This window comes from Myodes glareolus, chromosome 2 (assembly GCF_982192425.1).
Source record: "Myodes glareolus chromosome 2, mMyoGla1.1, whole genome shotgun sequence".
Classification (NCBI taxonomy): domain Eukaryota; kingdom Metazoa; phylum Chordata; class Mammalia; order Rodentia; family Cricetidae; genus Myodes; species Myodes glareolus.
In genome coordinates this window covers 84,562,231-84,625,254 of record NC_142027.1, presented here as the reverse complement: position 1 = coordinate 84,625,254, position 63,024 = coordinate 84,562,231, and the positions used below count along the sequence as shown (strand labels likewise).

The 63,024-nt window shown below is 38.3% G+C and overlaps 2 protein-coding genes and 2 pseudogenes across 3 annotated transcripts in view; 1 reads left to right on the top strand and 3 right to left on the bottom strand.

The window, feature by feature from the left end:
- Nucleotides 1-3,312: 3,312 nt before the first annotated feature.
- Nucleotides 3,313-10,684, bottom strand: LOC125399869 (uncharacterized; annotated as a pseudogene). Its single transcript, XR_015735425.1, has 4 exons — nt 10,586-10,684; nt 5,881-6,007; nt 5,633-5,693; nt 3,313-4,486 (listed from the first exon to the last, which is right to left on the bottom strand). The product of XR_015735425.1 is annotated as an uncharacterized LOC125399869 (transcript).
- Nucleotides 10,685-23,969: 13,285 nt separating this feature from the next.
- On the top strand, nt 23,970-24,336 carry LOC148123038 (large ribosomal subunit protein eL37). The gene has a single exon (XM_087902551.1). The coding sequence runs from the start codon at nt 23,982-23,984 to the stop codon at nt 24,273-24,275; it is 294 nt and encodes a 97-aa protein (XP_087758677.1). The 5' UTR covers nt 23,970-23,981; the 3' UTR covers nt 24,276-24,336.
- A 23,833-nt stretch (nt 24,337-48,169) lies between these two features.
- Nucleotides 48,170-48,797, bottom strand: LOC148123037 (securin pseudogene; annotated as a pseudogene).
- Nucleotides 48,798-62,244: 13,447 nt separating this feature from the next.
- LOC148123036 (uncharacterized) overlaps nt 62,245-63,024 on the bottom strand; it is a 6,485-nt gene continuing 5,705 nt past the window's right edge. Inside the window, exon 7 of the mRNA XM_087897900.1 lies at nt 62,245-62,414. Within this exon, the coding sequence (XP_087754026.1) occupies nt 62,245-62,414 (170 nt within the window). The remainder of the gene's footprint in view (nt 62,415-63,024) is intronic.

Sequence of the window (63,024 nt, the reverse complement as noted above, 5' to 3'; positions counted from 1 at the left end):
AGAGCTATCAACAAGGTTATTCAACATATATGCCCTCTGCAGTCTGGAATTCCTTTGCCTTCTCTGTTACCAAAGGGATGGCCTCTCATAGTTATTTAATGGATTGTTTCTTCACTATACCTTTACAAGAAAAAGATAGACAAAAATTTTCCTTTATAGTGCCTACTTATAATAATTATCAGCCTACTAGGAAATAGCAATGGACTATCCTTTCACAGGAATGCTCAGTAGCTCTACCCTTTGCCAATACTTTACCAGCCAGCCATTGGAAATACATAAGCAATTTCTTTAATTTACCATTACATGGACGACATTTTGTTATCTGATTCAAATACAGATACTTTAGAAAGGATGTTTGAAGAGGTAAAGTCTTGACTAAATGGCGATTACAAATTGCTCCTGAAAAGATTCAAAGAGGCAAGTTCTTAATTACCTAGGTTACAGAAAATTAGAATACAAAAGGCACAAATTACCAGAGACCAGTTGCAGACCCTTAATGACTGTTAAAGATTATTAGGAGACATTTCCCGTCTATGACCAGCTGTTGGGATAACACCTGATCTAATAATTCATTTAAACAAACCCAATACATATACATTTAAATATATATTTATGAATATATAGAGCTTGCTTTGAAGCTGGACAATGGCTCTGTACTTCTCTAAATCCAAGTGTGTCATAAAAAGGAACATTCACAGTTTCTGTCTCATATCAGAAGCCATCTGGTATAAGACAGAAGAAAAAAATTCTTTTCTCCATGTCTAATTTGTCTATATCTTATTCTTTATTGAATGTATGTCTCTATGAATAATGTTTAAGTTTTCCCTGATGAGCAATAGGCTTTACTACAGATCCTTTTCTTACAGTAAACCTTGAAGCTTCCAGGAAGAAGACTGGGCCCCACAGTAACAATTCCACCTGGTTGAGATGACATCATGATACTGATAGCACTACTCTAACACCAGATTTGGGGTAACAGCTGCTGACAGGGTGGGTGCACTCTCTCATGACATTCTGGGCAGAACTCCAAATAAGAACTTTGGGAGAAACCCTATCGACTGCTTGGAAATCTTTTACATCTATGCTAGACAGCAATCTTGAAACTTACCCAAAATTTAAGTAAATTTTGCAGGATCTCATAAAGAGAACGTCACCCCCATGTCAATGGGGAGCAATATTAGAGGATGACGCACAACCTCCCAAAGAGTTGGTCCAAAGGGCTGGGAACACTGTTTAGAAGTTGCTGATTATTACTTATATTAGATAAAGGGTTGAGGTGAAAACTATGTTTCTTCAAAAAAAAAAAAAGGAGGGGATAGTAATAATGGGTAACAGAGTGAATACTTGTGCGTTCTTCAAGGATAACTTACATTGATATAGTTTTGTATATTGATACAAGTTCAAATTATACTTGCTATTTTTGTTTACATTATTTGTACAACTAAGCAAAGTTATTCTGACAGATCGTATATGTGTGTGTTCTTATCTCTGTTTAGGACATTTTGTATATTGATACATCTTTTAGGATATAGTTTCATATTGCATTATATATTACTCCTACCTCTGATCAAGATACTTATATTGTTTACACTTTGAGGTCATTGTCCTTATTTGTTGCACATTTGTTTTCAGATTATTTAATATTCTGACATGAAATTTTAGTCTTTAAGTTATACAGGTAATAATGATTATAGGTCAATAGTTGTTCACGTTTGTTGTACATACAGTCAGATCAATTAGGTTCTTTAGATACATAGAGATTGTGTTCTGTCCAGATAGGTAATCTTCAACCACTCCAAGGATGTGTGGAACACAGCATTTAAATAACTTAGGGTTCTGTTGACATGAGACATGATTGCTCCTGATAGCACTAATCTATTCCAGAGAGAATGTTGAGTAACAAAGACACTCCACTTAGAGCGTAATCTTTTTTATTTTTTATTTTTTTGGCAAAACTGGCCTATGAGCAACTGCCCATACCTCAATCACTGACAAAGTACATGGTATCTGGAATGAATAAGCAGGACACAAGAATAAAGACTTGCAAATCTTGCAAAGATAGGGTAAGACAGTTTTAAAATAAATTTCCTGCCTCTGAAAATGGTCTGTCAGCTATGTTAGGACTTAGCCAAAGTTTGTTGCTTCAACATTACAAATGAGACTTTGGGTGATTGCTCAGAAAGCCAATTGTCTCCATCAAATATTGCTTGCTTTGGAAGCTGCTTGATTGAACTTCTTGCCTGCTCAAGTAACATTATTACATTCTTAGGCCTTCAAAGCGCCTGAAGAATAGATAGCCATAGTAACCTTTCTCAAGAATTAGCCAAACTTATTTCAGATGCAAGATTTAGACCCCTTGAGATAGGATGTTTGTTAAAATATTTGTCATGTGTTCCTTGCTTAATATTGCTTATGTTGTTTGTAATTTTATACTTGGTATCTGTTCCTCTTGTACACAGTTGTATTGGGTTTGGATCAATCTGGTTTAGACAAAATGGTGAGGTGATGGGGTAAGCTTTGTTAACCAATCATTTTTAAAAAGTGAAACCGAGTTAAGCTGTGGCTTCCTGGAGCCAAGATGAAAAACTGGGATGGACCAGGTGCTTGCTCTATGAGGGATTTCCGTGGGACACAGTGGAACTTGAAATTTACATTTTGTTGCAAGAGGTTCCCCTTATGATTAGTAAAAATATTATTGTTTATTTTAAGCTAGCCTGCTTATTTCCCAAAACAAAGTATTTCTACAGATAAGTGTATTTATATAATTGAAGAAAAGGGCAAAATCAAAGAGTTACCTTATCATTGAATTCACAGGACTTCTGTCCATATAATTTTACAGGTGCAAACAAAATAGAGACTTCATAATGCTTGAATAGATTTGACACTTGTAGACTTGTTTTCTGCCCAGTCATATGTAAGTAAATGTGTGTTGTCTGAAGATATTTCCAAAACATTTATAGTCATACTACCTTCAGTATGAATATTCTCAGGTCCTCAGATTACTGTAATATGCAAAGGCCTTAATAGACCTCTTATTGATTAAAAGTTTACTCTTATATAAATACTACCAAAAAGAGGAAAACTTCACCACACTGACTGCACCTAAAGGGTTTGACAGGCTGTAATGTGGTGGCACACCCCTTTAATCCAGCACTTGGGAGACAGACACAGGCAAATCTCTGTGAGTTAAATGCCAGCCAGGACTATGAGTGAGTTCCAGGACAGACTTCAATGCTACAGAGAAACCTTGTCTAGAAAAAACAAAAAAGAAAAAAAAATAGTTTCTTTGCAATATGAATTTTTCTCAAGATTTTAAGGCCTGATGACACATACAAAGGCTCTACCACATTGGCTAAAATTGTAGGGTTTCTATTCAGAATGTGTTCTTTGGTGGATGTGTAAACTTCTACGACGTGCAAAGGCTTTACTACATTGATTACATTCCTAAGGTTTCTCTCCAGTATGTGTTCTTTTATGTGTTTTTAGCCTACTGATTTGTGAAAAGGCTTTACCACATTCATTACATTCATAGGGTTTCTCTCCTGTATGGATTCTTTTATGTGATTTTAGATGACTGAGTTGTGAAAAGGCTTTATCACATTGATTACATGCATAAGGCTTCTCTCCAGTATGTGTTCTTTTGTGAAGTTGGAGACTAGTGACATATGAAAAGGCTTTACCACATTGATTACATTCATAGGGTTTCTCTCCAGTGTGTGTTCTTTTGTGTCTTTGGAGTTTAGAGAGCTCTGAGAAAGCTTTATCACATTGATTACATTCAAAGGGCTTCTCTCCAGTATGTCTTCTTTTATGTCTTTGAAGGTCACCACGATTCACAAAAGCTTTATCACATTGATGACATGGATAAGGTTTCTCTCCAGTATGTGTCCTTTGATGTTCTCGAAGACTACGCATTCGTAAACAGCCTTTACCACATTGATTACACATATAGGGTTTCTCTCCAGTATGTGTCCATTGATGTACTCGAAGACTACTAAAATGTACATAGCTTTTACCACATTGATTACACGTGTAGGGTTTCTCTCCAGTATGTGTTCTTTTATGGATTTTGAGACTACATTGACGTGCAAAGACTTTGCCACATTCATTACATCCATAGGGTTTCTCTCCAGTATGTGTTCTTTCATGTCTTCGGAGATGAGATTGATTGGCAAAGACTTTACCACATTCATTACATTCATAGGGTTTCTCTCCAGTATGTGTTCTTTCATGTATTTGGAGTGTAGAGTATTTTGAAAAAGCTTTATCACACTGATTACATTCATAGGTTTTCTCTCCAGTATGTGTTCTTCTATGTATTTGGAGACAGCTGGTACCTGCAAAGGCTTCATCATATTGAATACCATCATATGGCTTCTCTGCAGAATGAATTTTTTCATGCCATTGAAGATGACTGTAACATGCAAAGGCTTTATCACATTGAGTATATTCAGAGGATTTCTCACCATTATGGTTTTTTTCATCCCTGCAAAGATAATTGGCACATGTAAAAGTTTTGCCACATACATTACACTGATGAGTCTTAATATCTGTATGAAGTAATTTCATAATTTCATTTAATTGTAAAGGGGAATCAGATTTTAAGATTCATATTCATGGTGCTGTTTTTCAGTATGGGATGTTTTGTGTCTTTGAAGAACGTTTGATGATAAAGGTCTTTTAATAAAAGACCCACATTTATAGAATCATTTTCTATGAGGTTGGTTTTTTTTTTACATATTTGAAAGGAACTACACTAACTCAGTTTGAAATAACCTTACATTCCTTTTGCATTCTTGTGTTTTCCTGTAGTGCAATACCTACAACAAGAAAGTGTACTAGGAAAAAACAAAAGTAAGTACACAGTCCAACACTCATAGGGCTTATCTTCAGTGTGAATTTGCTGGTGTCTTCACAAGGAAGTTTGAAAACCAATTAAATATAATCTTATTGCACATTCAAAAAGTCTATCCAGTGTTGAAAAACTAAATATCTTTCATATCCTCTCATTATTCTGAAAGATATACAGGACCTCTACCCATTTTGGTAAGGTGACTTGTGACATATGACATTCTGATTATAGGAAGAAGAAATAAATGGTTGTTCATTGAATTCACACAGTTTGACTTTCTGTTCCTCACAGACATGTGGTATAGAAATTAAGATTTCTCCACAAGAGCCTTTTTTACTCTCATGAACCAACTCTTTCAATAAGTTTGACAAAGTCATAGGTACATGAGTAACACTGGCTTTACTACACACTATTTATTTTTTGACAGTTTTAAACATATACTTATTATCTATTCAATGTGTGTATGTGTGTTCCTTGTGCAATATCTGAGTGGTATGAAACTAAATGGATTGGCAGCTCTACAGCATAGTTCTCATGCGGCTATGATTGAAATGGTGGTATCAGTTAAGGAATCATTTCCTTCTCTTCTGCTTTTAGAGGAATACTTTGGAAACACAGACCAGTTATCTCATATTGAGACATATCATTTTATGAGTAATTAATGACCATCAATATACTTTAAGATGTGCTTATTTATACTATTGTTTTTCTTTAAATCTTCCAGGACAAATTAAAGTTTCACCAGAGACAAATATATACCAAATTGCAAATAAAAATTACCTTCCATGTTTTCTAGCACTTTGACAATGCTCCTCAAAATTATGATGTTCCCAAATATAGCCTAAAATAAAGTAACAGAAAGTAGATAATATATTAATGAATATTGTACACAGTTGAATATCTTAAGTGAACTATGCCTTAGTTATTTGGCTCATTCTTACTCTTTCTCACAAATATACAAAAGTATCAATAAATAATACACAATTGTCTCCTTATTTAAAAATGAGAAGGAAAGTTCACAGTCGTACCAATAGCAGTGAGGTTCCTGTATGTCTCCAGCATCACATCTTTGTAGAGATTCTTCTGGGAAGGATTCAGCAAAACCCACTCATCCTGAGTGAAGTCAATGTGCACATCCTCATAGGTCACTGAATTCTACAATAATCCAAACAACAGTAAAACAAAGTTTGATCCTGACATTGGATATTTCTTTTAAAATGATATATTTTTTGTAATGCTTCTGCTTCCCCACTTCTTGCATGACATAGGCATTATAATGTAATCACTAATCACCTTAGAAGGGAACTGAAGAGGAGGTTTATATGTGCCATTCCTTGGCCCTTTAAATAGGATACAGCCTTGACAAAGAAATGCCAATGAAGAGACATACAGAGACAGACAAGCAAGTAGATCAACACTACATAGAAAACATAACAGAAATAGGAAGAACATTGATTACCTAGAAAACAGATGTGAAAATTAATTATATTGACTCTTACCATTAACCCAGCAATCAATGTAAAAGCAGATGAATTAAATTGAACTGGATGTCAGTAAAAGCCTATGCAAAGAGTTAGGTAAGCCAGAGTTACAAATTAATGAAACCCAGTATCCATCCAAAAATCATTCAAGTAAAAAACGTGAAAAAAAAATCAGAAGTTTTACTGAAGTTCTGACAAAAAGTTTTGTATTCACTTTAGATCAACATTCATCTTACAGACCCTGCATTGGCCCAGTTTAAACTGTTTCATAAGAAGATCTTAATTAAAGGGAGTGCATGTTTAACAAATGGACCAAAGAAAACATCAGCCCTGCAAATGATGATCAAATATAACATAGAGTAAGGGAGCTGGGTCAGCAATTAAGTGGTCTTGCTGTCCTTGCAGATAAGTGGGCACAATTGCCAGGACTAACAGGGGGCTTGTAATTAACCATTACTTCAACTTCAAAGGTTCTGAGGCCTCTTATGCCCACCATGAGGAACAGGCATGCATGTGGTACAGACCCCTGTATATAGATACAACCTCATATTCATAGAAAGCATTCAAATAAAAAATTAGATGTAGGTAGAATATCACACACCTGCAGTGCAATGATTCAGAAGGAAGAGGTATTAATGTCATGGATACTACTCTCCTCAGAAAGAGAATGATACCCTCCACCAAACTTCAAATTTCAAGATGTAAGTAAAGTTCGGCATAGAAACTTGCCATTGAAATGTACGAAAACCTACATTACAGGCTCATCAAACAATGAAACAATACACACACACACACACACACACACACACAAAAACAAACACGAAATGTATGTTGCTTCACCATTAATCCCTCTGTGCAGAAACAAGGACCATTTGTATTTCTGAGTTGAGGACAGCATGGTGTAAGGAGCTACATTCATGACCCAGAGCTACACAGAAAAGCAGTGTCTTTCAAAAACAAAAGTAAAAGCAAAAAGTTAAAATAGAAATCAGGATAGCAAAAGGCTTAAGAGTGAAGAGAAATTGCTTCAATTGCACCTGTTGTCATTTAGTGATGCCATGTATAATGGTGGTGACATAATAGCAGGACCCACATAACCAGAAATGGGTTCAGGCTGTACACATGTAAATCCAATCCCTAATACAGAAATTTCATCCAAAAGATTTCGCCTACTAAATGTTCCACAAATAAAACAAAAAAGAGCACCCTGGAGAGACAAGTGTTCAACCACTTCTTCCAATTTTGGACCTTTTCCTTCAATCAACTACATTCTGACCCTGATCCATAAATATTCATAGTCATCTACGTGATAAAAAAGTATATAGTCTAACGTCAATGATTGTCATAGGCTGGAACAATTCCTGAAGTGTTTCAATGTGAATCTCTTTATCACAATCATGATATTGATTGACTTGGACATAACACAATAAAGTCACATCCAGTAGTGCCACTCCCTAGGAGATTATTGGGTCTAACTACATTCAAACTACCAGAGTGATTTATCTGAGTTTTAAGGTAGATAGATTCCAAATTATCTGAGGAAATGCCATAGTGGCTATACAGGTTTATATTCCCAGCAGCAATGGAGAATGTTCCCCTTACTCAGCATCCTTGCCAGCATGAGTTGTTTCTTTTGTTATTGAACCTAGCTATTCTGACAGGTATAAGGTGAATTCTAAAAGCTCTTTTGATGTACATTTTATTGATGGCTAAGTGAACATTTAGTGAAGTGTTTCTAAGACAGTTTAGATTCATCTATTTAGAACTCCTTGTCTAAATCTGTACCACAAGCTTATTTAATTAATTTTTTCTTGATGTGTTGCTTCTTGAGTTCTTTGCTTCTGAGCAAGTAAACCCAATCTACATAGTCAAACATGATGTGTACTCATTGTAAGTGGATATTAGCTGTTGAGTAAAGACTAATCACAGTACAATCCACAGACCCAGATAGGGTAAGTGACAACCATGGCTGTAGCAAGGGGTGCATGGATCCCAAACAGGAAGATTAAATTGACTAGATTTTGTGGGTGTACTCACAGCAAGAACAGGAAGGATCATGGGAGTCAATGGAGGTATGGAGGGGAAAACACTGCAAGAAATTACTAGAATAGGAAAGCTTTCAAGGCTTGATGTTGAAACAGTGCAGTAACAATATTCTGCAATCTTTGAGGGTGATTATAATGAGAACTCCCTATAACTCAGAAACATGGAGCCTGTACTGGTCAACTTCTGGAATCATATATGGCTCTCAGTGGTGAGCCTAGGAAACTAAGCCATTCACAAAATATTTGACACACACTTGTGTTTGAATGATATATCAGCAAAATGGTGGCTTAAGATTTGTGTAGTGGTTAACCAATGACTGGCCCAATTAGGAAGAGCACCTAGATGGGCAGGATCCGGAAGTTGGATGGCTCAGAGAACTAGGGTAGAACCAAATACAAGTAATAATAAAGAAAAACTGCCAATGTAATGATACCTAATTCCATGACCAAGAGCTCTTAGGTCTCCAATCCTGTTAAGCTTTGTTGAGAGCAGCATATTTCTTTTTCTTGGGCTGGTTCCATTTCCCATTAGTTGCTCTCCTTGGCAGGTAACCTATGACCCTGGGATCTGTAACATCTTGAGTAATTAAAGAATTGCAAACTTCCAATATTAAAATCCACTCAAGATCTTCTGTAGTTTTCCATTGGTTTGGGGTCAATACACTGACTCTGCCCTCTGCAGTACACACACCTGGTCTTCTAGACTCTGGCTGGCTCAGTTCCACTGTCACTGCTGTTTTGGTGGTCATCTCACAGGGCTGGCCTCTCCAAAACTCTGGGGTCTTCTATTGCAACTGGGTTTCACTTTCACCAGTAGTTTCTCATAGGATCACCTCAAGGAGTCGCACCTATTGGCATGACCCTTATAGTCCTGGTTATTCAACCGCCAATGAGACTAAACCTTCAGTGATGTCCTCTCCTGGCCTCACAGTGCCAACCCTTACATCCATCAATACCTTCAAAAGCAAAACCACCTGAGTGAGACACATTACAAACTCCATCTACCAGCATGAGGTTCAAACGTGGCTGCCTCTGGAAGACAGCTTCTGTGTGCTCTTATAAAACACTTCCCAGACATTTTCACATCAGTGATGAGGGTCCCTTAATTATCACTGGTTTCTTAGTTCAAGCCAACCAGAATCAAGTACCCAGCAAAGCAAAATTTCATTTAAATACTTCTGAGAACTTTCTCATCACAGCTACCCAGAACCAGAGGATCTAAAACATGTTTCTCCTTTCCTTAAGACTTAAGCCAGAATCACATGACCAAAGGTGTAAGGTTCTGTTGTTTAATGGGGTTAGAACATGGCACTTAGTTTATTTACATATTTTCCAGCTTTCTTTTTTTACTGCCTAAGTTTGGCTGTCCTGAAAATTACTAGGTAGGCCAGGATGGCCTTGCATTTACAGAGATAAGTCGTCCCCTCATGTCTGTGCAGTAGGATTGAAGGCTCTGGCAAACACTACCTTATCACCACTTCCTTTATTACCACCTTTCTTAATCACTTTATGTCCTTGAACAGCAAATGTAGCAACATTTCACTTTTAAGGGCCCCTTTTTTTTTCCCAAGTATTTTTCCTTGCTCAGCTGCTCCTTAAGTTACATATCTTCAGTAGAGTTAACACTAATATCGTCATGACAGAGTCTATCCTAGACTCATGAGATTTCTTCAGCCAATGGAATTAACAAAAAACATTTTAATTTAAACTCAAGCAGATTCTTTGACCAAAGGCAGAATGCAGTCATTTTCTAAAACAAAATATCACTAGAATAATTCCTAGGCAACATACTAAAATCCTAACTGAAACATCTTGAGCTAGCTCCAGATATTTCACATCATTATCAAGGTCACTGTCACCCATGCTCCTCTTAGTATGGTCTACTATGCAGATATTAATGCATTTAAAGCTTTTCACAAGCCAATGTACCAGAGTTCATATTATTCCAAAAAAAAGTATGGGCAGGCCTAGCACAGCAATACCCCAGTCCCTGGGACCAACTTCAGTTTTAGTTAGGATTTTATTGGCCTAAAGAGACACCTACACTATTCAAACTCTTATAATGAAAACATTTTATTAAAGTGGCTCACTTACAATTTCAGAGATTCAGTCAACTATTATCATTACTGGGAGCATGTAAGCAGGCAGCCAGATGTAATGCTGGACCCTAGAGTACTCTGATCTTGACTCAGGCAACAGGAAGTTACCTGACACAATTCCTCTGACAAAGCCATGCCCACACCAAAATAGCCACACCTCCCACTACTTTCAGGCCCTACGTGATAATGGGAGCCAACTACATTCATACTACCACAATGGTATAGCTAAGACTTGAGGTAAAATGATTAACAATTATCTGAGGAACTGCCATATTGATTTCTATAGTGGCTATACAGGTTTGCATTCCCAGCAGCAATGGGGGAGTATTCCCTTTGCTCCACATCATTGCAGCAGGAGTTGTTACTTGTGTTGTTGATCCTCGCTATCCTAACAAGTATAAGATGAATTATTCAGGCAGTTTTGATTTTTCATTTCCTTAATGGCAACGAATGTTAATTATTTATTTAAGTCTTTATAAGTCAGTTTAAATTCAGCTATTTAGAATTTACCCAAACACTAGCTGAAGTACAAGTAAGGATGCAAGAATTTGGATGGGGATTTTATAGAAGACAGAAGTATTAAGTATTAAGTATTTTATTAAGCCAGTAAAACACAACCCACAGGTTCAACTAAGAAGGTGTCTGAAGGGCTCAAAGTGTCTGACAGAGCAAATATTGATCTGGCAGTGTCTGAGTCCTATCCTCCCCTTGCATATTTTGATTGCTTTTCTTGATGGTTTTGTGGGACACCTAACAATAAAAGCGTGTTTGTTTCTAACTCTTTTACTTGCTCTTGGGACACTTTTACTCCTAATTTATTACCTAATCATGCATGGATATGAATGTTTATGTCTAATCACTTTGTATCTTGATATGGCATTCAGTTGACATCCCTGGGAGGCCTGTTTTCTTTAAAGTGCAAGAAATGAACAGTGGATCTGGGACAGGGGGAAATTTAGGGAGTAGAAAGAGTTGAGTGGTCACTATGAACTGTATGAGAAAAGAATAAATAAAGAGAAGAAACAAAAAGAAATGAAAATGTATTTAATCTAACTTTTATGATCCTCACAATCTTTAATAGCCTCAATGCTGCTACAATAGCCAAAGTCTCTTTTGATACTCATGACATAATATTGTCTTGTGACATCTTCTAAACCTAAAAAGGAAGTAAATATTTCAGAAATACAATGGCACTGGATATACTCCCATTTTGAAAGAGAGGAATATGACTGGTTGTGGTTTAGCCCCCTACATGAGCAGACATTTGATACTTACATATAGATCAATTCAACCATAAAAACAGGTCAGCCATCCATGAAACTCTCCCATGCGTTTAGCTCCAAGAGACACAATCCCACAATAATTCTCCACCATCACCCATGTAGCCATATCCCCACACCCAAATTCGGTGTGAATCCCATAAGAGAAGGGCACAGTAGACAGAAGAGGTTGATGGGCAATGACTCCCTGATAAAACAGAGTCAACACAAACCGTTATAAACCCAGGCAGACTGACCACTCATGGACTTCCTCTACTCCTTGAGTCCCTCCCCCAAAACTAATCCAAACCCACTTGCCTCCTTGTCACTGCATTTTAACCTATAATATGGATGGAGACACTTTGTTGAAACAAAAGACACACCAGCTGCCAGAAGTCCATCTAGGCCACCTGCCCACAGACATCCCCACTCTCAAAATCCCCAACACCACACTATTAACATCCCCCTTCTCAAATATTCTCAGCCCCCTAACTTGAACAAAAACACCCTGAGAGAACAGAGACTAGGCCTGTTACCGAGTTTCCAGTCTCAAACATTGTTATGGGGGACATTTGTTGAACCATGGGCCACACAGATCAGAAGAACAGAAGCAGAGCAAATAGAGACCAAAGAACAAAACACACATTCAAAAGAGAGAAAATGACAAATAGGAACCTAGATTCATAGTCACCACAAACCCGGATACATATATGCCAGCTTTAAAAAAAATGACAGCCAGGACAATATGTCCCCATTAGTTTGCGGCTATCCTACTACATCAAGTGCTTAATACTACAACACAGATGAATCAGAAGTAAAAGGCCACAAAACAAACCTTTTAAGGATGATAGAGGTTCTGACAGAAGATGTGAATAAATCCCTTAGAAAAAGACAATAAAAAGGTAAATCAAATATTGGAGACAATGGGTAACTCCCTTAAAGAGAGCCAAGAAAATAAAGCAGTCAAAGGAAATTGAATGAATTATGCAATACCTGACAGTGGAAATAGAAACAATAAAAAGGCACAATCTCAATGAATACTGGAAATGAGAAAGCTAGGTAAGTGAACAGGGATTACAGAAGATAATTTCACGGAAAGAATAGAAGAGATGGAGGAGAGAACCTCTAGTGTTGAGAACATGATAGAAGAAAATTTCAAATCTAAAATACTCCTGAAAGATAACATCTTGGAAATCGGGAAAACTATAAAAGATCAAACCTAGGAAAAGAGGAATAGAAGGAAAAGAATTCCAGCTCTTAGACCCAGAAAATATTTTCAAATAAATCATAACCAAAAATTTCTTACCAAAAAAGGACACTTGGTGAACCCAGCTTGCAGAATCAACTAAACAGAACTCACAGGTGTCCACAGAATGTAAGCAATAATTATGCAACCTGTATGGGTGTGTGTCATTTTCTCTGCATATTTGTTATAGTTGTGTAGCTTCATGGTTTTGTATGACTCCTAACACTGTGAGTGGGAGGTGTCTATGACTCTTTGGTCTAGACTTGGGATCCTATTCCTCATACTGGGTTACTTCATTAGTAATGAGGGTTTGTGCTTAGTCTTATTGTAACTAGATATGACCTGTCTGGCTTATATCCCAGGGAGCTATTCTCTTTTAAGAACGGCAATGTAGGAGGAGGGGATCTGAAGGAGAGGAAGGCAGGGGAAGAGTCTGAGGTGAGCAAGGGAGGAGAAACTGTAGTTGAAATGTGTAGTATGAGAGAAGAAATTTAAAAAGACAAGAAAAAGGAATGTGGATACAGGGGGAAGACTGGGAAAAAGCAGGATTAAATATCAGTAGGACAGAAACCAAATTCTGTATTTCTATCTCAGACACATGGCTGCTACATTCTCAATGAGTTTAGATTGCTCTACTCCTGTAACTTTCTATTCATGTCTCTCATTTGCTATTTCCACTCTCTATATTCAGCTATCCATGGCAAATGCCTTATAGCTTAGGTATATTACTAACCTATTTTCTCAAAAGAACACAAGCTACATCTTCACAGCTTCATGCTATCAACTCTCAAAGGCTCCTCACTAGGTTTCTGAACCTGCCAAATACAGATGGGTTCACCAGTGCTGGACTGAAACTACAGAGGAAGAATCCATGACCTTTACTTTTGGCATTTTAATTGTTCCCAGAACCAGTACAACATGGGTGATCATGCTAAGGTTGGACTCTAAGTTGTGATGGACCCTACCAGATTTGCATGGGTCAACATTGCAGTAGGTTTTCTTTGAGGGTGATTCCAAGAACTAGGAATTACTTTGCTACTCCTTCCATCAATAAAAGATTAGAAAAATAGAATCTCATCCTTGGAACACCTTGCTAGTCTTCCACTCTAGAGCAATGGGCTTTTCTTTAATGCTGGCAATCTACTTGAAAGTTTCTGCCTGTTTTCCCACAGGACTGCCATCTGAAACGACTCAGTGCTTTTTTCTCTACCAAACAGACTTTTCATTTCCTTCTGTCCAACTTGTTTCATTTTTCAATGTAGACCTGACAAAGTCATCAGTAATGACCAGCCAATAGAAAATAATATTTGTCTAAGAAATCAGCCCTTTACTTTTTAATTTTGGCTTAATCAATTTCTCAGATAATGGAGAAAATAAAAATTCTTCAGGACAAAAATATAATACAAATGACCTCTATCTTAAATTTTCATGGTGTTTATTTCCCAGTGAAATTCTATGTGTTCAACTGTCGTGAGCAAAGGCCTGTATTGGTTATAGTCAAGCCATCTTAGTTCACAAGTTAAGAAAGCTGTTCACCAGAAGCTCTATAGGAAAAGTTCTGGGCCCAGGAAATAACCCAGTATTTCCTTATCTCTCCCTGTGAGTTAAGAATGCCTTCAGACCTGCCAGTCCCAGGCCCCAGAAGTCATTAACATTCCCCCTTTTAATTAACATTTACAGAGCCTCAGTATTTCCTTTTCTCTTTCTGACAGCTAGGAATGTCTCCAGACCTGATATTCCAGTTAGAACAATTGCATAGCAACCTACCCAACCCCCTGCCCTTTTGCTACATAATGCTCCTGAGAATAAAATAAAATTTGCAGCTTTTTTAGATTACAGATGAGCTGTCCATTTTCTTGTGTCTCTCATCCCTCCATTTCTCTCCTGCAGGGTCCATATATGCAGTTTGTGTCCCACTGTTAGGGACATCCAAGCTTCACTGTCTGCATTACTGACAACACTTCCATCTTCCGACTCCCATGAGAATAACTGGAGTACCTCTGTGCATAGTTTTCTAGAAAACTTGCCATATAAAATCAGCACATATTTTAAAAACCTGTGCTCCACAAATTTGGAAAACTTAAAGGAAATGGACAATTTTCTGGATAATGTCACTTACCAAAATTAAATCAAGACCAGATAAGCAAGTAAAACAGACCTACAACTGCTGAAGAAATAGAAAGAGTCATCAAAAGTTTCCCAACCAAAAAAAGCCCAGGACCAGATGGTTTCAGCTCAGAATTCTACAAGACTTTCAAAAATAAACTAATACCAATACTCTTCAAATCATTCCACATAATAGAAACAGAAGAAAAATTGCCAAACTCTTTTTATGGGGCTACAATTACCCTGATACCCAAATAACACAAAAAATTTACTAAGAAAGAGAATTACAGACCAACCTCACTCATGCACATTGATGCAAAAATACTCAATAAAATACTGGCAAATTGAATCCAAGAACACATCAGAAATATCATCCACCATGATCAAGTTGTCTTCATCCTAGAGATTCAGGGATGGTTCAGCATACAAAAATCTGTCAATTAATCCACCATATAAGCAAACTGAAAAATTAAAACCACATGTTCATCTCATTAGATGCCGAAAAAGCTTTTGACAAAATACAAAATCCCTCATGGTCTTAGAGAAAGGAGGGATACAAAGAACATACCTAAACATAATCAAGCCAACAGCCAGCATCAAACTAAATGGAGAGAAACTCGCAGTGATCCCTCTGAAATCAGGACAAGACCAGGTTGTCCACTCTTTCCATATATATTCAATATAATTCTTGAGGTCCTAGCTAGAGGAATAATACACCAAATGGAGATCACAGATATACAAATCGGAAAAGAAGGAGACAAACTCTCACTGTTTTCTGATGTTATGACAGTTTATATAAGCAATCCCAAAAATTCTACCAAGGAACTCCTACAATGTATAAACACTTTCAGTAATGTAGCAAGATACAGCATTAACTCAAAATATCTGTAACCCTCTGGTACACAAATGATAAAAGGGCTGGAAAAGGAATCAGAGAAAAAACACCCTTCACAATAGCCACAAATAGCATAATATATTTCAGAGTAAGTCTAACCAAACAAGTTGAAGACATGTATGACAAGAACTTTAAATTTTTGAAGAAAGAAAATAAAGAAGACAACATAAGGTAGAAAGATCTCCCATGTTCTTGGGTAGGCAGGATTAACATAATAAAAATGACAATCTTACCAAAAGCAATCTACAGATTCAATTCAATGCCCATCAAAATCCCAGGAAAATTCTTCACAGACATTGAAAGAACAATACTCAACTTCATATGGAAAAAAAAAACCCTAGGATAGCCAAAAAGGCATCATAATCCCTGACTTCAAACTCTCCTACAAAGCTACAGTACTGAAAACAGCCTGGTATTGGCATAAGAACAGACAGGATGCCCAATGGAACTGAACAGAAGACCCAGATATTAATTCACATACCTTCAAACATCCGATTTATGACAAAAAAGCAAGAATTATCAAAATGGTGGAAAAACCATATTTAACAAATGGTGCTGGCATAACTGGATATCAACATGTAAAAGAATGAAAATAGACCCGTATCTATCACCATACACAAAATTCAAGTCTAAATGATTCAAACACCTCAACATAAAGTCAGCCATACTGAACTTTATAGAAGAGAAACTGGGAAGTACACTTGAATGCCTTGGCACAGGAGAACACTTGCCAGCAGCAGAGAAACTGAGAGAAACAATAAATAAATGGGACCTCCTGAAACTGAAAAGCTTCTGGAAAGCAAAGGATATATTTAACAAGACAAAGAAACAGCCTACAGAATGAGAAAAGATCTTCACTAACCCCTCATCAGACAGAGGACTGATCTCCAAAATATACAAAGAACACAAGAAATTTGTCATCCAAAAAACAAATAATCCAATAAAAAACAGAGTAGAGACCTAAACAGAGAACTCCAACAGAGGAATCTAAAATGGCTGAAAGACACTAGAGGAAATGTTCAATATTCTTAGTCATCAGAGAAATACAAATCAAGACAACTTGGAGATTCCATCTTACACCTGTAGAATGGTCAAGATCGAAAACAATGATGACAACTTATGCTGAAGAGGTTGTGGGGTAAAGAGAACACTTCTGCATTGCGGGCGGGAATACAAGATGGTACAGCCCCTTTGGATGTCAGTGTGGTGATTTGTCAGAAAATTAGGAAATAACCTTCCTCAAGACCACTTTGGGGTATTGTAGCATGAGGGCCGGCTTGTTGGGGTTTCCGTCCCGCCCGGTACCCCAACAGCTGGCAAATTCAAAAGAGAAATTACACACAGGACTCCATAAGGTTATAAACTGATTGGCCCATTAGGTCAGGCTCCTTATTAGTCCTTGTAACTTATGTTACCCCATTATCCTTATCTATTTTAGCCACATGGGCTCAGTACCTTTCTCAGTGTGACAGCTTACATGTTGCCTCTTCGGTGGTCTGCACAGGAGTGGCGAGAGAACTTCCTGTGTCCCAGAAAACTCCCAGTCTCTTTGCTCCACCCCTACTTCCTGTCTGGCTTTCCCGCCTATACTGCCTGCCTGGCCAATCAGTGTTTTATTAAAATATGATTGACAGAATACAGACAATTCTCCCACACCAGGGTATATATCCAAAGGATGCCCAATATTGTCACGAAGACATGAGCTCAACTATGTTCATAGCAACAATGTTTGTCATAGCCAGAACATGGAAAGAACTGAAATGCCCCTTGACAGAATAATGAATAAAGAAAATGTGGTATATTTACACATTTACATAATAGAGTACTACACAGCCAAAAAAAAATCCTAAAACCTTGAAATTTGCAGTAAAATAGATGGAGTTAGATAACATTACCTTGAGTGAGGTAACCCAGACCAAGAAAGACAAGTATCACATGTACTCACTCATAAGTGGTTTTAAAACATAAAGCAAAGAAAACCAGCCTACTAATATCAATCCCAGAGAACTCAGACAACAATGAGAAGACCAAGAACAAATTACATAAATCTAATCTACATAGGAACTAGAAAAAGACAAGATCTCCTGAGTAAATTGGGAGAATAGGGATCTTGGAAGAGTGTTGAAGAGGGAATGGTAGAGGCAGAGAGAAAATGTAGAACTCAATAAAAATCAAAAAAAGAGAGAATACACCCCTTAAAAATAACATAAAAATAACATTATGTAGTTTTCTAGGAATTTTACAACCTAAAATCTTATTATCTTAAACAATTCTCCATAAGTCATCCATCCCAGTTCCTTTGCAGTTAGGAAATCGCTCTGGTGTATGACATTTTGTTATAACATGCTAGTTACTTACTCTGATTAAATCCAAAATAAAAGCATCTCAGGGTTTATTGGACTGATACTACTATCACAATCTAACATCATGGAAGCTTAGGACAGAAACTAACGTTAGCAAATGAAGTAAAAGTAACCATGAGGAAATGTTTTTATTAGCTTTCTCTCACACATGCTCAGCTAGCTCTCTTATCCAGTCCACCCCACTTGCTAATGAGCATTGCCACACTCAGTGGAGGAGCCTTCCTACATCCGTAATCAATCAACACAATTTCTCACAGACAAAGTAACTAGTGATTCTGAGTGGGCAAGCCTTCACATGATGTTCCTTCAGATGATTCTAGGCTACATCATATAGACAGGTAATGCCAATTAATATAAACATTCAATAATATATAAGAAGGTTTGATAAACCCAAAACCAGTGAATTAACACTATCAATCACTTAAGCAAAAGACACAAACATAAACATAGCAAAAACTGGAAAACACAAATATGCATAGAAATGATGAAAGACAAGAATCTAAAATCATAAACAAAAATTAAAACTGTCTCTCCATAGACAGCACCCAATCAACAAAATTTTAAGAATGTCATAATAATATAGCAAATTTTCTGAAAATGAAAATTGGCTCATGCTATGGAAGATGGACAGTAAAAAGAACTCCACTCCCTGTGAGAGTGCAAACTTTTATAGCCACTTTGCAAATCTTTATGACAATTTCTCAAAAATTTGAGAAGCAATCTACCTCAAGACCCAGTGATACCACTCTTTGGCATATAGCAAAGGATGCTCAATCATACCACAATGGAATTTGCTCAACTATGTTCATAACAGCATTGCTTTTAAAAACAGAGCCTGAAAACAACCTATATTCCCCTCAACTGAAGAATAGATAAAATGTCAAACAATTACAAAATGAAGCACTACTCATTCTTAAATAAAAAGGACATTGTGAAATTTGCATGCAACCAGGCAGTGGCAGCACATGCCTTTAATCCCAGCACTTGGGAGGCAGAGGCAGGTGGATCTCTGTGAGTTCGAGGCCAACTTGGTGTACAAGAGATAGTTCCAGGACAGTCACAGAGAAACCCTGTCTCAAAAAACAAAACAAAAAACAAAAACAAAAACAAAAAAAATGCACGGATGAATGGACTAGAAAAAACATCCTGAGTGAGGTACCTCAGACCCAGAAAGAAGAACATGGTATGTTCTCACTCACAAGTGGATATAAGATATAAATCAGTGCATAAGACGTCTACAGTCCACAATCCCAGGGAAGCTAGTAACAGGAGAACACTAACAGAAGCACACATAGATCCCCCTGGAGATAGGAAATACAGAGGATCTCCTTAGTAAATTGGGACAACAGTTCTGTTAGCAGGGCAATGTCATTTAACACAGATATTCTATTTTGATTCTATTAGTGTAACTCTAGCAATCTGGTTTCATGATAAAGTCCAACCTTCATCCAGGTTCTTCATTGCCCTTGCCTGTGTATCTCAAGAAATGGCCATTTTTCAGTCATCAAAACTTGATTACAAACCTCCATATTACTAATTTTAACTGCTGCCAAATCAAAAAATCTGTCAAGTTGCTTCCTTCCTTTCCTTTCTGCACTCTGCCTGCACCAGGTTCAGAATTGGAAATGGACTCAATTCTTTTACACATCTCTCTGTATTTATGACTCCCCTGAAAAGACAGAAGAATTGAAGGAAACTCATATGCACATGTTGGCTGCTGAGATCTGTACTCTTACATACAAAATTACAGTCAATGGCCTGTTTCTAACCCATAGAGCTGAATTAACTGGCTCAAGCCGGGATGAACATGTCTGCACAGGACAATTCCCTAACTGGAATTTCAATATGCACTGACTCAAGCTAACCTTTTGAAATTATAAATTCATAAATCACATCTGTCTTCATTCAATGACATAAATTAATATATTTTGATATGACAAAAATTATCACTAAAACTGCCTGTCTCAGTTATGATTTTTACTGATGCGAAGAGACAACTTCACCACCATAACCTTATAAAAAAAATATTTAATCAGGATGGCTCATTCAGAGCTCCAGAAGTTCAGTGCATTAACATCATGGTGGGGAGCATGATAATGTTTTGTTGGGTTCCTCTTGATATGCAGGCCACAGGAAGTCACCTGACATGCCCGGGAGGATCCATAACGGGTGAAACCTTCAAGCCCATCCCAGGTGCCACACTTCTTTCAACAAGATGACCCATTCCAACAAAGCCATACTTTGTAATTGTACCACTCCCTATGAGATTATAGGAGCCAACAACATTGAAACTGCCTCATTGCCACAATCAGTTCTTCGTTCATGCTGGTGACTCCAGCTGCTGATTTCCTCCCATTTCCCCCTGCAGTGCACTCAACAAACTGTTCTTTCTACTCTGGTCTGATTGCAGAAACCATGTGCCACATTCAAATCCTTCTCCTGCAAGTGTAATGAAGAGTTGACTACATGACTCAAGTGGATAATTTTAAAAGTCTGAGGCCACACAGTCATTTAATTTAATTATATTGAAGTTGTATCAAGGGTACAGCAAGGTCATTGACCTTGAAAGCAACAGCCTGGGGCCAAAGCCACCTCTGTCAACATTAGAGATCTTGTCTAGGACACATTTTTCTAAAAGGGTGGAAGTGCAGCTGTTCTAGATAAGACTTTCCAGTGAGAAATCAGTCCACACATTTACGAGATTAATACAGAAATCTCTCTGTAATAATAGCATCCATTCATCTCTGGCAAATGCTCAAAGAGGAGAGAGCCTGAACAAATTTTGCAATCCACATATGCTGAAATCCTTATGTTTCTATAAGTTTTAAACTCTAGCATACACTTTGAAGAATTAAATAGTGACAGGAAACTGCAAGTTTATCCAGTAAGGCAAATGGGAGACTTACACAGTAAAGATATTATCACAATTATTTCATAAGCACATCAGTGACCTGAAACAGGAGGTCATACTATACTGACAAATTCTGAGGTGGAACTGCTAGAAGACGAGAAAGATAGGAAAAGGAGAACAAACAAAGGGTAAAAACTGGGGCAGAGGACTCTTGCATATTGTATGTCTTATTCCAATTAATCTTCCTAAGAGGAATGACTTCCTGTCCACTATTTGCAGGAGGATATCAAAGGAAATAGGAAACTTCTATGAAATCAGCAGAAATTGTCATACAATGGGACAAGGTCAAGAGAGGGATGCTCAAACTATGCAGAAAAAGGGGCACACAGGATATCTCAAGAATATTATGGACTATACCCACAGTGGCCTTGGGAATGATAACTGTAGTTCCGTGAGATGGGAAGAGTTGGATTCTCAGGATCTGAAGAACCTCTCCACAAATTCACTGGCTCCAGATCATCACCATCTCTCCCAAGCTTAAACCTTGTTTTAATGAAGGAGCTCTATTCTATTATCCATAACACTGGGCCTTGGGAAAACTCCTAAGGAAAGACACTAGGTTTGGCAAGAATTCCTGGCCCTACCAAGAATGTCCCTAGGTTTGAGAAGAAGCTGTGCTCCTTCTTCATGAGTGAGGACCAAAATGAAAAGTCTTGCTTGATAATTCCCTTTTCAAGTAGCTGTCACCTAGTCTCATATTGTGCACCTGGCAGAATTATAATTTTCTATAGAAGAAAACTGAGATTTTATGTCACACCATGCCCTAATGTACACTGTGACCCTATAATGTCCCCTTGAGCTGCTTATTAGAGTCCTGTTCTTTGATGTGGGGATTGGCCTAGTGGCTCTTTGTAAATCAGGGATGTCTAATTTTTCATGGTTTAGAGACAAATGTTTTCACGATTCTGGTGAACCAATGTGTATCCTAGAATCCTAATCTCCAACAGGCCTAGTCAGCATATTACTTATCTTTGGGTTATTTTAGAGGCAGCCCTCCCTCAGCTAAATATTTTCTAAGCATTGGTGAATCCTTTCTATCAACAACTTTAATCTTCTACTTCACACCTTAGTGGTAGAGCTGGATCGAAGGCTGGACTGCCATTTACAAGTTCCACAAAATAACTCCAAATGGATTTTACACCAACATGTTATATGCAAAGCATAGAATTTGGGAAAGATACTAGATAAACCAGGTTTCCCAAGTTTGGCAACTTTCCTTCCATACGCATCAAATTCACGCACATTGTTGACTACAGGGATGTTTCTACACAAAGCTCCATGCTTGAAGTACTTTTCCCAGATGCAGCCCACAGAGGAACTAATTCAGAGGCCAGCTCCTGGGTTTGAGAAGTTGGAAGGACCACATGGGCCCTCAGAGAACACTGATTGTGGCCTCAGGTTCCCACCCAGCCTCATAGGGGACCTGTTCCACCATCTCCCATGGTTCCCCATCCTCTCCTCTCCATATTGGGACAGAAGCCCCTTGCTCACCATGTCGTGGCTTCCAAGCTCACACATGTTCTCCTCACAGTTCCCTGCAGTAGCACACACAGCACAGCATACAGTCTTCAAGGGCCTGCTCTGCTTGAAAATGTAGCTGTACCATGGAGCCAGGAAGTGTCCTGCCTGATTTTGACTGACAGGTCAGCTTAGAGGCCTGATTGGCTATTGAAACTTGAGTGACAAGAACACCTCTCTCAGGTTTATAGTGTTCTTAAAGACACAGAACAAGTTTCTTCAGACTTGGCTTCCAACTCAGACCCAGACCTGTTACAGATTTGCAGAGATAAGAATTTAAATATCACATACCCCTGTCTCAAATAGCTGACCCTGCTATCTTCCTGCAATCCACAATCACATTCCCTTCAACCTCATTGACAGAAAGTCTGCCCAGAATATTAAAATAAAAATACAGAATTTAGGAGGCAAAAGATGAGGTTTGTGAGTTGGTTCGGGCTGATGTCAGAAGAGCTGAAGGTATTTTTTATCTGGTTGCCACAGGCACTTTAGACATCCATGAGAGCAACCCAGGAACAGATCAGAAACAAGACGATATATTTTTCCTCAGCCAGAAGACCTGATGATAGCTTCCAGTGCATTAGGACTTCTATTCCTGATTATAAGATCAAACTGTTGAGAAATGCATAATAATAAAAAGAATAGTCTGCATGGGAAGATGAATGCTTAGAGAGAATGGGGCTAAAGCACTATGAACACTATGGTGAGCCAGCACACATTCCTCAGTGGGCAGGAGAAAAAAAAATCGTTGCATTATTCCAGGTTCTCTACCTGAATAGGACAAGAAGAATAAAACTTTCCGTTTTTGAAGATAGTGGATTTATGAGAACGCCTGAAACTACCCAGAGCTTTTTCCATTACCAAAAAGACTTTCATTTCTTTCTGTCCCAATTGTTTAGTTTTTTTTTTTATTTTGTAGACCTGAATCAGTCATCTGTAAAAACTATCCAACAGAATCAATGATTTAACAAATCAGCCTCTACTTTTAATTTTGGCTTACTCAATTTTCAGATAAAGGAGAAAGTAAGAATTGTTTGGGACAAAAATATAATCCAATGACTTCCAGCTTAATTTTTCATGGAGTCTACTTCTGACTGAAGTCCTATGAAGTCCACCATCACTATCTGCATTACACTCAACACTCCATCTTTTCAGTCCCATAAGAATGACTGGTGAATCTCTTTGGCCTCTTGCGGCAGAAGCAAGATGACGAAAGGAACGTCATCCTTCGGAAAGCGTCGCAACAAGACGCACACGTTGTGCCGCCGCTGTGGCTCTAAGGCCTACCACCTTCAGAAGTCTACCTGTGGCAAATGCGGCTACCCTGCCAAGCGCAAGAGAAAGTACAACTGGAGTGCCAAGGCTAAGAGACGAAACACTACCGGGACCGGGCGGATGAGGCACCTAAAAATTGTCTACCGAAGATTCAGACATGGATTCCGTGAAGGGACAACCCCTAAACCCAAGAGGGCAGCTGTTGCAGCATCCAGTTCATCTTGAGGATTTCAATCTGTCATAAAATAAATGTTCTGGTTTCAAAATGAAAAAAAAAAAAAAAGAATGACTGGTGAAGCTCTGTGTATTCGTTTCTAGGGATTTTGCCATCTCAATCTTAATATCTACAACAATCCTTCAAAAGTCATCAATTCCACGTCCTTTGCAATAACAACACTCTGTTGTACTGCATTTTCTTATAACTTCCTTGTTATTTGCTGGGACTTAATTTGAATCAAAAACATCTCCATGTTTACTTGACTGAGATTACCAGATCAAAAATCCATCATCATGGGATCTTAGGATAGAAATTCAAGATAGCAACCGAAGGAAAAAAATATATATATATAGGAAAGTTTTCTTAGCTTTCTCTCATTTGGTCACTGTCTCAAGCTCAGGTAGCCCTCTTATCAAGTCAAGCTCCATTTGCTTATGAGTATTGCCACACTCAGGGAAGAGTCTTCCTACAGCAATCATCAATCAACACTATTTCTCATAGACATCTTAACTAGTGACTCTGAGTGTTCATGCCCTCAACTGATCTTCTCTCACAAGACTCTAGGCTACATCATGTTGACAGGTGATGCTAATTCAAAAAGACCATAATATATGAGAAAGTATTAAAAACAAAAACCAGTGTATTAACCAAATCAATCACTTAAGGAGCAGAAAACATCAGAAAGACAGCAACAATCGGAAAACACAAATATCCATAGAAATAAAGCACGTCCCTAAATTCAGGAAAAGGAAACTAAAACTATCTCTTCACAGATAGCACCCAAACCAACAAAATCAAGGAAGTCAGAATAATATACTAAATTTTCTGAATACAAAAAATTTGAATTATGCTGGAGGAGATGTGAAATATGGGGAACAATCCACCACTGCCTGTTTGCCTCCTAACTTGTACAGCCATGTTGGAAATCAGTATTTCAGTTTCTCAGAAAATTGTGAATCATCCTACCTCAAGAACCAGCAATACCACACTTTGCCATGTACCAAGGAATATCAATCATACCACAAGGGCATTTGCTCAACTATGTTCATACCAGCATTATCTGTAGCAGCCAGAACCTAGAAACAACCTAGATGTCCCTCAAGCAAAGAATGGATAAAGAAAATGTGGGACATTTGTACAATGGAGTAGTACTCAGTGGTGAAAAAAAAAAACAATGACATCTTGCAATGGAAATGGATGGAACGAGAAAATGCCATCCTGTTTGAGGGAACCCAGACTCAAAATCAAGAAAACAATATTACTCACTCAAAAGTAGATAGTACTTATAAAGCAAAGGAAAACCAGTCTATACTCTACAACCACAGAGAAGCAGGTAAGAAGGAGAACCCTAATAGAAACATATATGGATCCACCTTGTAAGGGGAAATAGACAAGATCTCCTGAGTAAAGAGGGACAATGGTCTTGTTAGGCAAGGTTGTAACACTTTACAGAGATCTTGTATTTTGGTTGAAGTAGTAAAACTACAGCAATTGGGATTCCTGATAAAGTCAGTTCTTTATCCAGATTTTTCATTGCCTTTGTCTGTGGACCCTAAGAAATGGCCACTTATGCCATTTATCAATCATCGAAAACTGATTACAAAACTCTATATTACTAAATTTATTGGCGACCTTGAGTACCAGCCCAAGTACCCATCAGATTTCAGAACTGGATATCTATGACAAGCAAGGATCTCAGGGTAAAACACTTAACTCAAGTATATTACCTCTGCATCTTCTTTATTTGTCATGTGAAAGGAAAAATGAAGTGAAGGGGGCATGGAGGAGAGGAAGAATAAGGAGAATAAAGAAGGAGAGTAAGGGCAAGTAGTAGAAGTAGTGGAGGCGAAGGAGAAGAATAAGAGCAAGGGCAGATCTTCATGAGAATTCTAGTTTTTACAGGCATGGTTGGAAAAATCCACAGGCAAGGACAATAATAATATGCATATCAAAATCACAAAAAGTGGCAGGTTGAACCTGACAAAAAATGTACTCCAGAACAGGTGACCTGACCTAAGAAAGAGCCAGCATCAAAGGGAAGTATCTGACATTCAAAGCCCTTATATAAAGTTAGTAAACATCCCTGAATCTTTGATTCACCCATACTCCTCTTCTAATCTCTGCTGTGATACACACCTCTGGGAAAACCCAGATTTGTTTGTTAGCAAAGGTGGGACATGCTCCCATCCTGCTCAGTGCCTGTCTTCTATAGAAATTTCTATGTGGTCTGTTAGCAAATAATTTTGTGGGATTGACTCTATGTAAATTTGAGTGCTAGAACAAACAATGAATGCCATTGCTCCAAGGCCTCATTGTGTGGGGAAATGGAGCAAGGTCAGTCCACTGATTAATCAGAGGTTTCACTGACATGGTGTTCTGGGAATGTGGCCCATTTCAAGGAAAAGTATCTTGGCTTTAAAAGGCTTTTACAGATATGATGGTGACTTTTCCAAAAGACAAGTGTTCCCACAGCTCTGCAAAATATGTTGTTCCATACGGATGAGTACATATACACTTCCCAAAAATCTGTCTGTGCATTGGCTGGATACTCTTGTGGGCTCCAATAAATTTTAACTGCTACAAAACAGGAAATCTCTCATGCTGCTTCCTTCCCTCCCCTTTCTGCACTCTGCCTTCAACAGCTTCAGAGTAGGTAAATGAACTCAATTCTTTCATATATTTCTCTACAACTATGAGTCCCCAGGAAAAGACAAATGGATTAAAGGACTCTCATTAACTGGTCTATTTTTCCTGCTCAATGACCAGTCAAAGCCTAGCCTGGAAGGAGTTCTAAGACTGTTTTCCCAGCATAGGGCAGCAGAGGCAGAATCAGCTGTGGTCAAAGCAATTCTCAGGTACATAATGTGGGGGCAAGCCTGAACTAGAAAACACACTGATATAAAGAGAAATCAGTCAATCAATAGCACTTGGAAAAAACAGAAAAATAACCTTTAATAACACTAGGCTGTTTCTGGCTCTGCTAGGAGTGTCCCTGGGCTTGAGGAGCTATGCTCCTTCTCCATTTGATGGAACCTAAATAGAAAGACATCATTGATCAGGCCAGCTCTCAACACAACAGGTTTTTTTTTTTCAAATAGTTGTCCCTTTGTCGCATCCTGTGCATTTGGTGGCACACGCCTTTAATCCCAGCACTCGGGAGGCAGAGGCAGGCGAATCCCTGTGAGTTCGAGGCCAGCCTGGTCTACAAGAGCTAGTTTCAGGACAGACACCAAAAACTACAAAGAAACCCTGTCTCGAAAAATCAAAAAAAAAAAAATAAAAAATAAAAAACTGGACCTTTAAGTCATGCCATGCCCTGATTGATGTTCATTATGATCCTATAGTGCCCTTCTTGAGTAGCAGGTTAGAGGTTTGTTATTGATATGGTGATGGGTGTGGTGGTTGTTTATAAATTATTGGTGTCTTTGTCATGGTTTAGAGACCAAATGTTTGAACAATCCTTGTAAACAACTTTGTATTCTAGCATCCTAATCTCTAACAGGCCTACTTAGCATACTGCTTATCTGTGGGTAATTTAAAGGTGACTCTACCTCAGGTAAATATCTCCTTATCTCCTAAGCATTGATAAACCTTTATATCAACAATTCTTACTCTTTTGCAACACAGGTTAGTAGTGGAGTGGGAACGAATGCAAGAATGCCATTTAAAAACTCCACAAAACTAATTCCAAACAGATCTTACTCTGAAATGTTAAGTGCAAAGGGCAAAGCTTCCAAAATATATTAGAAAAACTAGACATCTCCAAGTTTGGGACTTTGCCTTCCCTCCGTGTCAAAATGTAGACCACAAAGATGTTTCTAACACACAGATCCCTGCTAGAAATGCTTTTCACAGATGCAGCCCACAGACAGAAGTTATTTAGAGGCCAAGACCTGTTTCTTGGGAATGGCAAGAACCACATGGGACCTCAGAGAACACTGATGGTGGCAGCAGATTTCTGCCCTGACACAGCAAGGGCTGCCACACTGTCTCCCATGGCTCACCGTTCTCTTCTCCCACATCTTGGAACAGCAACCTCTTACTCACCATGCCGTGGATTCCATGCTCACCCATGCTCTCCTCACAGCTCCCTGCAGTAGCACTCACAGCACAGAAAGCAATCCCCTGGTGCCTGCTCTGCTGTAAAATCAAGCTGGCAATATGGCGCCAGGAAGTGTCCCAAGTGAATTCTGACTGACAGATCTGCCTGGAGGCCCTGATTGGCTAGTGAGGCTTGAGTGACAAGGACTCCTCCTAGAGCCTAACAGTATGTTTAAAGACACAGTGCAGATTTCTTTGGCCCTGGCTTCCACCCCAGACCCAGAATTTTACAGATCTGCAGACATATGAATTTCAGTGTCACTTATGCCTCTCTCAAGTAGAAGACACTGTCTTCCTGCAATCCACAAACACACTGCCTTCAACCTCATGGACATAATATGGCTAGCAAGCACAGCCCATTACACAATGTGGAGTAGACTGATTCTCCTGTTCAAAAGATGGAAGGGTGCACAGAATACTAATAAGTACAGACTTTAGGAAACCAAAGATGATGTTTGTTCTGTGGCTTCAGGCTGACATCAGGAGTCACAGGTACTTCTGACAGCCATGAGAGCAACCCAAGTACCAAATTCAATCCACGATGTTATATTTTTATTCTGCCAGAAGACTGGGTTAAAGCTCCATTGCATTGCTATATTTATTTCTGAATTTCTGGTCAAACTCTTCAATAAACATTAATAATAAAAAGTGTAGCCTTTATGGTAAGTTGAATACTTAAAGAACATGGGGCTAGGAAGAATGATTTGAGACAGCACATTTTCCTCAGTGGGCAAGAGAAAAATTACTTACATTATTTCAAGTTCTCTACCTGAACAAGACTGGTAGATGAAACTTTCCGTGTATGTTGAAAGTAGATTTATTAGAATACCTAGAAGCTGTGGGCCAGTAATTCCAACAATGGCTGCCAACCAATAGAAAGCTGAAGAATTCAGCAGTTTTTGGTCCATGAATCAGGTGTGTCAGCAGGCTTTCAGTATCCATGAGGATTCTGAAGAAATAGGTTCTAATGCTATGAAAAGAATGAATTTGTAGTCAGAGTTAGGTCAAGCAGGCAAATAAAAAGAGTGCTTTCTTCTTACTATCCCTATATAAATAGACTGCCAACAAAGGTTTGATTGACGTTATAAGTGGAATTTTTTTTTGATTGATTGTTTTCTTGATTTTTGTTTTCTTGAGACATTGTTTATCTGTGTAGGCCTGTATCACATTTTCTTGACAAAGCTGGTCACAAACTCAGAAAATCCAACTGCTTCTGCTTCCACACTGCTTGAATTAAAGAGGTGGATTATCATCAAGCTGGGAAATGTGGTACTTATCACCTCAATAGATTCTGACTTAAGATGGGCTTTCCTGTTTCCAAAACTTAAATAAGAAAAGTCCCTTATACGTGTACCCTGTTGTTTGGTTTTAGTTCCAGAGGTAGTCAGCTTGACTGGATAAAATATCCAACACAGCATCCAAGACAGAAGAAATGAGTAAGATTTCTCAGCTCGACTGACAAGTAGACCATGGTTATTATTTCCAAAGCAATGCTTTTCCTAATCAAGAAAAGCATGGGGATTTTACTTAGGGAGTCTGGGCATGTTCTTGTGGAGTTCTCCCTAACTCCTAAACATAATCTGTCAACAAATCCACCTCAACAAATCCATGACAAACATGATGACTATGTAATAGCAGTGACATTTAGGGACATCCTTATCTCAAAGTCATGTAGAAATATATACATTTTAAAAATAATGGAAAAAATGCCTCTGGCAAGTTTATCTTGTACTAAAAGCTCTTAGTTTAAAATCAAGTAAAAGTCACTATGAAAGCAGAAGCAGAATGTTTTGGAACATATTCTCCCTGTTAATCATAATGTTATAACTAACAAATAAGTGTGCGAATGTCATAATTCCACAAGTGGAAATTACAGAGAACACAAACAGAGAGCATCAAGGAAGAGTCGCCAATCAGTAATCAGTTATGAGATGCATATCTCTAGATATCAATTTTAACCTGAGAACAAGGCAGTTTTAGTCTCAGAACATGTTGACTCAGAAAAGGCCTCAACTGCTTTCACTCAAGACCAGATGGAGTTCATTTAATTAACTATGGCAGCTTCTTGTCTCAGGACTGTGACCTCACTGTAAAGAATTCCATGATTTCCTTTTCTTTACCTTTTCTTAAAATTTTAGTTGTATGTGTTCTGTGTCTGCATGGATAAGTTCACAGGGTTTTCAGAAGACAGAAGATATAATCTGCCTGTAACTAGAGCTACAGCAAATGGTTAGCTATCGTGTGAGGTCTGGGAACTGAACCTGAGTCTTCTGTAACAGCACAGTGCTCTTAATTGCTGAGCAATCTCTCTAGCCACACTTCTTTCATTTAAATTTGTCTCTATACGTTTTTTTTCCCTTATTTATTTATTTAAAGAATTTCCACTTCCTCCCCTCCTCCCAATACCCTCCCGCTCCCTCTCTTCCTCCCTCACCATTCCCAAGAGCAGTCAGGGTTTCCTGCCCTGTGGGAAATCCAAGTTCCTCCCGCCTCCCTCCAGGTCCAGGAAGGTGAGCATCCAAACAGACCAGGATCCCAAAAAGCCAGTCCATGCAGACGAAACAAGACCCAGTGCCATTGTCAATGGCTTCTCAGTCAGCCCCCATGTCAGCCACATTCAGAGAATCCGGTTTGATCACATGCTCGTTCAGTCCCAGTCCAGATGGCCTTGGTGAGCTCTCATTCGATCAGTCACCTTGTATCAGTGGGTGAACGCACCCTTCACGGTCCTGACTTCCTTCTTCATGTTTCCCTTCCTTCTGCTCTTCATTTGGACCTTGAGGGCTCAGTCCAGTGCTCCAATGTGGGTCTCCGTCTCTATCTCCATCCATCGTCAGATGAAGGTTCCCTCTGGTTCTGCCTTCCTTGCTCATGTTCTCCCTCCCTCTGCTGTGCATCTGGACCTAGGGAGTTAAGTCCAGTGTTCCAATATGTGTCTCTTTCTCATAACTCCATCCTTCGCCATACGAAGGTTCTGTGGTGACATGCAAAATACTCATCAGTATGATTATGGGCCAAGGCTAGTTCAGGCACCCTCTCCTCTGCAGCCCAGGGAACAATCTGGGGACCTCTCCTTGGGCCTGGGAAGCCCTCCAGAATCAAGTCTCTTGCAAACCCTAAAATGGCTCCATTAGTTGAGATATAAACTTACCTGCTCCCAGAACCATCCTTCTTCCCTCCCCCCATCCCATTCCCCCAAGTCATCCCCAATCCTCCCCCTCTCCCCTCTCCCTAACCATCTCACATTACTTCCACCCCTCCCCCCCCTGCACCCAAGTTTGCCTAGCAATCTTGTCTACTTCTAATATCCAGGAGGATAACTATATGATTTTCTTCAGGTTCACCTTCTTATTTAGCTTCTCTAGGATCACGAATTATAGACTCAAAGACCTTTAATTATGGTTAGAATCCACTTATGAGTGAGTACATACCATATTCCTCTTTTTGGGTCTGGCTTACCTCACTCAGTAAAGCGTTTTCTATTTCCATCCATTTGCATGCAAAATTCAAGATGTCATTGTTTTTTACCGCTGAGTAAAACTTTAATGTATATATGTTCTACACCTTTTTTAACCATTCTTCTATTGAGGGGCACCTAGGTTGTTTCCATGTTCTGGCTATTACAAATAGTGCAGCTATGAACATAGCTGAACAAATACTTTAGTAATATGATAGGGCATCTCTTGGGTATATTCCCAAGAGTGGAATTGCTGGGTCCTGAGGGAGGTTGACTCCCAGTTTCCTGAGAAAGGGCCACACTGATTTCCACAGTGGCTTCACAAGTTTGCATTCCCACCAACAATGGATGAGTGTTCCCCTCGCTCCACATCCTCTCCAGCATAGGCTATCAATGGTGTTTTTGAGATTGGCTATTCTGACAGGTGTAAGATGGTACCTCAAAGTGGTTTTGATTTGCATTTTCCTGATCTGGAAACTGAACCTGAGTCTTCTGTAACAACACAGAGCTCTTATTTGCTGAGTAATCTCTCTAGCCACACTTCTTTCATTTAAATTTGTCTCTATACGTTTTAATTGAAAGACATTACATCACTTTGCTCTATTTTGTCTTCCCTCCATCCTTTCTCATATATTTCCCTTCCAATGTTTTATTTGTTAAGTATGTGTGAACAAGTCCACTTAAATATTGAAATAAAATCTAATGAGTTTGTTTTATTAGTTGTATTTCTTGGTTGAGGGGCTGACAATACTGGATTGGATGAATATTATGGAACTTCACCCCTACCTGAGGTAATTCTCTCACCTGGAGGAGAATTCAAATCTTTTAAATAAGCTTCAGGCATCTGACCATGCTTGGGCTGCATTGGAAAGAAAATGATGAAGAACAGGAAACTTTGGTGGGAGAATATCTAAGTAGTTAAGAGGACTGAAGATTCTTCAGAATACACAGGTTCCCATACCTAGTTCATAAAGAAGCTCAGTAACTCTACTGCCTGGTGTTCTACCACCATCTACTGGCTTCTTTGGACACCAGGCATGAGGGGACACAAAGACGTGCATACAGGAAAAATATACATACACATGAAATTATGAATCAATTTAGATTCATAAAAATAACCAAAGCTAAACCACAAGAAGAAATGATATGAAGCATAAGAATTATTTCTCCACTATGCATAGTACTGCACTCTTTTAGTACCTGGACTTCAGACACTGTGACAGAAAGATCACTGTGAATTTCAAATCATGTGCTACCTTGTCGATATCTGCACACACACACACACACACACACACACACACACACACACGAAAAGAACAAAACTAAACAACTTACCAAAAAAGAAGAATTGGAAAATTGGAACAATACAATGCCTTTTAAAATCATTATATTTGTCTGCCACTGATGCTCACAGAAAGAAAAATTTTCAAAGCTAAAAGTTGCAAACATGGTAACTTAGGCTGTAAATCCCAGGCTTTGGTAAACAAATTCAAACTGGTACCTGTAAATCTGAGTCAATGGTGATTTTATATATTCACTTCCAAATATGGTTCATCAATGAAAAACCTAAAACTATTTGTAAATAAGTATATAATTGTGATTTATTTTCTTTGTGTAAGACAGGGACTCATTTGATGACCCAGTGGATGTTGATACACCAAGAATAGTACTAAGCTCCCCTTTCTATTTCCTGTAGTAGACAGTTATTCCAAATTAAACACACAAATTTAAACGTTCACCACCTGGATACACATATGAGTGATTAGAAAAGCCTTGGTCTTTCTTGGTCTGAGTTACTTCACTCAATATAATGTTTTTCAGTTTCATCTGTTTATGTTGACAGAGGTTTATGTCCCACTAAGTTTCACAACCATTTAGTCCCAAATAAACACACAGAGGTCTACATTAATCATAAACTGGTTGGCCTACTAGTTCAGGCTTCTTATTAACTCATAACTTCTATTAGTCCATAATTCTTGCCTGTGTTAGCCATGTGGATCGATACCTTTCACGGTTGAGTAAAAGCATGGGGGGAATTCAATGATAGCATTTGAAGGGGAAACTGCCGATGAACACAACTAGTGACGAGGCAGTATAGCCCAGGGTTTGGCTAGAGTGTTTTTAAAGAGCAAAGACAGACAGCCCTATTGTTTTCAGCAAATATTCTCCCGAAAGCTAGCTCCTTACCTCCAAGCAGAGCCTAAGTCTTTAGTCTTTGAAAGCCAAGAAATTGTGAAAAGGCAGGTTGCACTAGCAAATACATAGTTCTGCATTTGTCATTTCTTTCACTCGGATTTTGCAGCACAAATCATGCCTGGTACCAGAACGAGGGATTACACTAAGTTACATTACAGGTGATTACTGCTGTGGGGATTCCAAGAGGAAATGGCCTGTAGACCATAACTCCCCTCTTTGTCACAATAAAATGAAACCTATATACTGAAAATAATATGGGTGAGAATTATCCACTCTGAGGATGTTCCAAGTCTCCCTACTGCTCACACCAGGCATTTTAACCATTTTATAAAGCTTCATAGAGGTTATGCGTTGGTCCAAGCTATGAAATTCAAATGAATACATTCTGGTGTTTATTTAACAGCTCCAAAGAGGTGTTTATAGAGGTTATCTCCTGAATTCTTCTTTGCTCCATTTATGAATTGAGATGTGACTGTTATCAGCGAAAGTCAGATGTTGTGATTTTACATGACTTCCCTAGACCCTAGTTGTTGGAAACAGTTTTAGGCCTGAGCATTAAAGGAGCTGAGCTATTATCAGCAATATAAAATTAGGAAATAGTGTAATGTTCGTGCCTTCAGTTTTCTTTCCCTCTAGCACCTCATTAAAAAGAAAAAGCCTACATAGGAACTATAGCATAGATGTGGCGCCTATCAAGTACCAGCTTAACATTAACTCACATTCACAGGCACATTCTGTGTTCTTCCCAAGCTTACAATCAGTCCTTGTGTGAGCATCTATCCCTTTTTCCTACATGACCCAGAAGGGTCTACTATAAAGACCACTGCTTTCTCAGCTCCAATCTTGCTTTATGCATCATTTAAATGCAACCTGGTTTATATGTTATTTTTTCTTAAGAACAGGCTCACTGTCTTCTGACAGACCACCAAGTAATCCAATAATTGGAGTAGACATCCACCACAGAGAAATAGCCCTGATAGAATTTTGCAAATATCTAAGGTAAGACTTACAGGAATTGCTTTTTTGTGTTTTTGGAGTTCAAACAATCCACAGACATAGTGGTGGAAGTACCACAGTCTGAAAGAACGAGGACCATAGACTTTAGCATCCAAAGGTAGATAAGACAAATGTTTCACTACAAGAAGGGAAAGACAATTTTTCATTCCTCTGCCTTTTTCTTCTATCTGGGCCCTCATCCAATTGGATGCTGCATGTACTCTAGTGAGGCTGGCTCTTCTTTACTGGTTCTACTGATTCAAGTGCTAATCTCTCTGGGGTGCACCTTCCCACACACACAAAGCCACAATGTTTTGCCAGCTATTTGGGCATCCCTTACCTCAGGCAAGTTAACATATGAAGTTATCTATCGCATAAATTAATTTGCATTACAATAAAAAATGGCTAGAAGCCAGTAGTAGGGAGGGAGCTACTAAAACTCAGTAAAGTTAATGTGCCTATTAGACAAGAGCTTCTTTGAATACATGGCAAAGGAAATGAAAGGAAACTGGATTCACAAAACTTACCAAGATTTAAATATATATAGTAATGTCTTGAAAATTAAATCCATATTTACTGAATATGCTAGCCAACATGCTATACTCAAAGAGAATACAAATACTAGCTTCCAGTGATGCAGATTAAGACATCATTTAGAAAAAGAATTTTTTCAACTAGATAAAATGATTTTAATCGCCTCAAAAGCGTCAAATAGCTAAACTCAAAGCCTAAACTGTGGAGGAAGGACCATCCAGAGAGTAAAGTGGAAATGGAGTGCCAAGCTATTTCTGCCCAGAGTGCATTTGCTCAAATCACTCTCTACATTTAGGCCTTGGTTCAGAAGGGACAGATACGAAGACCCAGGGTCAGTCAAGTGTAGGAAGAATTATATAAAAATTCAGAACAACAAGAAAAAGAAAAGATTCTAAAAGGATTGGGATCAGAATAGCATAACCTTTTATAACAAGAGATTCTAGAAGACCATGAAGCAGTGTCTTGAAAATGCAAAGGGGGAAATTATTTTTCAATTAACAGTGTGAAAAAGAACTCTAAATGCAGCCAAATTAAAAATCAACTGTGTATTTAGAAGTATGTATTTTCAGGCACTTATTTCTTAGTTCCTTTTCTTGGAAAGTTACAGGGGGAAATCTTTTCTAATAAAAAGAAACTAAAAAAAAATATAGACCCCATGAGACAATCGATAGAACACAGTAAGGTGGGGGAAGGAGACTCTAATCAACTATACCAGGGGCTTAAAACTTCACCAACAGAACAAGATGATGGACTTCAGGAGGAAAATCCACAGCAGGGGAAGGAATAGTCAGTTTTTCTGTTTACAGTATAATTGTAGTACATATATAGCACATCCAATAGAGCAGATAGAAAAAATAAAATTTAAAGATGCCAAAATAGATCAATTGTAACTTCAAGAGAAACAACCAGCCATATAAAGAAAGACAGTGACAGACACAATTTGACATAGTAGTAAACAATTTTGAAATAGTTATAATAATGTAAATACTCCTGAGTTACGAAAATAGTAGCAAAATTATATGCAAATGAGGGAAGGTTGAGTGTATAGAGTATGTGCATATATAGGCTTATATGAATGATAGGGTAAAATTCTCATTTACCATAGCAAGAAGTTAACAGACATATAGAAAGTGATGAATTTTTTTTAAAAAAATCTCTTTTGTTTCTGAAATTGCACTTTGTTCTTTTGTTTGTTTGGTTGGTTGGTTCAGTTGGTTTATTGGGTTTTGTAGGCAGGGTTTCTCTGTATATCCCTAGCTATCCTGGGACTTGCTCTGTATATAAGACTGACCTCAAACTCAGAGAGATCTTCCTGCCTCTGCCTTCTGAGTGCTGGGATTAAAGGCATATGCCACCACTGCCCAGCACATTTTATTTTTAATAGTATTTTATTAATTATTTGAGAATTTCATAGTGTATTTTGATCATATTTACGTCCATCTCCAAACTCCTCCCAATTCATCCTCACTGTCCCTAATCACCCAAATTTAGATTTTTTTATGCTATGAAGTATAATTTCTGTTGCCCAAATACTTGTTTATATGGGGCCACCCTCTGAAGTATAGTCAGGGGTCATACTCTTAAAAAAAAACACAGTCTGCCTCTTCCAGAAAAACTTTTTTTTAAGTTATTAATACAAGACACCAAAAACAGCTGTAATTGTTGGAAGTGATCATCTGTGGGCAACAGATCTATAAGGAGAGAAAATATAGATTACTCTCAGTTTCTTGTTTTAGGTAGACAATGGTAGCAGAGAAGCTATATGATATAAATAGCAAACATTCTTCTAAGTTGTATACTTAATCATTACATGGAATCATGACAGTAATTTAATAAGTAAAATTTGTATTCTTTGTAACAAAGGGGAAAACTATGACTTGAAAAGATGACATGACTTGTAAGTGTCCACAAAGCTAAGAAATGACAGAGTTAAGATTCAGTACAGACTTGTAGACTGGTCTGTCTTTGAAGTCTCTGTCTTTGGCATTCATGCTATCCCAGGTCTCAGAGACACAGCCCCATCTTATATTCTCCAAAGCTTCACCCAATAGCTCATCACAGTCCACTTCTCTTGTTAGGTCCTGTAATTTCTTCTTGATCAAAACTGAAAGTTAAACAGGAGATTTGCAGTCAAGTATTAAGGAAATGAAATAACTCTTAAAAATGCTTTCAAATTCTCAGGTCTTGTTTGTGCTTTCCAAAGAATTCTCCCCAATGCCCTGACTGATGGCATTGCTAGGAGTTTTGGCATTGGGTTTTGTAGGCAGGGTGACTGGAGCAAAGTAAAGAAAAGCAGCTAAGAAAGATAGGCCAGACTCCAACTGACAGATAGCACTTGTCTCAATTTCATCTCTTCTCTACTCACCCCCAAGCCCCCAATAATCACATTCTAACCATATCATACTATGTGAAATTGTATCATGTCATAAGAGACCTGACTGTAAACTCACTTCTTCACCACTGCTCAGCTTACAGAATCTCCAGGATAGTATCTTTCCTAGCCCATCCAGGTAGAAACAAGCACTCCTCTTTTGGCTTCTATATTGGAATCCATATAGCTCAGTGTCACACATACTTGTAACATGAAGGCCAGATTGCTTGTTGGGGGTTTCTATCCTGCCCAGTGCCCCTCAGCTGGCAAGCCCCAAAGAAAATAACACAGAGGACTCCATAAGTTATAAAGCTGGTTGGCCCATTAGGTCAGGCTACTTATTAGCTCTTCTAGCTTATATTAACCCATTATTCTGATCTATGTTAGCCATGTGGCTCAGTACATTTTTCAGTCGGGCAGATCACATCCTGCTGCTTCAGTGATCTGGGCAGGGGTGGGAGGAATCAGCTTCCTCCTTCCCAGAATTCTCCTGTTCTCATTGCATCATTTCTACTTCCTGTCTGGTTTTCCCTCCTATACTTTCTGCCTGGACAATAAGCGTTTATTTAAAACATGATTGACAGAATACAAACAATTCTCCCACACCACATACTTACAATCTTGTCTGTTTCTGATTTAACAAGCTATATGCATCCTAATTGCACATGCAAGCATCTCTGCATTAGTAAATATTTATGTGTGTGACTATTAATTTTCTTTCATAAAGAAAATGTCATGTGATAAATATCATTAAACAATGCTTATATGACATGCTAAAAAAAGAATAATACTAAGCATATTGAGTTTTTAATCGGTATTCATACACATTTATTCCTGAGCCTCTGGACCATCATGCTTACCATGGCACTCTGCTGAAAAAGAGAGATTTTCCGAATAATTTCATGGTGGCTGGATAAAAACAAATTAGAATGTTTTTTAACAGTATTATTTTTTCATAGAAGTCTTGTTATTCTTGGGATCACCTCTGTCTTTAAAGGCATGAGATTTGCTCTCAAACTAAATTTACAAAAAAGCTCCTCCCTGGTTTCTATAGTTGTAATGGAACATTTTCTGTATTCTGACCTTCCACAGAACACTTCTGTATAATATACATCATGTCCAAGACACTGTATAAAATAAAGCATTAAATTAGGTTTAGAGATCTAGACAGCTATAGCCAAGGATGGCCTGGAAAACAAAGAAAAAAAAGACCAAGAGCCCACATATGAAAGCTCAAGAAAGACATAAGGAGTACACTGTGCATGACTCTAGGCTTTTGAAATCTTAAAGTCCACCCCCTTGGGCACACCCCTTTGAAAAAGTCACACTACTCATTACTAAAAAGCCTATCAAATAGGGAAACATGTATTCGAAAATAATCTGGTTATGGATGCCATATGTTCTAACCAACACATTTATCCAAGTCTTAGACAGTGACAACTACTTTTTATCTGACTGCACTCTACCTTATCCTTAAGTGAGACTACTGTTTCCAACATGCAATGACACAGAATGAACATTCCTAGTTCACAAAGAATGAATCTGAGCATGATAAGAATTGATCACATCAAAGCTAGACCAAAATCTGAAAGGAAAATTATCAAATCTTGTAGCACTTTATCAAGGAGCACCCACCCGAGCTCACAGGTGGTGCGGGAGAATTATCTGTATTCTGTCAATCATGTATTTTAATAAAACGCTGATTGGCCAGGCAGGAAGTATAGGCGGGTCAGCCAGACAGGAAGTAGAGGCGGGGCAATGAGAATAGGATAAGGCTAGGGAGGAGGAAACTTCCTCAGCCACTCCTGTGCAGACCACTGAAGAGGCAGCATGTAACTTGCCCAGTTGAGAAAGGTACAGAGCCATTATGGCTAACATAGATGAAAATAATGGGTTAATATAAGTTATAAGAGTTAACAAGATGCCTGAGCTAATGGGCCAATCAGTTTATAACCTTATGGAGTCCTGTGTGTGATTTCTCTTTGGGATTTGCCGGTTGTGGGGTACCGGGCGGGACAGAAACCCCAACAAGCTGGCCCTCATGTTACACACAGAATAGATGTGAAGTAATCAGCTTACATTAGACAAAATGTAGGAATAATGGCAAGGTGGCTCCTTGTCTTCCAAATGGACAGGGAGCCAAATGAGACATTACTTGACTACCAGTTATGCTTTATTTTGTGGGGCTTTTAAAATTTTGTTTTCAAGACAGGTTTTCACAGTGTGACAATCCTGACTGCTCTGGAACTCAATTTGTAGATAAGGCTGGCCTCAAACTCATAGAGATCCTCCTGCCTCTGCCTCCCAAGTACTGGAAATAAAGATGTGTGCAACCACTTCCCAGTCCAGTTATCTATTTTTTTGAGATGACTATTTTAATAATTGCCTGTGATCATGTTAGAGGAGCAGCAGGTGGCAATTGAAATTCAAGGCATCAGCACACCAGAAGGAGAATTTCTGATGAGTGAATCTTCTGAATTAGCAAAGGTCCTACACCAGGGATCTCAGAATGTGTTTCTGTTCTTCTGTGTCTTTACATGTTTGCTGCTGCTATCATTCTGTGGGATCTGGCATGGTGAGAATGTGTGCGGGGAGATCATCACTACTGTGTATAATGTTGTGTGTTTGGTTCATGAAAGCATCCCATTCTATTGGAATTACTACCTGTAAATTACTATGAAGATGATTTCTTTTTATGTTATACTGTATATTTGCTAATAATAATAATGTTAGTTAAAATAGAATTTTGTTGATACAAATATAAACAAGTGTCACACAGCTAGAACATATGAGCTTCTCCGGAGCAACTATATAGACTGTGACATGGGGTAATAATTAAGAAAAAAGTCGAGTCCCAGTAGCCCAATTAGTTTAAATTCTTTCAATCTTAATGTTGGGAGATGTGTTTTGGGGTGCAACATAGCTGAAACAAAGCTTTATAAACAACTGAATGTTACATGAAAATATTTTCTCAAATAGCTTTGAGATAAAGTATGAAAGAAGACAATCTAAACATTTAAAAGGGAACAGAGTTGGGTGAGGAGATGTTTAAGGTCAGAGAACAAGAACAAAGCAGTCCAATTACTATTAGCTGGCCTGCCTTTCTTGTTAGTATTGGTTGATTATCAAAGGGAATTATTAATTCCTTATGCCCATTTTACCAGATCTCCTGATATAAAAATCTATGAATAGGTCAGTATGCACACCAAGGATTTAAAGTAGTGCTGACTGATTATATTTTCATATGTAAAAGTTTAAATTAATAATTCCTTTAAGTTTCCTCATGAGATTATCTTTCAAGAAAAATAATAAAGTAATTGGTTGTTTCTTTGCAACTACCAAATGAATCCTGTCAGTAAAACACCTGACTGAGAAGAATTTCTTGCTTGTCTACAAGGTTAAACTTTTACAAGTTGCTTTGGTATGAATGTTTGAGGGTTCTTGGGATAATTTGTCTTTTACCTGTTTTATGTACAATGTTTATGCATGTAAGGGATATGGAAAACATGTTCTTACCTGTACTCATTATAATCATTCACTTAAAGAATGATTAAACACATTCGTAGTCCAAAATTACTTGAAAAACTTGTTGGATTAAATAAGTTGTACAAAATTGTATACAAGAGTAAGAATGCAGAAGAACACAGAGAATAGAGAATAAAGACGGAAACCATCAAGAGAAAAGGTACATTTTTCCCAAACATCCCTCAGATAGAATAGTTTAAAACACACCAACTCTCTGGATTTCCTTTGTGCCCTGTTGCTTGATGTTGGCCCACAAGGCATCAATAAATCACTTTACATCCAATAACTTGGTCCCAGAGGACTTTTATTTTTCCATTTTTTTCAGTTGCCCAGTGAAAAGTCATCTCATTATTACACCAAAGCACCCAGGTGCTTGGTGTTTATGGCCAAACGTATATGAGATTCAAAATCTTACAGCAATGAACATAATAAAAATGCCATTTGAGACAGGTAAAAATACCTTATTCTAGAAACCACAACAACCAAGCGTGCACAGAATAACAAGAAGCCAGCAACATGACTCACTCAAAATAACCAGAAGCAGTAATAAATTGAATCACATGATGCCCAAAGGACAGCCTATAACCAGAGACCAAGAGTAGACCCACAAGGATATTAGCTCATATATGTTCATGGCAGAACTATTCATAATATCCTGAACCTGACAACAACCTAAATGTCCCTCAACCAAAGAATGTACAAAGAAAATGTGATACATTTATACATAGAATATTACTAGGCTGTAAAAATATGATGACATCCTGAAATTTGTGGCAAAGTGGACAGAACTAGAAAAAAATATTCCTGAGTGAGGTAACCCATATCCAGATAGGAAAACAGAGTATGTATTCACTCATAAATAAATACGAAATGAAAAGGAATGGATAACCAGGCTACAATCCACAGATCCAGAGAACTTAGGTAACAGGAGGATTTTAGAGTGTTGAATAAATTGCCCTTGGAAGAGGAATTAAATGAGCTATCATGGGTAAACTGATCAGGGGCATGGTAGTGAGGAGAAAAAAATGGATGAGAACGTGATGGAACAGAATGTTTAAGTTGGGGGAGGAACGGAGTGGGAGAGCAATGAAAGAGTTATCTTCAAAGAGGGACCAATCGTGAGTTTATAGAAAAATATGGTGCTGGATAAATTTTCAGCAATTTACAAGTATGACCCCTGCTAAGAATCTTAGCAATGGTCGAGAGGGTGCCTGAATTGACCTTCCCTTGAATTCAGATTGGTGACTACCCTAACTGTCATCAAACACCCTCATCCAGTAACTGAGTGGAGTGAGTGCATAGATCCACAGTCAAGCACCAGACAGAACTCCAAAAGTCCAGTCAAGGAGAGGGAGAAACAATAATATGAACAAGTGGGGGTATTAAGATCATGATGGGGACATTCATGGAGAGAGCTGATCTAAGCTCATGGGAACCCATGGACACTAGACCATGGAAAGATTGAATGGGACTAAACTAGACCCTCTGCATGTGGGCAACAGATGTGTATCTTGGTCTCTTTGAGGGGTCCCTGTTAGTGGGACCAGGATCTACCCCTGCCTTCTGGGAAACCATTTCCTATGGTGAGATGCTTTGATCAACCTTGATGTAGGGGGAGGGGCTTATTATTCCTTACTCAAAAACTGTGCCAGATTTTGTTGACTCCCCATTGGAGGTCTTGGCTCTTTAGGAGGAGTGAGTGTGGAGTGAGGTGGAGGGGAGATGGGCTGGAGCAGAATGTGGCTAGGGAGGGGCACCTGTGGTAGATATGTAAAATCAATAAAAAATATCAAGTAAATAATTTTTGAAAAATAAAAACAGTAGAAAAGACCAAAGCAAATTCTTAATAACAATTGAAAATGTGGTTTTTGTCCAGTTTGACTCATTTGGAACAGTGATGAAAATGTAAAAAAAAAAAAGAAAGAAAGAAAATGTAAGTTAACCCGTTCACCCTAGGTGTCCTAACAGGTTTAGATAGAAAGTAAAATATATGCAAAAAAGTAATTTAATGGAGTCCTATAATGATTATTCCCATATGCAAAACTCTCCTTGATTCTCACCTCCTGTTTCCCTGCAATGTGGTCAGATAAGGAGTCAAGTTCTTCATTCAGACAATTTTTACCCTGGGTTCTCAGTCTTTTAACAGAATTAGAGTCCTAAGCAAATTTAAATTTCATGGGATCCACAATTTTAATACTTGTTAGCCATGGGGAGAGAAAAGTCTCTTTAGAATATCCTTATTACCACCAAGCATGACTGTTAAAGAGATTGAAAGGGTGAGGAATCTGACCTCATGATAGGGGAATTCAGTCAATCATATTCTGTTTTGGGGGCGTGCCGCCCTCAGGCAAAACCCTGCCTATAAACCTAGCAAGCGCACACTTGCACACTCCGCTAGCTCTCTTTTTTTTTTCCCTTTTTCCGCCTGGCTCCTGGGTCTGGACAGAGCGTTTGGATTCTGGTGTAAGCTGTTGTAAGTCTTCTGTTTATTAAAGCTGTATATTTTGTATCAAGATAGTCTGGGGACCTTTCATTACCAATCGCCCTGCGGCAACAACCTCACACAAAGGTCCAGCCTAGAGGTAGGTCAGAGTTCAGCTCTCTCAAGGTTATTGTCAACAGGTGTGGCTAAGAGCTAGCTATTGTAGTACATGAAGAGAGAAATAGATCTGTTCCTAACTCAAACAAAAGTCTAAGGATCCAACTAAGTTCCAGTTTCCTTAAGGATGTAAGGTTAGATTCGGAGTGGGTTGCCTACACAATATATTTTGATCTAGGGTGTAAGTGTGACTTGCTTTGTTCTAGCAACAGAATGTTTAACTATGAATGTAGCCAACAACCTTCAATTGGTCTGTTTATCTACTTTTATCATGTTGATGTATTCTTTTGTCTTACTCTTCAGGAGTATTTAAAGAAATAGGAAATTAAACATGAGAGAATGTCAGTACTCACTGGAATTCTCTCCTGATATTAGCCTATATGTTTCCCATTTTCTTGTTTTCATTTATGTCTTTATATTTTTCACTAATATTTCCTGAACCCTCACGCCTCTAGTCTGGTAAGAGGTATTTTTATCAAGGCTGGTCCCTGACACACAACAACTGAGTGGATTCAGAGAGCATAGTAAGAATAAACTTGTCCTCAGGTACACCCCAATATTGCCCTCTGGCCATTTGATCTGGCTTCCACAAGCAAAGCAACCCCACTAACCATTCAATACTACACAGCTCTCTGTAAATGACTGACTGTCCAAGTGACTTCTTTTTAAGTCCCAGAATTTCTTGAAAATCTGCATGTCATTTGGAGTCACCACCATTCAAGGCTCCTAACTGAAAGTTTACAGCCATCAGGAAGCAGACTATGAACACATTCAGAAAAGTCATTTTTCATGCTGCAATTTCCTTCTCTCCTTACAGGAGACATAAACTCCAGCAGGGTTACACCTAGGCTTTGTCTGTGTGCTCTCCCATTGCTGATTATTTACCACATTTTGGCAAAACTAATCTTGTGGTTTCATCATGTGTCTGTCACTTTTTAAAGACTTGTATTGTCCGTTTGTCTCCTGAAGAATTTTTGTACTCTTTCCATGTTTTGTGGAGATTTGGGCTCAGAGACATCTCTGTGCACCATGTCTAAGTTAGCTTCTGGTTATGTCCATCTTGTATTTAGGTTTTTGATTTTTCAGACAGTGTTTCTCTGTGTTACAGTCCTGGCTGTCCAAGAACTAGCTCTCATAGACTCCAGGCTGGCCTTGAAATCACAGAGATCCACCTGCCTTTCCCTCTCAACTGTGAGGATTGAAGGCGTGTGTCACCACTTCCAGGCCAATCTTGTATTTTTCTTTGCAGGGAGTCATAAGGGGTAATGTAGAGATGAACTCATGATCATTCATTCACACCTTACTGCTATAATGATGTTTTCACTTGGCTGAATAGGTGGCTTAGCCGATGGGAACACTGGCTGCTCATACATAGGGTCTGACTTTGTCTCCCAGCACCTACGACTCTCTTTAACTCCAGCTGCAGGGGATCAGATACCCTCTTGAGGCTCCACTGGTACCTGGCATTCACTTGGTATATGCAGTGAGAAACTCAAGTCCTCAGGCTTAGCAGCCACAAATTTTACCCACTGTCACAGTACTAAGGCATTTATTTGGGGTTCTGAGAAAATGTTGTGAACATGTGTTTAGTCCTCAGAATAACACATTCCACAAGAAAGGAAAAAGATAAAAAAGAGATAGTAGTTTATCACTTTCAGTTACAAAAAGGTTTTATTATTCCAATTGTTCTGTTTTCCTCTACTCTTCAATAAAAATATGTTTACAATCTGGAAAGAAGGCAACAGTTTATAGAATTAATGCTTTAACTTATCAGGGAAATGTATATGGTATGCAAAACTGATAACCTAATCTTTTTGTTTTTTCAAGACAGGGTTTCTCTGTAGCTTTGGATCCTGTCCTGTAACTAGCTCTTCTAGTCCAGGCTGGCCTCAAACTCATAGAGATACACCTGCTTCTGCCTCCTGAGAGCTAGAATTAAAGGCATGTGTCACCACCAGGCAGCTAGTAACCTAATCTTGATCAACATATGAAGTGAGATAAAAGTCAACACTACAATGTTGTCTTATGATCTCCACATAGCTGCCAGGCCTAAAACCTCATAATCATATTGCACACACACACACACACACACACACACACACACACACACACACACACACGTATGTATGTATGTATGTATGTATATATATATATATATATATATATATCAGAAGCTCTTTTCAAATAAATCTCATTGATATTACATTATATGGCATCTCTGGGTAATTCCCCTCAAAGGGGAATAACTAATGGGCACAAGAAGATGCACAGATCTTCAAATAACATATACATTTCAATAGAACATCAAGCTTTACTGTGAAATATACACCTGAGGATTATTTACATTACTACACCTGTACAAGTTTGATGAAAATGTTGCTGTGGATACACATATGAGGGATTTAATGTTTCTTATATTCTCCTCTATTAAGCACTTTAACACTAACTTTGTGAAAATGTGTTGACATAACAGCAAACATTGGGGAACATCACCAGCCCTTGGACTTACACTCAAGAGACTTACACATGACAATTATTAGTACATATATATCCATAACCAGTTATTGACATAGAAGATAAGCTGGATAACAAACAACATCTCAAGAGAATTTGAAAACTATGAAAAACAAAACCAGCAACAACAATTGCTACCCTTTCACAGACACCCTTCCTTGAAAAGCATGATCACACACTGCATATTTAATTGAACAATGTAAGACTTAGATGATGGGCATTTAATTCTATATATTTCAGCAGAATTGTACCTATCACTAAGGAAAATCACAGTATGAGAGGTAGAAGAGTCAGAGAAGGAATACAAAGACCACAAAATAAACTCCAAAAAGTGAATTTGCTAAATGTATAGAACACTTTAATACCTGTGTCAAATGCTGCAATTTAGACACCACAATGCTGTGATCGCCACCATAAGTCTTGAGTGATGATAGTAAATAAGTAACTTCATTCATAATGAAAAAGCATGAAACTAGAATTTCTTGAAACTACAGACAACTGTGATGTCTAAAGTCTTTGCCAAATAATTTACACAAAAATGGTATTTCTCTTGCAGTATTTTTTCCTATTACCTGATAGCAAAATGGTACAAAAAGTCGTTAAAATTTTTACAGGCCTATAGATATGGACAAGTAGTTATGTCAAGTTCATTGCCAGAGAAAAAGTCAGGTTTTTAAGAGCATCACGTAGTTTCTGCTACAGGAATACACAAGAGTCTAACGTTCTTGGGAACAATCATGAACATTCACATACCTCACAAAGACACAATGACATCACATAATGAAAATAAATCAAATGTTTAAGCAAACAAATTTTCACACATGAGTGTTTGCCTTCTATGAACTTTCTTTCTTGTAACCCAGGTGTTGAGGCATTTAAAGGCTTACTTACAGAGTTTTTCTGCATTATGAATGGGTTCATGTAACAGAAAGCAAGCATGTAGACTTGAAGTTAGAGAAATAAATTGTTTTCAACTGGTGGCATCATTTGGGAAGATTTAGGAAACAATGTCCTCCTTTAAGAAATATGTCATGAGGGTTATAACTGAGAGTATCCCCACACCGTTTCAAGTTCCTATACCTGGTTAATGCTGAATGCTGAGGATGTGATTTCTTAGACTCCCAATGTAGCTGCCATATGTGACACTTGTTGTAGACCAGGCTGGCCTTGAACTCAGAGAGATTATTCTGTCTCTGCCTCCTGAGTGTTGGGATTAATTAAAGTGTTATCCCGATACAGTATGACCAGAGCAATTTTTAAGGGTAATCAGTGTGGTAAAGTTTTCCTCTTTTTTGTTTTCTTTATACAGGAATAAAACTTGTAGTGGATAATAGGTCAGTTGAAGCCTTGCTTTCAAAGTGATCCTGTAAACCTCTGGAATTGAGGGTCAAATTAAAATATTTCATAAATTGAATTAGACATTATGTTTTATCACAAAAAGAAGAGACACTCATACACATCTACAAAATTTCACATCTGGGTAAGTATATTTATGTAATCAAAGAAAAGAGTAAAATAAGAGTTACCTTATCACTGAATTCACAGGACACATCTTACACACACACACACACACATTTTACATATTTGTTTTTTACATACAAATACTTTATTATACAACATACATAAGAAATATAAAAGAATAAGAAGTTTGAATATCGGCATCATAACAAACAGGCGGCAGTTCAACATCCAGGGTGGAGACAGGATGGAAGGAGACTGCAGGGGATCAGATTCCCACGCTAGAAAGGGTGTCTTCAGAGGTGAAGGGGATCCAGGTGCAGCAGCTTCTCAACCATGTTTTCCTCACTCAGGACCATGAGAGGCATGCCATTCAAGAAAAGATGTGCAACCTGGTGCTCCTCAGGCAGGACAAAACTCTCAAAATCAAGAGGATTGAAGGGGAAGAACTTTTCTATTTCTGGATAGATGTCATCAGGAGCAGAAACAGAGCTTTGTATCTTAGCTGCATTCTCAGCGATCTTCTTCACAGTTGAAGCTGGCTGTTTTTGTTTGAGCGGCCTAGTAGTCGTCACTGACTTTTCTGTAACCCTGTTGACAGTTTACAGAGCCCTTCTGCTGGCTTTAGGCAAGGCTGGAGCATTGCCAGCTTGAGACACTGAGACCTGCAATTTCCCATCTAATGCCTTGATACCAGACCGCAGCTTCAACCTATCCTTAGATGCCAAATGGCTGCCTGGTTCTTTATTATCCTTATCAACAAAGATCAGAGTAGCCATCCTGGATTACTCCAAGACTGCACCCTTTTTACATATTTGAAAGGAAATGGATCAACTAAGTTTTAAATTAGCTTTATGATCCTTACTGCATTCTTAAGATTTCCTATAGTATAATACAGACTACATAATAAAGTTTATTAGGACAACCAAAAATGCAAAAGTAAATATACAGTCCTACATTCACAGGGCTTTTCTTCAATGTGTGTTTGTTGATGTCTTCCCAATAAAGTTGGAAAACTATTTAAATATAAACTTCTATCACATTCAGCAAGTCTACTCAATTTTGAAATACTAAATATCTTTCATATCTTCTCATTATTCTGAATGAGAATACCCATACCTATAAACTCGCTTGTGTTCAGAGGGACATATGATATTCTTATTAAATTATGAATGAATAAATGTTATTTTTCCATTGAATTGACCCAGTTTGAGGTCACTGCATTCTAGAATAATCCAACCAACAATAAAATAATGTGTGATTCTGCCATTGTAACTGGATATTTATTTTAAATAATATATTCATATAATTCAGATGCTTCCCATAATTCATCCATGACATAGGCATTATAATGTAATCACCAAGTCATGTTAGAAGGAAACTCAATAGGAAGTTCACATATGCGAATCTTTGATTCTTAGATAGGATACAACCCTGAAAAAGAAATGCCAGTTAAAAGACTGATGTAGGAGGGTCTTCTATCTATCTGTTGCTTTCATTGGTTAATTAATAAAGAGACTGCTTGGCCTGATAGGTCAGAACATAGGTAGTCGGAGTAGACAGAACTGAATTCTGGGAGGAAGAAAGCAGGGTCAGAGAGTGCTGCCCACCATGAAGCTGCCAGGTCAGACATGCTGAATCTTTCCTGATAAACCACGACCTCGTGGTGAGATACAGATTATTAGAAATGGGTTGAATCACTATGTGAGAGTGAGCCAATAAGAGGCTGGAGGTAATGGGCCAGGCAGTGTTTAAATGAATACAGTTTCCATGTAATTATTTCAGGTGTAAGCTAGCCGGGATCCAGGCAGGAATGCAGTCCGCTGCTCCTTCTACAAAAGACATACACAGAGAGAGACAAGTGAGCAGATCAACAGTAATGAGAACACATCAGAGAAATAGTATGGACAATTTTTAACTAGGAAAGAGATGGAAACTTGAGTATACTGGCTCATGCCTTTAATACCAGCACTTGATGTAAAAGCAGATGAAGTAATTTGAATTGGATGCCAGTCGTAGCCTATACAGACAGTTTCAGGTAAGACAGAATTACAAATTAATAAAACCCTGTCTCCTCCCAAAAATCAGTCAAAGAAAATGTAAAGGAAATCAGAGGTTTTTATTGAAGTTCCTAAAAAGGTTTTACATTCAGTTCAGTTCTACACTCATCTTCCAGAGCCTGTAGTGACCCAGTTTACACTGTAACAAAATGAGATCTTACTGAAAGGGAGTGTATGCTTAAACACTTACAAATGGATCAAAGAAAACATCAGCACTGTAAATATCGACCATAGTAATATAGGGCAGGAGAGAAAACTCAGCACTTCAGTGGTTTTGCTGGTCTTCTAGAGAGGTGGGTTTGAATGCTGGTACTTACATGGTGGCTTAAAACTACCCATTACTTTAACTTCATGGCTCTGAGATCTCTTCTGACTACTAAGAGAAACAGGCATGAACATGGTTAATACCCCTGCATATAGGAAGAAACTCACATTCATCCAATAGAATTTTAAAGAAAACCAGGCAGGTAGCAAGCATGTCATACACATCCAATACAATGACTCAGAAGGCACAGGTATTAATTTCCTAGATACTGCTATCCATAGAAAGAGAATGATAACCTCTACAGAACTTCAAAATTAAGATATAGGGAAGCACAGCATAGCATCATGTGCTTGGAATTTACAAAAGTCTACATTCCAACTCATCAACCAATAAAAAGAAATATAAAAAACAAGCATGTTGTCTACCATTAATCCCTCTCTGCAGAAGGAAGAATCATTCATATAACTTGTTGAAGAAAGCATGGTCTAAGGAGGTACTTTCAGGACAGCTAGAGCTACACAGAAAAACATTGTTTTTCAAAAAAAAATAAAAACAAAAAAATAAAATAAAAATCAGAATAGCAAAAGGGATTAACAAGGAACAGCAATTGCTTCAACTCCATGTCTTGTCATTTAATGATACCACCTATAGTGGTGGTGAAGTCATGAGAAAAGGACACAAATAAACAGAAATGGGTTGAGGATATAAACATGTAAATCCAATAAAAAAGGTGAAATTTCATACAAATGTCTCTTCCTACTCAAAGTACCATAAATACAACAAAATAGGCCACCAAGGAGAGAGAACTCTTCAAATACTTCATCCTATCTGAGAGCTTGTCCTTAACATGACTGCATTCTGACCCAGATCCCTAAACATGTTTAGTCATCTCATGGTGAAAAAGTATTTAGTCTATCTTCAATGACCGTCATTGGCTAGAACAGTCCCTGAACTGTTTCAATTTCAGTTTTCATAAAGCACTCATGCTAATGAGTTTATTTGGCCATAACCATTCCAAAAAAGTCATACCTGCTACTAGTGCCATTTCCAAGGAGATTATGGGGGCCACCTGCATGTAAACTATCACAGTTCAATTGCTGAATCTTGAGATAGATAAATCCGCAATTATCTGAAGAACTAACATATTAACTTCAATAGTGGCTATACGGTTTTGCATTCCCAGCAGCAATGGAGAAGTCTTCTGCTTGACCCACATTTTTCCAGAATGAGTTTCCCTTGTATTATTGAATCTAGTCTGTCTGTGAGGTATAAGGTGAATTCTAAAACCCATTTTTATTTACAATTTATGAATGGCTAAGGATGTTAAACATTGACTTAAGTGTTTCCAAGCCAGTTTAGATTCCTCTATTTAAAATTCTTTGTTTAGATCTGTACCACATTTTTTGATTAATTTATTTGTTGATGGGTAGCTTCTTGAGTTCTTTTGCCTTCTGAGCAAGTAAATGCAAACCATGTAGACTAGCATGAAATATCCTCACTGTAATGGATATTAGCTGTTGAATAAAGAATAATCACAGTACAATCCACAGACCCAGAGTGGAAAAGTAACAAGGATGGCTGTATCAGTGGGTGCATGGATACTCCATGGAAAAGGAAAATGACTATATTTTGCAGGTGGACGCAGGGCAAAAAGAGGAACAATCAGGAGTGATAGGAAAAGATGCAGTAGCAACTTTCTACAAGCTAAGAGGTGACACTAGTGAAAACTCCCAGTAACTCAGATATGGAGCCTGAACTGGCCATCTCCTATAATCACATACAATTTTAAGTGGTTGGAATAGGAAACATAGGTAACCCTAAAATATATGACACATACTTGTGTCTGGAAGATATACCAGGGAATAGGTGGCTCAAGTTGGTGTAGTGGCAAACCAATGGCTGGCCTAACGTTAGGACCAAGAGAGTCAACATGAACACGTAGATGCACAGGCATCCAAAGTTAGATGGCTCAGAGAATTAGGATAGAACCACACACAAATAACAAAAAAGAAAACAGTCAACGTAATGATACCTAACTCTATGTCCAACGGCTCTCCAGTACTCTAATTCTGTTAAGCTTTGTTGAGTACAACACGTCTTTTTCTTGGGCTATTCCACTTCCCCTTAGAGGCTCTGCTCATCAGAAAACCTATGACCCTGGCATCCCAAGCGTCTTGCATAGTTAAAAAAAATTCCATCCTTCCAATATCGAAGATCCACTTATCATCTTCCAGGCTCCTCCACAGGTCTTATGTCAATACACTGACTCTGCCCTCTGCAGTACACACAACTTGTCTCCTAGACTCAGACTGGCTAAATTCCACTGCCCCTGCTGTCCTTTGTGGTCATCTCATAGTGCTGGCATCTCCAAAACTGTTTCTGTATATGTGCCTGGTCTGTATCCATTTCTGCATAGGTCCCTGACTTGGGGTTGGTCCTGTAGAGGACTTTGGCTATGATCTACTCTCTCAGAGTTCCCAGGCTTGGGTGTACACAGACCCATAGAGGACCTGACTCAGGCTTATTCCCTCAGAGGTCCCAGACTCACACATGGACCTGCAGAGTTTTCTGGTTCCTTCCTATTCCCTAAGACATTCCAGATCAATGCCCAGACCCACAGAAGTCCTGGCTCAGGCCTACTCCGAGGTCCCAGACTCATGCCTGGATCAGCAGAGATCTCTGGCTCCTGCCTATTCCCTCGCAGGTCAAGATTCACACCCAGACCCACAGAGGTCCTGACTCAGGCCTAGTTTCTCTGAGGTCCTAGACTCACTCCCAGACCCACAGGAGTCCTGGCTTAGGTCTACTCTCTTGAAGGTCCCAGATTCATGTCTGGGCCAGCAGCGATCTCTGTCTCAGGCTTACTCGGTCAATAATTGCTCCTCTGTTCCTCTTTCTGTGGAGTTCTCTGTCTCAGGTCTGCTGTGGCCCAGGTTGCTAGCTCAATCCTGGATCCACAAATATCCCTGGACTGGATCCACTCTGCTCCCTTGGAGATTGATTTCTCAGGGCTACTCCTAGGTATCTGTTTCAGTCCTATTTTTTTGAGACATCATTTATCTGTGTATGCCTGAATCACATTCTCTGGACCAGGCTGGTCACAAACTCAGAAAAGAAAATTGCTTCTGTTTCCTGTGTGATCAGTTTAAAGATGTGCACTCACACTAAGCCGGTAGGGGTGGATCTTATCACATCAAATAATCATTTATTGTCTACTAAGTAAAGAAGAAAAAGCAGAGGGCCAACATAGCCCTCAATAAGTAGGTAGAGTGCACACTGCATTATTTAAGAATTTTGAAGCCTCAAAGTCTACTCACTTGGGCAAAACTCTTTCAGAGGGTCAAAACTTTACTCCTTCTAAAATAGTTTACCAACTGAAAAACAAGAATTCAAAAATGTGGCGCAATGGTTGCCATTCCCATTTAACAAACACATTTCTCCAACTGACTCATCTGACTACACTCTACCTTATGCTTAAGGGAGACTATTGTTTCCAACGTGAAATGGTACAGAATGAACATTCCTAGTTCATGAAGAAAGATTCTGAGCATAATAAGGATTGAACAGACTAAAGTAAGACCAAAATTCAGAAGGAAAAATATCAAATCTTGTAGCACCTTGTTAAAGGGATTCCTCTTGAGGCTCCAGCATAAATTATAGGAAATATTCAAGCTGTATTTGCCCAGTGTAGGAATAAAGGTTGCTGTTTGTCTTCCAATTGGACAGGGAGGCAAATGAGACAAGTTTTAATACCAGTTATGCTTTATTTTGTGGGGCTTTTAAAATTTTGTTTTTGAAGACAGGGTTTTTGGTGTAAAAATTCTGACAGTTCTGGAACTCACTTTGTAGATAGGCTAGCCTTGAAATCACAGAGAACCTCCTGCCTCTGTCTCTCGAGTACTGGGATTAAAGATGCGTACAATGACTTCCCAGACCAGTTTTGCTTTTGTGAGTTGCCTGCTTTTATAGCTGCCAGTGGCCATGTAAGAGGAGAAGCAGGTGACAATTGAAGTTTGAGGTGTCAGTTAACCTGAAGTAGAATTTCTGATTGGTGAATCTGTATAAGCAAGGCCCCTACCCCTAGGATCCTAGGATTTCTTTTTCATCTTCTGAGTCTTAACAAGTTTGCTGCTGCTATCTTTTTTTTGACATCTGGCCTGATGAGAATGGATGTGAGGAAATGACCACTGCCTATAATGTCATTGGCTTATGGAATCTTTCCATTATATTGGAATGTCTACATGTGAATTACTATGAAGACAATTTCTTCTCATGTCGTACTGTCCAATTGATAATGGTGCTAGTTGAAAAGGAGTTCTGATGATAAAAATACAAACTAGTGTCACATAGCTTAAATGTATGTCTTCAATGACAGATCCAGCTATGTAAGCAGTCATAAATTCTGTTACTGCTTCATCCAGTGCTCTCCACCATGTACCTAATTTTCCCCCAGAAATATTAGAGGAAAGGTAAGCAATGGGTAAGACATATAACAGAAATTATAACATGCAACAAAAAAAAAGACAAGAGAAGTCAATAGATGTAGAAATAGTAGATTCATGACCATCCTTTAATTAAATGACCATCCTTTTAATTATGGACATAGCAATCGATCTATACTTTCCATTTTATTACCCCCAGTAGCAGTGGGAATGCATATGTCAATTTCCCTATGCTGTCTTGACACACCCTGAAAACAATATACATTGGTGAGAGGGAGATGGCTGTCAGTGCGCTGCCTGCATAGAAAGCGTAGGGACATAATATGGAAACCCAGCACTCATATTTTAAATAATGTCATGGTCGTTTGCATCTGTTATCATATATGCTTGAAGTTTGCTTTTCTTTTCCAGCTTGATACAAGGTAGGGTCAGGTGGAAAGAAGGAACCTTAGTTGAGCAAATACCTCTATCACAGTGGCCTGAAGGCAAGTTTATCAAGCATTTTCTTGTCCAATGCTTAACTTAAGATGGACAGCCCTCTATGAATGGCACTACACCTGCAGTGTTGATTTGGGGTGGTTTAAGAAAGTAAGCTGAGCAAAACACATTAGAAAAATTATCCATTATGATCAAGTCGGCTTCATTCCAGAGATGCAGGGCTGGTTCAACATACGCAAATCTATCAATGTAATCCATCATATAAATAAACTGAAAGAAAAAAACCATATGATCATCTCACTAGATGCTGAAAAAGCATTTGACAAAATTCAACACCCATTTATGATAAAGGTGTTGGAGAGACTGGGGATACAAGGATCATACCTAAATATAATAAAAGCAATATACAGCAAGCCAACAGCTAACATCAAACTGAATGGAGAGAAACTCAAAGCCTTTCCACTAAAATCAGGAACGCGACAAGGCTGTCCACTCTCTCCATACCTCTTCAATATAGTGCTTGAAGTTCTAGCCATAGCAATAAGACAACATAAGGAGATCAAGGGGATTCGTATTGGAAAGGATGAAGTTAAACTTTCGTTATTTGCAGACGATATGATAGTGTACATCAGCGACCCCAAAAACTCTACCAAAGAACTCCTACAGCTGATAAACACCTTTAGTAACGTGGCAGGATACAAGATGAACTCCAAAAAATCAGTGGCCCTCCTATACACAAAGGATAAAGAAGCAGAGAGGGAAATCAGAGAAACATCACCTTTCACGATAGCCACAAATAGCATAAAATATCTTGGGGTTACTCTAACCAAGGAAGTGAAAGACCTATTTGACAAGAACTTTAAGTCTTTGAAGAAAGAAATTGAGGAGGATACCAGAAAATGGAAAGACCTCCCCTGCTCTTGGATTGGGAGAATCAACATAGTAAAAATGACAATTTTTAATAAATAAATAAAGAAAAGAAAGGATTGTGAGTTTAGAATGTTAGTTTTGTCAATTAGTCGTTAATTATTAGAATGTACTTTGATGAAGAATTGTTACATAGATTTTACCTCGTATGCATCTATGGGACCATGGTTGCATTTGAAATAGACCTGATCAGTAAAATTTGTCATTAAGGCAATAATAATCCATTTTATCTATGACAGGGCATTACCAACTGTGTCCAAACATACATAGCAAGATCATGAAAGCAGAACAGTAGTCAGAAATACATAAGGAGAGTATCTGATAACATATACATTACAGGCTCAGGGGCAGAATATAGACATTTAGTGATAGAATATTTTTAAAGGGCAGTCTAGTCTCTGGGGTATAGAGTTTAACACAGCAAAAAGGTGACATAAGATGTGAAGTTCTCTCATAGTTGCTTCCTGCTGATAAGGGGAGAAGTTGTAGATCCTGTGTTGAAGTCTGGGACATAGTGGAAACCCATGGAGACCAGGGAAGAGCAGGCTGCCTCAGACTCTGTGAGGCCTGCAGGTGGCCTTGGAGCAGTCTGTGTCAGGAGAATGCAATAGGGATTCCTTGGGTGAGAGCTGCAGGGAGAGCTGGGGGGCAAAGTGCACAGCTGTGGCAAGGAAGCTGCCTAGCAATCTCTAACACCTTAAATGATTATAAATCTGGTGGAATAAATACATGGTAATGGAAGACTATGAAGTTAAGGAATCTTAAAGAATAAACTTTATCTTTTAGGTGCACACTTGAAATGTTTAAATCCAAAGTTTTGGCAGATTAGAGAAAGGCAAACCGAGCAAGGGAAAGTTCCTCTCCTACACAAAAGAATTTGGCAGGTGGAAAAACTAACTCTAAGCAAATAATACTTACCTGAGTTTATTTTTACTTGTGACCATGTTGCTGGATATAAATCGATCTTTGAAGATCATTAGAATTGTTCTTACGAGGGAAAAATGTTAGATCTATCAGGTTACTACCATTTGTGGTCTGTATTTTATGTGGAAGAAGCAAAGAGACAGCTATTTTGCGGCTATATTTTATCTATACTTGTAAGGTAAATGGCACTTAATAAGAAGACAACTATACAGTTGAAGAAATAGGTCCCTAGTATTAGAATGAAAAAAAAAAATGTTTAGAGTTAAATGAAGACTATAGGTTTTCAATTTAAAGAGCAAATAGTGGCATGATTTTTTTCTTGGTTGGCTGAGATGGCCTAGGAGTGTAGGAGAGTGGCAGCTTGCAGATACCTGAGCAGCTGGGATAGACAGTGAAAGAGCAGGGGGGAGGGGCAGAGACAGCTGTGTGGGAGAGCACAGACAATTAGAAAGAGTTAATATGAAATATAAAGTAAGATTTATTTTATTATCTTGAATGTCTCCAATCGAAGTACAAAACTCCTGTAGAGTTTTTACAAGTCATCGGAGAAAGCATCCTCTCAGGGATATGATCTTGTATGGGCTAGCAGGAACTCTCTGTGCATGGCCACTTATTTTTGTAAACACAACTAGAGCAGGAAAGCTTCACCATGAAAGAAAGACAGGTTTTAGTGTAGCAACAGGAAGAAAAGCTGTAAGAATAGTTTATGCAATGTCGAGAAATCATCATTTGGGATTTTAAAGCAGCTGAAATAGTCTCTGCACAGAGCCTAAAGCTGTGGACCCCTAAGTGAAACTTCATTTGTAGTTTAAAGAAGAAGCACCAGGAGTAGGTACCTGGGCTGCCTACAAGATGGTTTTAGGGCTTAAAGTACAAGTTTGATCATTTAGCTTTAGTAAGTTACAGTAAAGAAATCTGTTCAGAGCAGGCAGGAATCTGAACTCCACTTAAGGTCTATTGACCTGGCAGCAGTGCACTCATTCACGGTGCAGTGTTTGTGGCTCCAACATCCTCTCCTTGTTTCAACTGCTTAGAGCAAAAGGTGGAAACATCTGATCTAAACAACCTCTAGAGGTTGCTAGTCTTTGGCAAAAGTACTCTTGGACCAAGGGACAGATGTTTCCCCTGGTTGGTTACATAGTTAGCCTTGTTACCCAACACCCTATGCCTACTGGGGAAAAAAAAACCAGTTCAGTAAAAAGGCAGCCTTACCTTGCTTCTGATTTTTACTGATTATAAGTCCATTAACTTCTTATCTAATCACTTGAGGATATAGTGTAGCACACAATTCCCCCCTCCTAGATTTCATTGATGATTTCATCTCTCCCTTAATAAACCTCTCCATTCACTATCCACAGCCACCTAGAGTCATAAAGTAAGCTGTCAGCTACTGGTTTGTGTGTAAAAATCCTTATCTGTCTTTTATGGCCATGAAAGAATTTCAGTCCTGGACTCTGCTAGGGCTGGAGAATTGTAAGTGTATAACAACTGAAAATCTTTGCAGCATGGGAGAACAAGAAAGAGAGAACAATAAGGAAACATACATGCTCAGAAAAAAATCACCAGTTAGTGGGTGCATTTTTTAAACTTAAAGATTTTCTTCCCCAATTGTAATGTCTTAGCTGGATCCTAAAGGGATCTGAGGGGCAGGTACTCCAGAGACCCTGTTTACAGCCTTTACCAGAATCAGTAAGTTTGTTCATAATGGTCACTCCAGATACGGACTGCCTTTCCTGCCCCACAACCACATGGCGTCCACAGGAAACTGTTTCTCCTGTTCTGCTCTGAAGGAGAAACCAGGCTCCATATGCAAATCCTTTTCCTGTTACTTCAATGGACAGTTGACTACTTGACTCAAATGGGGAAATTTAAATTCAGGGGTATTTCAGTCATTTAATATAAGAATTTATTTGGATTAGTGAAAAGGACAGGAAGGGCAATGTCCAAAAGGTTAAGTGATTGGGATTAAGGCTACCTTACACAACATAAGAGAGCTTGTCTCAGAAATACTTTCCTACAAGGCTGCACATGCACCTGCTCTAAAATTATGATGCATTCCCAGGGATAAAGCATATTAAACACTTTGAAGACAGACAAACTAAAATCTGGATAATACCAGCATGCATTCATCTCTGGCTAACGCTAGAAGAGGAGGCAGCCTAGAACAGACTTCTATTCCACATATGCTGGCATCCTTTTTCTTCTTTTAGTTCATGTCCCAAGTTACACATTGAACAAAATAAATAGTGACAGGAGCCTGCAAATCTAGTCATTTAGGAAAATGAAAATTTACAGAGCAAATCTAACTTTTAGATCATATATTATGATATACGCCTAAGAGAAGCACTAAGACATTTCAAAGATGTACCATTTCCACAATCCTCAAACATATGAAAGGGAAACAACACAAAAACAGGGGAAAAATCAAGGACAAGTCATCAACCCCCACTGTGAATGCTGTTATTAAATCAACAGGCTTGCTGAGCTCTTCAAATGTTAGAATAAGGCTGCCTTCTCCTCTGAGAGGGCTAGCTAGATTTTAAAGTCAAAGTTGCTTCCTTGCAGAACAAGGAGTTCAGTTTATCCAGACCTGCACTCTGTCTGTCTCAGGGCTTCATTATATCTTTGGTATGTAGGTATTTGCCTGCCATTTTCTGTGCACAGTACCTAAGAGGCCAGAAGAGGGCATCAGATCCCTTGGGACTGGAATTACAGGAGATGGTTAGCTACCATGATTTCTTGCAATGGATCCTTTTCCTCTTTCACAACAGTGCTCATAGCCGATAAGCTGTCTCTACAGCTGCTTGAATATTTAAAATTTATTTTCACGCATTTTACTTAAAATATATCATATCACTTTCACCCTTCTTTGTTCTCTTCACATGTTCATAAATTATTTTCTTTCAATTTTCTCCTTTTTATACATGTGTGACTAATGGTGTACAAATACATGTCTAAAACCTGCTGAGGCCATTTCTGTTAGTTGTGTATATTTAGTTCCAGGGCTGAACATGTTCCATTGGATACTCAATTAGTTAGCTCATCCCTGCCTGAGTCAAATTCTCCCACTTAAAGAAAAACTCCAGCCATTAATGAACAAAATGATCTGACCCCAGAGTGACCTAGGATTCCTTGGGTAGGAAACATTATCAAAATTAGAAAACTCTTGGTGCAAATACCTCCTCAGACACTTGCAGGTGTAGTTAATGACTCTGAATTTCTAGACCTGCAGCGAACACTCTGAACACTCCTCTGAGCCAATCACAATCTTTTTTGAAACTCTGCCCCCCCCCTTCACAACCTAATGACATGTTCACTAGGCTGAGTAGATGGATCAGCAGCTAACATCACTGGTTGCTTATCCACAGGGCCTGACTTTGCTTCCCAGAACCCACAAAATAGCTCACAATTCTCTTTAACTCAAGTTAAATGAAAGCAGATACCCTCTTTTGCCCTCCACTTTTACCTCCACTTTTGTACTCAGTATATACAATGACAAACTCAAGTCATCAGACAGCAGCAGCAAGCTTTATGTACTGAAAAATATTATGGTATTTTTTGCAGTTCTGAGAAAATGTTACAAACAAATGTTTAGTCCTAAGGATAACATACTCTTATAAAAATGGAAAAAAACAAGAGATAGCAGTTTATCATTTTCAATTGAAAATAAGTTTTATTATTTACGTTGTTTTTTTTTCTCTATCCTTCAATGAAAACATGTCTTTAATCTGAAAAAAGGCAACATTTTCATGGTAGAATGTTTCAATTAATCAGAGTGCTGACATAGTGGTAAATCTGTGTGGTGTGAAAGTCTGGTAACCTAACCTTGATCACCATATGAAGAGAGCCAAGAGTCCACCCAGAATGTTGTCTTATGGTCTTCACAGAACTGTCAGGTCTAAAATTCCATAGTCATTTCACACATACATAAAACAGAAACTTTTTTCAAATAAATCTCATTGATGTTACTTTACCTGGAATCTCTGGATAATTCCCTTAAAAGGAAGTACCTTCATGATGAAGTGACAAATGGATAACTAATGTGGACAGGAAGATGCATGGAACTTTAAATAATGTATACATATTCACAGGATATCAAGTTATATTGTGAAATGTTCAGTTGATTACTAATTATCCCACATTTTACATCTCTACCAGTTTGATGAAAATAATGCTATGGACACACATAACAGGTAATGTTTCTTATACTCTATCCTATTATGCATTTTAACATTAATTTTGATAAAATATGTAGACAAAACACCAAATATTGGAGTCTAACATGTACCCTTGGACTTATATTCAAGAGACTGGCCTATGATGATTATGAGTTCATATGTTTTTATAACTAATTAGTGACATACAAGCTAGACTGGATAGCAAATGTCATCTCAAGGGAATTTGTGACAATAGGAAAAAAGAAATCCAGGAAAAAATTCACCCCCCTTTCACAGACACCATTACTTACAAATCATGAATATACATTGCTTAATATTAAAGTAAATAATGTTTCACTTAGATGATGGACATCTCATTTTATATATTTCAGCAGGAAAATATCTATCACTAAGTGATAGCACAGTAAAAGATATACTAACGTCACAGAAAGAACACAAAATAAACTTCATTGAAAGGATTTGCTAAATAACAATTTAATATCTCTAACTAACCAGAAACCGCAATGGAGAAATGTCCACCATCAGACTTAAGAGAAGATAGTAAATGACTAACCTTCTTCATGATGAAAAAAGATATGAAAGAAGAATTTCTGGACAATAAAGACCACTGTGATGTCAAAAGTCTTTACCATATCATTTACATGAAGAAGATTTTTCTCTTGCAGGTGTTCTTCCCTATTATCTGATGTTAATATAATAAAAAATTTTTTAAAAATATATACAGAGCTACGGACATGGACAAGCAGCTAGAACAAGTTCATTATCAGGATGAAAGTCAGGTTTTTGAGAACATCCCGTAGTCCTGCAACAGGAATACCCATGAGTCTAGCCTGCCTGGGAGCAAGCATGAATATTCATAAACCCACACAAAGGCACACTAAAATTAATCATTCTCAATTAGTGGCATCATTTGGGAAAATTTAGAAAATATTGTCATGCTGGAAGAAATATGTCATGGGTTTGTTCCTGAGAGTATACATTCACACACCATTTCAAGTTCCTAAACCTGATTCATCCTGCAGGCTGAGGATGTGAGTTCTTAGCTTCCCAAGGTAGCGGGCATGTCTGACACTTCTTGTGACAACACTGTCAAGGTGATCATGTAACCGTCTGGAACCCAGAGTCACATTAAACTCTTTTATTAATTGACTTAGACATAATGCTTTATCACAGACACAGAAGAGGCACTCATACACATCTACAAAATTTTACATCTGGATAAGTGATAGGGGAAGCTTTGTTAACCAATCATCTTTAAGAAGTGGAACTAGTTAAGGTGTGGCTTCCTGGAGCCTAGGAGAAATATTGGGAAGGACCAGGTGCTTGCTCTCTGGGTGACTCCTGCAGGACACAGCAGAACTTGGACTTTCCATTCTGTGGTATGAGTTTCCCCTTATAATAAGTAAAAATAGAATTGTTTATCTTTAAGCTAGCCTGATTATTTCCTGAATCGAGCTAACTTCTACACATAAGTGTATTTATATAACTGAAGAAAAGTGAGAAATCAAAAAGGGTTACCTTATTATTGAATTCATAGGACTTCTGTCCATATAATTTTGCAGGTGCAAACAAAATAGAGACTTCATAATGCTTGAACAGATTTGACACTTGTAGACTTGTTTTCTTTCCAGTCTTAAGGAAGTAAATGTGTGTTGGTTGAAGATATTTTCAAGACATTTATAGTCACATTCCCTTCAGTATGAATGTTCTGAGGTCCTCAGAGTTCTGTAATATGCAAAGGCCTTGATAGACCTCATATTCACTAAAAGTTA

Excerpts from the sequence above, each read along its gene's own strand:
- LOC148123038 (XM_087902551.1), top strand. The coding sequence starts at position 23,982 with ATGACGAAAGGAACGTCATCCTTCGGAAAGCGTCGCAACAAGACGCAC.